This window comes from Rattus norvegicus, chromosome X (genome assembly GCF_021556685.1).
Source record: "Rattus norvegicus strain SHRSP/BbbUtx chromosome X, alternate assembly SHRSP_T2T, whole genome shotgun sequence".
NCBI lineage: Eukaryota > Metazoa > Chordata > Mammalia > Rodentia > Muridae > Rattus > Rattus norvegicus.
The window spans coordinates 8,216,208-8,288,296 of record NC_141554.1 but is presented as its reverse complement, the minus strand read 5'-3'; the positions used below and the strand labels follow the sequence as shown (position 1 = coordinate 8,288,296).

Here is a 72,089-nt window from a genome sequence, read left to right as displayed (position 1 = left end):
GTTCCTTCAGTCTCTGTTTTAATCTTTGCCTCTCCCTTCCCTGCCAAGGGTATTCTTTTTCCTCATTTAAAGAAGGAGTGAAGCATTCACATTTTGATCATCCGTCTTGAGTTTCGTTTGTTCTAGGGATCTAGGGTAATTCAAGCATTTGGGCTAATAGCCACTTATCAATGAGTGCATACCATGTATGTCTTTCTGTGATTGGGTTAGCTCACTCAGGATGATATTTTCCAGTTCCAACCATTTGCCTACGAATTTCATAAACTCGTTGTTTTTGATAGCTGAGTAATATTCCATTGTGTAGATGTACCACATTTTCTGTATCCATTCCTCTGTTGAAGGGCATCTGGGTTCTTTCCAGCTTCTGGCTATTATAAATAAGGCTGCGATGAACATAGTGGAGCACGTGTCTCTTTTATATGTTGAGGCATCTTTTGGGTATATGCCCAAGAGAGGTATAGCTGGATCATCAGGCAGTTCAATGTCCAATTTTCTGAGGAACCTCCAGACTGATTTCCAGAATGGTTTTACCAGTCTGCAATCCCACCAACAATGGAGGAGTGTTCCTCTTTCTCCACATCCTCGCCAGCATCTGCTGTCACCTGAGTTTTTGATCTTAGCCAATCGCACTGGTGTGAGGTGAAATCTCAGGGTTGTTTTGATTTGCATTTCCCTTATGACTAAAGATGTTGAACATTTCTTTAGGTGTTTCTCAGCTATTCGGCATTCCTCAGCTGTGAATTCTTTGTTTAGCTCTGAACCCCATTTTTTAATAGGGTTATTTGTTTCCCTGCGGTCTAACTTCTTGAGTTCTTTGTATATTTTGGAAATAAGGCCTCTATCTGTTGTAGGATTGGTAAAGATCTTTTCCCAATCTGTTGGTTGCCGTTTTGTCCTAACCACAGTGTCCTTTGCCTTACAGAAGCTTTGCAGTTTTATGAGATCCCATTTGTCGATTCTTGATCTTAGAGCATAAGCCATTGGTGTTTTGTTCAGGAAATTTTTTCCAGTGCCCATGTGTTCCAGATGCTTCCCTAGTTTTTCTTCTATTAGTTTGAGTGTGTCTGGTTTGATGTGGAGGTCCTTGATCCACTTGGACTTAAGCTTTGTACAGGGTGATAAGGATGGATCGATCTGCATTCTTCTACATGTTGCCCTCCAGTTGAACCAGCACCATTTGCTGAAAATACTATCTTTTTTCCATTGGATGGTTTTGGCTCCTTTGTCAAAAATCAAGTGACCATAGGTGTGTGGGTTCATTTCTGGGTCTTCGATTCTATTCCATTGGTCTATCTGTCTGTCTCTGTACCAATACCATGCAGTTTTTATCACTATTGCTCTGTAATACTGCTTGAGTTCAGGGATAGTGATTCCCCCTGAAGTCCTTTTATTATTGAGGATAGCTTTAGCTATCCTGGGTTTTTTGTTATTCCAGATGAATTTGCAAATTGTTCTGTCTAACTCTTTGAAGAATTGGATTGGTATTTTGATGGGGATTGCATTGAATCTGTAGATTGCTTTTGGTAAAATGGCCATTTTTACCATATTAATCCTGCCAATCCATGAGCATGGGAGATCTTTCCATCTTCTGAGGTCTTCTTCAATTTCTTTCCTCAGTGTCTTGAAGTTCTTATTGTACAGATCTTTTACTTGCTTGGTTAAAGTCACACCGAGGTACTTTATATTATTTGGGTCTATTATGAAGGGTGTCGTTTCCCTAATTTCTTTCTCGGCTTGTTTCTCTTTTGTATAGAGGAAGGCAACTGATTTATTTGAGTTAATTTTATACCCAGCCACTTTGCTGAAGTTGTTTATCAGCTTTAGTAGTTCTCTGGTGGAACTTTTGGGATCACTTAAATATACTATCATGTCATCTGCAAATAGTGATATTTTGACCTCTTCTTTTCCGATCTGTATCCCTTTGATCTCCTTTTGTTGCCTGATTGCTCTGGCTAGAACTTCAAGAACTATATTGAATAAGTAGGGAGAGAGTGGGCAGCCTTGTCTAGTCCCTGATTTTAGTGGGATTGCTTCAAGTTTCTCTCCATTTAGTTTAATGTTAGCAACTGGTTTGCTGTATATGGCTTTTACTATGTTTAGTTATGGGCCTTGAATTCCTATTCTTTCCAGGACTTTTATCATGAAGGGGTGTTGAATTTTGTCAAATGCTTTCTCAGCATCTAATGAAATGATCATGTGGTTCTGTTCTTTCAGTTTGTTTATATAATGGATCACGTTGATGGTTTTCCGTATATTAAACCATCCCTGCATGCCTGGGATGAAGCCTACTTGATCATGGTGGATGATTGTTTTGATGTGCTCTTGAATTCGGTTTGCCAGAATTTTATTGAGTATTTTTGCGTCGATATTCATAAGGGAAATTGGTCTGAAGTTCTCTTTCTTTGTTGTGTCTTTGTGTGGTTTAGGTATAAGAGTAATTGTGGCTTCATAGAAGGAATTCGGTAGTGATCCATCTGTTTCAATTTTGTGGAATAGTTTGGATAATATTGGTATGAGGTCTTGTATGAAGGTTTGATAGAATTCTGCACTAAACCCGTCTGGACCTGGGCTCTTTTTGGTTGGGAGACCTTTAATGACTGCTTATATTTCCTTAGGAGTTATGGGGTTGTTTAACTGGTTTATCTGTTCCTGATTTAACTTCGATACCTGGTATCTGTCTAGGAAATTGTCCATTTCCTGAAGATTTTCAAATTTTGTTGAATATAGGTTTTTATAGTAAGATCTGATGATTTTTTGAATTTCCTCCGAATCTGTAGTTATGTCTCCCTTTTCATTTCTGATTTTGTTAATTTGGAGACACTCTCTGTGTCCTCTCGTTAGTCTGGCTAAGGGTTTATCTATCTTGTTGATTTTCTCAAAGAACCAACTTTTGGTTCTGTTGATTCTTTCTATGGTCCTTTTTGTTTCTACTTGGTTGATTTCAGCTCTGAGTTTGATTATTTCCTGCCTTCTACTCCTCCTGGGTGTATTTGCTTCTTTTTGTTCTAGAGCTTTTAGGTGTGCTGTCAAGCTGCTGACATATGCTCTTTCCTGTTTCTTTCTGCAGGCACTCAGCGCTATGAGTTTTCCTCTTAGCACAGCTTTCATTGTGTCCCATAAGTTTGAGTATGTTGTATCTTCATTTTCATTAAATTCTAAAAAGTTTTTAATTTCTTTCTTTATTTCTTCCTTGACCAGGTTATCATTGAGTAGAGCATTGTTCAATTTCCACGTATATGTGGGCATTCTTCCCTTATTGTTATTGAAGACCAGTTTTAGGCCGTGGTGGTCCGATAGCACGCATGGGATTATTTCTATCTTTCTGTACCTGTTGAGGCCCGTTTTTTGACCAATTATATGGTCAATTTTGGAGAAAGTACCATGAGGAGCTGAGAAGAAGGTATATCCTTTTGCTTTAGGATAGAATGTTCTATAAATATCCGTTAAGTCCATTTGGCTCATGACTTCTCTTAGTCTGTCTACATCACTGTTTAATTTCTGTTTCCATGATCTGTCCATTGATGAGAGTGGGGTGTTGAAATCTCCCACTATTATTGTGTGAGGTGCAATGTGTGTTTTGAGCTTTAGTAAGGTTTCTTTTACATATGTAGGTGCCCTTGTATTTGGGGAATAGATATTTAGGATTGAGAGTTCATCTTGGTTGATTTTTCCTTTGATGAATATGAAGTGTCCTTCCTTATCTTTTTTGATGACTTTTAGTTGGAAATTGATTTTATTTGATATTAGAATGGCTACTCCAGCTTGCTTCTTCTGACCATTTGCTTGGAAAGTTGTTTTCCAGCCTTTCACTCTGAGGTAGTGTCTGTCTTTGTCTCTGAGGTGAGTTTCCTGTAGGCAGCAGAATGCAGGGTCCTCATTGCGTATCCAGTTTGTTAATCTATGTCTTTTTATTGGGGAGTTGAGGCCATTGATATTGAGAGATATTAAGGAATAGTGATTATTGCTTCCCGTTATATTCATATTTGATGTGAGGTTATGTTTGTGTGCTTTCATTCTCTTTGTTTTGTTGCCAAGACGATTAGTTTCTTGCTTCTTCTAGGGTATAGCTTGCCTCCTTATGTTGGGCTTTACCATTTATTATCCTTTGTAGTGCTGGATTTGTAGAAAGATATTGTGTAAATTTGGTTTTGTCATGGAATATCTTGGTTTCTCCATCAATGTTAATTGAGACTTTTGCTGGATACAGTAATCTGGGCTGGCATTTGTGTTCTCTTAGGGTCTGTATAACATCAGTCCAGGATCTTCTGGCCTTCATAGTTTCTGGCGAGAAGTCTGGTGTGATTCTGATAGGTCTCCCTTTATATGTTACTTGACCTTTTTCCCTTACTGCTTTTAATATTCTTTCTTTATTTTGTGCGTTTGGTGTTTTGACAATTATGTGACGGGAGGTGTTTCTTTTCTGGTCCAATCTATTTGGAGTTCTGTAGGCTTCCTGTATGTCTATGGGTATCTCTTTTTTTAGGTTAGGGAAGTTTTCTTCTATGATTTTGTTGAAGATATTTACTGGTCCTTTGAGCTGGGAGTCTTCACTCTCTTCTATACCTATTATCCTTAGGTTTGATCTTCTCATTGAGTCCTGGATTTCCTGTATGTTTTGGACCAGTAGCTTTTTCCGCTTTACATTATCTTTGACAGTTGAGTCAATGATTTCTATGGAATCTTCTGCTCCTGAGATTCTCTCTTCCATCTCTTGTATTCTGTTGGTGAAGCTTGTATCTACAGCTCCTTGTCTCTTCTTTTGGTTTTCTATATCCAGGGTTGTTTCCATGTGTTCTTTCTTGATTGCTTCTATTTCCATTTTTCATTCCTTCAACTGTTTGATTGTGTTTTCCTGGAATTCTTTCAGGGATTTTTGCGATTCCTCTCTGTAGGCTTTTACTTGTTTATTAATGTTTTCCTGTGCTTCCCTAAGTGTGTTCAGGTCTTTCCTGAAGTCCTCCAGCATCATGATCAAATATGATTTTGAAACTAGATCTTGCTTTTCTGGTGTGTTTGGATATTCCATGTTTGTTTTGGTGGGAGAATTGGGCTCCGATGATGGCATGTAGTCTTGGTTTCTGTTGCTTGGGTTCCTGCGCTTGCCTCTCGCCATCAGATTATCTCTAGTGTTACTTTGTTCTGCTATTTCTGACAGTGGCTAGACTGTCCTATAAGCCTGTGTGTCAGGAGTGCTGTAGACCTGTTTTCCTCTCTTTCAGTCAGTTATGGGGACAGAGTGTTCTGCTTTCGGGCGTGTAGTTTTTCCTCTCTACAGGTCTTCAGCTGTTCCTGTGGGCCTGTGTCTTGAGTTCACCAGGCAGCTTTCTTGCAGCAGAAAATTTGGTCTTACCTGTGGTCCCGAGGCTCAGGTTTGCTCGTGGGGTGCTGTCCAGGGGCTCTCTGCAGCGGCAGCAACCAGGAAGACCTGTGCCGCCCCTTCCGAGAGCTTCAGTGCACCAGGGTTCCAGATGGTCTTTGGCTTTTTCCTCTGGCGTCCGAGATGTGTGTGCAGGGAGCAGTCTCTTCTGGTTTCCCAGGCCTGTCTGCCTCTCTGAAGGTTTAGCTCTCCCTCCCACGGGATTTGGGTGCAGAGAACTGTTTATCCGGTCTGTTTCCTTCAGGGTCCGGCGGTGTCTCCGGCAGGGGTCCTGCCGCTCCTGGGCCCTCCCCCACGGGAGCCCAGAGGCCTTATACAGTTTCCTCTTGGGCCAGGGATGTGGGCAGGGGTGAGCAGTGTTGGTGGTCTCTTCTGCTCTGCAGCCTCAGGAGTGCCCACCTGACCAGGCGGTTGGGTCTCTCTCTCACCGGGTCTGGGAGCAGAGAGCTGCTGCGGGCCGGGATCGGCGGGTGTGGGACTTCTGGTAAACACAGAACGTGCCCGGTTCTAGAGAAATTCTGCTTCCGTGTGTCCCAAGCTCACCAGGCAGCTTTCTTGCAGCAGAAAATTTGGTCTTACCTGTGGTCCCGAGGCTCAAGTTCGCTCGTGGGGTGCTGCCCAGGGGCTCTCTGCAGCGGCAGCAACCAGGAAGACCTGTGCCGCCCCTTCCGGGAGCTTCAGTGCACCAGGGTTCCAGATGGTCTTTGGCTTTTTCCTCTGGCGTCCGAGATGTGTGTGCAGGGAGCAGTCTCTTCTGGTTTCCCAGGCCTGTCTGCCTCTCTGAAGGTTTAGCTCTCCCTCCCACGGGATTTGGGTGCAGAGAACTGTTTATCTGGTCTGTTTCCTTCAGGGTCCGGCGGTGTCTGTGGCAGGGGTCCTGCCGCTCCTCCGTAGTGCTTTTCTTAAAAGAATGGCACATGTAGATTTTCACATGCCACATGAAACACTTTTTAGGTATGGATACAGTAAAATGAGATTTTAAAGTTGAAGTACAGTACTTATTTACACACGTTTTGTTCAATTTTGTTTCTTCAGAGCTGTAAGCTTGTGTGCAAATATTGCTTCTCCTCTGGGAAACTCTCCAAGCCCAAAAGCCCATTCTAAAAAGTCTCACAGCTCCCCTGACAAATGTGTAAAATCATTTGCACAGGAATATTTTACATTCTGACCACAAGCCTGACCAAAATCAAATCCCCATTACATATGAGTGAAAAGAAACCCCCACATACATCTGTGAGTGGTTTATATTGCCCTAACAAAGAGACACAGAGAGGGAGGGGCTTAGTCAACAGAAACAGTCTTACAGAGCTGGAAGTACAAATTCAACATATTGGCAGGGTTAGTTCTTCCTAAGGCCATGAAGGCAAAATTTGGTGGAGGTCTCTCTCCTTAGCTTTTGAGCAGCTTATTTAAGTATCATCATATCATCTTTCCATTTGCATACCTGTGTTCAAACGTCCCCTTTTTATAAGGACATTAATTCTATTGGATTAATACTAATTGTCTCACTTTGTCTTAGTTACCCCTGTAAAGACTACTTCTAAATAATCTTACATTCTTAGGTACAGAGGGCTAGAATTTCAGCATACACATTCTGGGGAAACTGGACTTACATTACTTTATGCCCTAGCATGTTCTCACCTGTTCTGTCACTCAGAGCCATTGCTTGGTTGTTAGACTTGATATGTTCAGTATAGACTAGGAGGTTAGAATGCATCACAAGAAATGCATTTTCTGTGACTCTGAAAACCAAAGGAGAGAGTCAACTTGGCCTTAAACTTTAGATTCTTGACTGAAGAGGGAGCTCAGTGGGCTCCATTAACAAAAGACCCTGGGATCCATCTCTAGCATAGAAGACAAAACCAAAGCCAAACAAGACCCTTCAGGCTCTTGAGGGACATCCTAACAGCAAACCTCAAATACTGTGATTCAGCTCTTGATCACTGACAATGGCATAAATCACATTATTCTGAAATATGCTAATGATTCAGGGCTAGAGAGATAGCTCAGCTATTGGACTTATTCACTGCTCTTGCAGAGGACCAGAGTTTGGTTCCCGGCTCCCATGTCAGGTGGCTCACACCACCTGTAACTCCAACACCAGAGGCTCAGATTTGAGACTGGGTTTATTTCTGCTAACAAGAAAACAAATATGATAAGAATTCAGACAATCTTAGAGCCCTTTGCTTGAATGAATCTTGCATATATTCTAAGAAAGGCCCTGGCTATTTTGTGTTAAGCATTTTATGCTATATCTCTTTAAAATATGTGATATATATTATAGAAACTTCAGAATCTATAAATCTTGAGTTTCTTCCAGTCTTTGAGTGAGTTGTTGCTGATTAGATGCCATTCTCTGTACACAAGAATCAAGGAATGCTGGACAGAAGTGATTGAGACACTTCCCTCCCTGACACTCAAGTGCACCCTTGTCTAAGAATGTGCTGTGTAGCTGGGTGTTGTGGTGGGGAGGAGGGGAAGTGAAAATTGCGCCAAACCCAGCAAAAAAACTCTGGAGGAAGATTTGTGTCTAGGCTAAGCACTGTTGTTTATTTGCTTTGCTAGAAACTAGAGGAGAGGGAAGGAGAGTAAACAAATTCTACTTTATAAGCACCAGGTGTCTGGGTCGCTTAGGTATTGACCAGCTACACAATGCTAATATCTTTCTTTGGTAAGTTTTTGGAATTATTATTACAGATAACTTTTTTAGAGAGTCTGAACTTTTTGTGTAGTTGAGGCTGAACTACACCTTGTGATTCTCCTGCCTCAGTCTTCTGAGTGTTAAGATTATGGATATGTGCCACATCTGACTATTATTTATATATATATATATATACACATATATATACATATATATATATATATATATATATATATATATATCCTTAACTAAACTTTTGTATTTCGGCATAAGTTATTTTGACCAATCATTCTCCCCAACACACACTATTTTATAATTGTTTTCAAATAACATGAATGTTGATGGGTGGCAATCATGTGAATTGGAATCTTCTATCAGACGAGAACTTATTTTAGTATACATGGGAAGAGGAAACTAGCTTCTCTTAAAGTAAAATCCTAAGGATATTTTTTGAGCTCAGGAGGACACCTCCCACCTCAACCACAGGCCACATCTGCCAGAAGATCAGGTAGCATGCAGATCTCTTATCTGTTCCCCAAGCAGACCCCCAATCCCTCACGCACTGCAAACAGAACACCAGCTGCACTCCCACTACCATCTGCTCTACTCCCTCCCACCTCTCCAGGCTTCTGTCCTAATCTCCCTCCCAGCCCCTAACACCAGCAGGCATTCCCTTTGAATATACCAGCCCAACAGGGCAGTAGTATAGGCAACACACAGCTATCACACTCTGAAAATCGAGAGAGGGAACAAAAACCAAGGAACAAAACAGCCATCCAATGAAAACAAACCCAGGAATCAGCACCTAGAACTACAATCACCTCAAACCCAGAAGCCTAGACACCAGTGTAAGAGCACAGTCAACAACAGCCAGGGCAGTATGTCTACACTGGAGTCAGATATCTTAGCACAGCAGGCCCTGAATATTCCAACATAGCTGAAGCACAAGGAATAAACTTTAAAACTAACTGTATGACAATGCTAGAGGTTCTTAAAGAGGAAATGAATAAATACCATAAAGAGAACCAAGGAAATACAAACAGTTAAAGGAAATGAATAAAACTGTTCAAGGCTTGAAATATAAGTAGAAACAATAAAACACAAACTGAGGGGAAATTCTGGGAAGGAAAAATCTAGGAATTCAAGCACTCAGGCAACAGAATACAATAATTCGGGCAACAATTCACCAACAGAATAAAAGAGATGAAATATAAAATCTAAGACTTTAAAGATATGATAGAAGAAACATACATTCATCAAAGAAACTATTAAATCTAAAAAACTTCTGATGCAATTTCCTGACATCCAGGATATCTGGGACACTATGAAAAAGACCAAACCTAAGATGGACAAGAATAGAAAAAGAGTTCCAGCACAAAGGCCCAGAAAATACTTTCAACAAAAGCATAGAAGAAAAATATCCTTCTTTAGAAGAAGATGCCTATGAAGATACAAGAAGCATACAGAAAATCAAATAGATTGGACCAGAAAAGGAAGTCCCTTCTTGGGGCTGGAGAGATGGCTCAGTGGTTAAGAGCATTGACTGCTCTTCCAAGGTCCTGAATTCAAATCCCAACAACCACTTAGTGGCTCACAACCATTTGTAATGACATTTGATGCCCTCTTCTGGTGTGTACTTATAAATAAATAAATAAATCTTTAAAAAAAAAAAAGAAAGTCCCTTCTCCACATGTCTTAGTCAGAGTATCTATTCCTGTACAAATCATCATGATCAAGAAGTAAGTTGGGGGGCTAACATTTCCACATTCCTGTTCATCACCAAAGGAAGTCAGGACTGGAACTCAAGCAGGTCAGGAAGCAGGAGCTGCTGTTACTTTCTGGCTTGTTTCCCCTGCCTTGCTCAGCTTGCTTTCTTGTAGAACCCAGGACCATCAGCCCAGGGATGGCTTCACACACAATGGGCTGGGCCCTCCACCCTTAATCACTAGCTGAGAAAATGCCTTACAGCTGGATCTCATGGAGGCATTTCCTCCTTTCTCTGTGATAATTCCAGCCCTGTCAAGTTGACACACAAAACCAGCCAGCACATCACATAATAATTAAAACACTAAACATACAGGCAAAGAAAGAATATTAAAGTTTCAAGGAATAAGACCAAGTAGCAATGAAAGCAGACATATTAGAATTACACTTGAATTCTCAGTGGAGACTATAAAATCCAGAAGGACCTGGACATTCCAGATGCTAAGAGACCACAAATGTCCTATACCCTGTAAAACTTTCAATTATCATGGATGGAGAAAATAAGATATTCCATAATAAAGTCAAATTTAAACAATTTTTAACTATACATCCAATCTTAGAAAGAAGACTTCAATCTAAGAAGATTAACTATACTCATAAAAACAGAGGAAATAAATAATCTCACACCAGCACAGCCAGGAGAAGAGAAATGCTTTTGAAAGTAAATGGAAGTAGAAGATCAAAAAGAACTGTTTGAGAGTTAAAGTATGAAAAGAAATGTTGGCTCCAAAAATCTCCTGCATGTGCAAGTTTTGTTCTGAAATGTTCTAATCTACTTCTTTAATACTTAGTATAAACAGGGCAGACTCTCACTGCAGTAGCCAGCTTCTCAGGTGACACCTAAAAGATTTATACTTTACAGTACTTGCTTCTCTTGTTTAGTCTGTGAGTCACAGTAGCCTAGGTGGCCAATAGAATGCAGTGGAAGTGACCTGTGGCTTCTGAGGTGATATCATTCATGGCATTATGACATTTGTTTTGGTCTCTTGAAAACTCACTGTTAGAGCCCAAGCACCACAAATGGAGTCCAACTATGCTGAAGACACGGTGAAGAGAATCCATGAGATTCATATAGATGAATTCCTGGCCAGCCTTTTGACTATTAGAGCTAGCCAAGCTTAGGCTATAGATGTACTGTGTATCAAAGTTGAGTTGCTGCTGTCAATTCCTGCCTAAATGCACATTCATGAGCAAAGTTAGCATTTTAAGCCATTATGTTTTAGATGGTTCACTGTGTGTCAATAGATAACTGAAATGCTGCAATTCCTCTTTGCTCTTTCACTTGATATGAAGTGAGTACAGAGTGAAAAAGGGCTTGTCTGGTAGACATGGGGAATTTTCTAGCTAACATTGTTAGTGTTATTGATTTATTTATGGTGTAAAAAAACAGATGGATCACTACCAAATACCTTCTACGAAGCCACAATTACTCTTATACCTAAACCACACAAAGACACAACAAAGAAAGAGAACTTCAGACCAATTTCCCTTATGAATATCGACGCAAAAATACTCAACAAAATTCTGGCAAACCGAATCCAAGAGCACATCAAAACAATCATCCACCATGACCAAGTAGGCTTCATCCCAGGCATGCAGGGATGGTTTAATATACGGAAAACCATCAACGTGATCCATTATATAAACAAACTGAAAGAACAAAACCACATGATCATTTCATTAGACGCTGAGAAAGCATTTGACAAAATTCAACACCCCTTCATGATAAAAGTCCTGGAAAGAATAGGAATTCAAGGCCCATACCTAAACATAGTAAAAGCCATATACAGCAAACCAGTTGCTAACATTAAACTAAATGGAGAAAAACTTGAAGCAATCCCACTAAAATCAGGGACTAGACAAGGCTGCCCACTCTCTCCCTACTTATTCAATATAGTTCTTGAAGTTCTAGCCAGAGCAATTAGACAACAAAAGGAGGTCAAGGGGATACAGATCGGAAAAGAGGAAGTCAAAATATCACTATTTGCAGATGATATGATAGTATATTTAAGTGATACCAAAAGTTCCACCAGAGAACTACTAAAGCTGATAAACAACTTCAGCAAAGTGGCTGGGTAGAAAATTAACTCAAATAAATCAGTTGCCTTCCTCTATACAAAAGAGAAACAAGCCAAGATAGAAATTAGGGAAACGACACCCTTCATAATAGACCCAAATAATATAAAGTACCTCGGTGTGACTTTAACAAAGCAAGTAAAAGATCTGTACAATAAGAACTTCAAGACACTGAAGAAGGAAATTGAAGAAGAATTCAGAAGATGGAAAGATCTCCCATGCTCATGGATTGGCAGGATTAATATAGTAAAAATGGCCATTTTACCAAAAGCGATCTACAGATTCAATGCAATCCCCATCAAAATACCAATCCAATTCTTCAAAGAGTTAGACAGAACAATTTGCAAATTCATCTGGAATAACAAAAAACCCAGGATAGCTAAAGCTATCCTCAACAATAAAAGGACTTCAGGGGGAATCACTATCCCTGAACTCAAGCAGTATTACAGAGCAATAGTGATAAAAACTGCATGGTATTGGTACAGAGACAGACAGATAGACCAATAGAATAGAATTGAAGACCCAGAAATGAACCCACACACCTATGGTCACTTGATTTTTGACAAAGGAGCCAAAACCATCCAATGGAAAAAAGATAGCATTTTCAGCAAACGGTGCTGGTTCAACTGGAGGTCAACATGTAGAAGAATGCAGATCGATCCATGCTTATCACCCTGTACAAAGCTTAAGTCCAAGTGGATCAAGGACCTCCACATCAAACCAGACACACTCAAACTAATAGAAGAAAAACTAGGGAAGCATCTAGAACACATGGGCACTGGAAAAAATTTCCTAAACAAAACACCAATGGCTTCCGCTCTAAGATCAAGAATCGACAAATGGGATCTCATAAAACTGCAAAGCTTCTGTAAGGCAAAGGACACTGTGGTTAGGACAAAACGGCAACCAACAGATTGGGAAAAGATCTTTACCAATCCTACAACAGATAGAGGCCTTATATCCAAAATATACAATGAACTCAAGAAGTTAGACCGCAGGGAAACAAATAACCCTATTAAAAAATGGGGTTCAGAGCTAAACAAAGAATTCACAGCTGAGGAATGCCGAATGGCTGAGAAACACCCAAAAAATGTTCAACATCTTTAGTCATAAGGGAAATGCAAATCAAAACAACCCTGAGATTTCACCTCACACCAGTGAGAATGGCTAAGATCAAAAACTCAGGGGACAACAGATGCTGGTGAGGATGTGGAGAAAGAGGAACACTCCTCCATTATTGGTGGAATTGCATACTGGTACAACCATTCTGGAAATCAGTCTGGAGAATCCTCAGAAAATTGGACATTGAACTGCCTGAGGATCCAGCTATACCTCTCTTGGGCATATACCCAAAAGATGCCTCAACATATAAAAAAGACACGTGCTCCACTATGTTCATTGCAGCCTTATTTATAATAGCCAGAAGCTGGAAAGAACCCAGATGCCCTTCAACAGAGGAATGGATACAGAAAATGTGGTACATCTACACAATGGAATATTACTCAGCTATCAAAAACAACGACTTTATGAAATTCGTAGGCAAATGGTTGGAACTGGAAAATATCATCCTGAGTGACCTAACCCAATCACAGAAAGACATACATGGTATGCACTCATTGATAAGTGGCTATTAGCCCAAATGCTTGAGTTACCCTAGATGCCTAGAACAAACGAAACTCAAGACGGATGATCAAAATGTGAATGCTTCACTCCTTCTCTAAAAGGGGAACAAGAATACCCTTGGCAGGGAAGAGAGAGGCAAAGATTAAAACAGACACAGAAGGAACACCCATTCAGAGTCTGCCCCACATGTGGCCCATACATATACAGCCACCCAATTAGACAAGATGGATGAAGCAAAGAAGTGCAGACCGACAGGAGCCGGATGTAGATCGCTCCTGAGAGACACAGCCAGAATACAGCAAATACAGAGGCGAATGCCAGCAGCAAACCACTGAACTGAGAATAGGACCCCCGTTGAAGGAATCAGAGAAAGAACTGGAAGAGCTTGAAGGGGCTCGAGACCCCTTATGAACAACAATGCCAAGCAACCAGAGCTTCCAGGGACTAAGCCACTACCTAAAGACTATACATGGACTGACCCTGGACTCTGACCTCATAGGTAGCAATGAATATCCTAGTAAGAGCACCAGTGGAAGGGGAAGCCCTGTGTCCTGCTAAGACTGAACCCCCAGTGAACTAGACTGGTGGGGGAAGGGCGGCAAAGGGGGGAGGGTTGGGAGGGGAACACCCATAAGGAAGGGGAGGGGGGAGGGGGATGTTTGCCCGGATACCGAGAAAGGGAATAACACTCGAAATGTATATAAGAAATACTCAAGTTAATAAAAAAAAATAAAAAAAAATATATGCCTTCGAAGCTGTCTTCTGAGAAGTAACTATGTCACATCTATGGTCAAGACATAGGAGAACCAGAACTATCTCAAACTTGTGGTCAGGCATAAAGCCACAGCTCAACATTGTAATACAGATGAATATGTGTATAAAACTAAACACAAAGGAAAGTTCTCCACAGAAACAAATAACAGGAGTGTGAATGGTGGTGTGATGGTTTGTATATGCTTGGCCCAGAGAGTGTCACTATTAGGAGCTGTGGCCCTGTTGGAATAGGTGTGTCACTGTGGGCATGGGCATCATAGCTACCTGGAAGGCAGTATTCTGCTAGCAGCCTTCAGATGAAGATATAGAACTCTCAGCTCCTGCACCATGCCTGACTGGACACTGCGAGGCTCCCACTTTGATGATAATAGACTGAACCTCTGAACCTGTAAGCCAGCCCCCAACTAAATGTTGTCCTTAAAAGAGTTGCCCTGGTCATGGTGTCTGTTCACAGCTATGAAACCCAAACTAAGAAGTTGGTACCAGGTATTGGGATATTGCTGTGATAGGCCTAACCATGCTTTTGTTTGGAAGAATGTAGATTTTGGGACTTTGGATTTGAAAAAGCAGTGGAATGCTTTAAATGGGGCTTAATGAACTATCCTAGTAGGAATATGGAAGACTTTGTTACTGAGAGTGATTTGAATTGTGCAAGCCTGGCCCAACGGGTTTCAAAGGATAATAATTTCAGTATGTGCTGTGAAGACTGCTTTTGTGGTATTTTGGTGAAGAATGTAGCTGCTTTTTGCCCTTGTCTGAAGAGTCTGCCTGAGACTGAGATGAAAAGACTCAAATTAATTGCACTGACAAAGGACAGCTCAGAAACGCCCATCATAGACTTTGTTCTCTGGTTAAATCTCATGAAGAACATTCTAAACAAGCATAGCAAGCTTAGAAAGGAAAAATATAAAATATATGATATTAAAAGGGGCACCAGGAGCTGAATCCTGTGTTCAAGGATATTAAATTGAATTAAGGGAGTAGTGACCTTTGGGCAAAATCCTACCCAGCTAAAAGTTTAGGTTCAGGTATAGTAATACAAGCGTTTAATCCCAGGACGCAAAGACAAGCAGATATCCGAGCTAAAGGCAAGCCTAGAGCATATGCTAGGTGAAGAAAAAAGAGCATATGCTAGGTGAAGAAAAACTTAAAGTCAGGTTTGGTGGACCATACCATTAATCCCAGTGCTTAGGAGACAGGCAGGCAGATCTCTGAGTGTACAGAACAAGTTCTAGGACGGCCAAGCTTAGGCAGTGAAGGAATTGGAAAACAGAAAGCTGGTGATAGTGTAATAGAACAAGAGGGCCATGTTCCAGCCTCAGCAAGCAGCATAACCCAGCAGCTTTAGCCACATGGCTCTGGCTTTAGACTCCAGAATAGAAGGTACTACTGGTACAATTGGTGCTAGTTAGCTGGGGCTAAGAAATTAGTGGTGATTAAGAAGAGACCAGCATCATTGAGATGAAATCTTCTGGGAAGTGTTTTCTGAGAGTACAAAGAAGCTGCATTCCAGAGATAGCCAAGGTTGTACCTCCTGCAGCAGCTGTCCTTGGTAAAGAGTAAGAATCACCCAGGTGGTACTGGTTTTGAAGGCATGAAGGGGGCATGAAGAACAGCTGAGACTTGGCACTGTGAGAGGCCATGGAAGGCCATTGATGAAGGTGCAGCCTCAGTTGTAGTTGATGGCCTAGGATTGAAGGGATCATGCAAAGAAGTTGAGGCTTGGCACCATGAAGAGAACCTATTAGAGGCTATTGGTGAAGCCTAGTTGCAAAGGAAGACCCCAGTGTATTGTAGATGCCGGTACCATGGGATGATCACCCAAGAACAGCAGTGTCAGTGGAGTAGATCAACCTGAGCTTAGAGTCCTACAGAGGGCAGAGTTGGAAAAGGGGTACCAGCCCTTTGGTGGAGCCCAGACATTGTGTGTGTCATGTGTGGATCCCAGACATTGAAACAAGATGCTATAACATTGAAGTTGCCTTGGAGACCCCAAGATGTTTGAAATGTCAGAGCTGTGGGCTATCTGCTGAGGAAAACTTCTAATGAGGATTGGAACCAGCTCAGGAGAAAGAAGTTTGTTGCAGTCAACAACGATGAAAATCGAGTTGGAGATCTGAAGACCACTTTGATGTCAGACATGGAGATGCAGAGTTTAGGTTTACCCAGCAGGTTTCCTGTCTTGCTTTGGGAATTAGTTAAGTGATTGGATGAATCTCAGAAGAGACTTTGAACTTTGGACTTTTAACATTGTTGAAACTGCTATAGACTATGGGAACTTTGGAAATTGGACTAAATATATTTTGCATTATGCTGTGTTTAGGTATGCCCCCATAGACTCATATGTTTGAATAAACCTATGGGGGCCAGGGAGTGGAATGTGATGGTTTGTATATGCTTGGCCCAAGGAGTGGAACTATTAGGAGGTGTGGTCCTGTTGAAGTAAGTGTGTCACTGTGGGTGTGGGCTTTAAGACCATCATCCTAGTTGCCTGGAAGTCAGTATTCTGCTAGCTTCCTTCAGATGAAGATGTAGAACTCTCACCTCTGCCTGGACCATGCCTGCCTGGATGCTGCTATGTTCCTGCCATGATGATAATGGACTAAACCTCTGAACCTGTAAGCCAGCCCCAACTAACTGTTTTCTTTATAAGAGTTGCCCTGGTCATGGTGTCTATTCACAATAGTAAAACCCTAAATAAGCTAGGTGGGAAGTGTCTGTCTAGGCAAGATAAGTAATTGAACTTATGCCCATGGCTAGCACATACTTTTGTAGGATTTGCTCAACACCTACTTTTATAATGTGGAACTCATTCCTGCCATTGCACAAATTAGAACATGTGTGCATGTCTGTCTATAGACAATTAATTGGCAAAAAATGTGATTATCTCCCTCCAGAGTCTGAGTTAATATATAAGGAGCTCATTTCACATTCTGCCCACTGGGACAGAAGAGCCAGGACTCAAGGTAGAATGGCAGTTGGCAATAATATATATGCTGATTAGTCATTAGTACAGAGCTGGGTTGCAAAAACGTCATGGAAATTCATGGTGGGAATAACTAAAGAGAGATATGGAGAAGACAGAGAGAGACAGAGATAGAGATAGACACAGAGATGCAGAGACAAAGAGGCATGGGCCTGGTGACAAAGGTCTGTAATCCTAGCTACTTGGGATGCAGAGGCAGGTGACTCAGTTTAATGCCTGCCTGGGTTAATAGACAACTTAGCCAAACCCTGTCTCAAATTTTAAAGTATTTTCTAAAGGCACAGGGAGGTGTTGGAGATTTATGTTGGTGATAGAGCACTTGTCTAGCATGTATAACATGTGCAAGGCTTTAGTTTAAACTCTAGCACCTCTGAAGAAGAAAAAAGAGCAAGAGAGCAAAACAGATCACTAATTTTACCTTTGTTTATTAGCTTTCTAATCCTGGGTATTCTTGTGTGGGTGAGAGCTATATGAAAAGGAAGAGACAGTGTCTTGAGTAAACCAGGCTAGCAAAACTCCCTCCTGCTTCTAACTTTCAAATGCTGAGAATATACTATAACACCCAGCTACATTTGTATGATTTCAATTTAATTTTAGTTTAATTTGATTTGGGATTAGACTGACAGTGAGATGAGAGTTAACCAAGAGCCTTCAGTTTTATTTGAGGATCTCTAAAACATAATTACAGGTTGATCTAGGATTTGTTTCAGGCTTGAGTTTCTTAAGAGGACATGTTTCAAAGCAATGAGTTTAAGAAATTCTTTCTCTAAAATTAGTATTATTGAGTTGTGTCTTCATGAAGAACATGATCCATGAAGAACAGAGTCCTGTAGGCATCAGAAAGCCAAGGCAGATGCATCTCTACTTCTTTATCGATGACAAATTAGAGAGGCACAAGATCAATATAGGAAAAAGCCTGAGACACCTCAGGATCTGAATTTTTTTAGTTCCTGCTCAGTTCCTCTCGTTGTGGCCACAGATTCATCCCTAGATCTCGGCTTCTTACTCTGCACTCTGCAGTGATCAAAGTTTTACTATTCTATGAATATGAACTACCCTCACATAGAACTTGGATCTGACTGAAGAAAGGGGGTGTAATGCCCAGTTTTTATTGTGTAAGACCTGGAACTTAACTTTCCAGTCGTTTATAATTCTTAAGCACTGTACCTTTCTTCCTGGTTGTGCAAAAAGAACAGGAAGTGAAAGGAGGAACAATCTTAATGCCCAAATTAAGTCAGAGGCTCTTTTAGAGTCCACATTAAATGCAATAGGTATGGTCAAGTGAAAATTTGAAATTGATGGTCTGCATTTGATGTCTTATGATGTTTCAATACTGTATCTCACAGAAACCAACCTATCTATTATGAAAGCATTACATGGACATTGTACTCAAAGTCCGCCCAAATACAGCAAATGTTAATAATTGTGTATATTTTTATATATTCATGCAAAGTTTGTACCATTTGCTTTGAACAGATCTGGTTTATATGGCAGGGTTTATATCCTCTATTAGACTTTGCACTGCTTGAGTTCCTAAAGTTCCTTTTCCACATGCCTCCCTTACCTCTGCAGTTATATTACTGTCTTTTGGAAGAGAATGGAGAAAGGATGTATGTGCTTCTGTCATTAGATGCATAGGCTGAGAGATTCAAAGGTGCATGCCTTTTTATGATATCCTTTTGCTCTCAGATGCACTGTTCTAGTAAGGAGACAACACTCAGTTATTATCCCAGATACTTGTCCAATTTTGGAGCAGTAAGTGGAAGCTTTTAGAAATCCCTCAAAGAATTGGAGAGATGGCTCAGTGTTAAAGATCACTTGCTCCTCTTGCAGACGATCTGGGTTCGGTCCCTAGCACCTGCTTGGTGGCTTACAACTATCAGTAACCAGGAGATTTGAGCCCTCTCCTGATCTCTACAGACACCAGACAAGGACAATTTGGCCAGAAGTTTGTGGGTTCCCTAGAAGGGTACTACTGAAAGGGAGGAGTGAAGGATAAAATTTTGTTTTACAAAATCAGCAAGAATTAATTTTCACTTGCAGTTTATGTCATAAAACAAGTTTACTATTCTGCATGGCATTCCCTCCAGAGCTTAAAAATTGGAAACTTTAGAAATTTGAGCACCAGGTGGGGAAAGGGTACTCAGCTCAATCAAACAGCAGCCAGCGGCTAGCTCGCCCGAGGGGGGGAGCCCACTGCGAGAGCACCTGAGTTGGCCAGCCCCGCCGCTGACGTAGGATTGGTGAATGAGTACTTTGGCCTGAGCTCATAGGAGCAGAACAGCTTGCGGGGCTTTGATTGGCTCAGTGGCTGCTGCCCGCTTATTGGTTGCCATAGGTCGTCACGGCGACAGGGGGAGGGGGGGGTGAAGGGTGTTGGGCCTGGCGGGAGTGCTGAGGGTTGCAGGCGGCTGGGTTGCTCTCCTGGGCGGTGTCCGGGGAGCTGTTGGCCAACTCACCCTGGGTTCCCACCACCCTCCGAGAGGTGTCTGAGCGAGTGGGGTCCACTAGCAAGACCCTTAAGCCGGCACCATGGGCTGCTGCTTCTCTAAGAGGCGGAAGAGTGGAAAGGAGTCGCGGACTGAGGGAGAGGAGGAGCAGCCCAAGCTGTACAGCTGGGACCAACGGGAGAAGGTGATGTTTTGGGGATCCCCTGCTTTGTGTCCTCCTTGGCTGCCCTTTGCAGCCGAGGAGAGCGGGGCAGCTTGGCGGGTGGCTCACAACTGGCTTTCAACTGGCGCGCACAGGCAGCTGAAGTTCCATGACTTTGGGGCGGGATATGAAGGGCCCAAAGGAGGCATAGAATTGGTGGTCACCCTAACTAGATTCCCCAGGGCCTCTCTGTAGGCTTTTGCACCCTGACTCTGGATCCCAGAAAGGACTCCAGGGAGAGAAAGAGCCGGGAGGGGTGATGAATCTCCAATCAGCTCATTTCACCAGCAATGGCCAAAGGGGTTTAGTTCAATGGTCGAATTACACACACAAGACTGATTCTCATCTTCTCTGTGGCTTGTATTCCCAAGCTGTTACTCTTTTGTCTGCCCTCCTCGGCAAATCGCTCTTAGTGCCTCTTGGTGTTACTCAGTTATTAAATGGACTGTTTTATGTCTACCTTTATTCTCTTCTTCCATTTAAGAGAAAAGAATAATGAAAATTAAGGCAGTCTTGGAATGTATTGTGTAAGGTGAAAGTACCAGCACAAACCAGGAAGTAATTTATCATTGCTGCTTTATATGAATAAAAACGCCCTTATTTTTTATCACACACATATATATATTGGGATACACACACACACACACACACACACACACACACAAAGTCTTCCAATCTTGCACAAAATGTACTTACTTAGGCATACATTTCACAATGGTTCCTCTTTCTACATAGTTCTTCATTTCTGCTTAGCATAATTGCTTAGTAAAACACTTAATAGACATCAATTATTTTGGCTTCTCAAACAAAATAAGAGAGCTTGTTTTTGAAATAGTTGTCATAAACAGTTAACTATTTCTTAATGCAATACCTTTGACCAGAAATACTTTATAGTAAGTCTTGTATTAATGTTTTGGTATAACAAGTCATCCTGCATCATTTCAAATCCCCAGCCAGAATTAGGCATTCATATAAACAACATTCTCAAAATGTTGGCTTTTAACAAATGGAAGATGCTGATGGAATTCTCAGGCTCAGCTTTTTGCCTTTGACTCTGAAACCCTTCTTGGGCCATGTGGCCTTTTGTTCCTCTTATTTTATAGCAGTATTTTGTGATGTAGGAAAGTGGTGTATTTTCTGTTTTATAAGAAGATTGTACCATCAAATTTATTTGGTGGGCAGATTTTGAAATATTCATTTCGACAGCCTTAGGATTTCTAATAGTTCTGTTTAAATTTTTTCTCCCCAGTGCTGGGAATTGAACCATGCTAGGCAAGCATTCTACCACTGAGTGGCATCCGTAGCTAAACAATGCTCTTTAAATTTGAACTTACTGCTGCAGAGAGTGTTTTTGTTTGTTTTGTTTTAAAGTCTCAGGCTGAAAGTAAAAGTGTGCTTTTTTTCAGTAGTCTTGGTTGGCTGTGCTTCACTGTTTTATAGGGGTTTTTTTTTTCTTTTTTTCTTCGGAGCTGGGGACCGAACCCAGGGCCTTGAGCTTGCTAGGCAAGCGCTCTACCCACTGAGCTAAATCCCCAACCCCCACTGTTTTATAATAATTGTTTTTCTGCTAACTTCTACTTACAAAGTTCTGGTTAATTTGGATCTTCTGGTCTTGTTATTATGTTATTTTTGCAATAGGATCTTTTTTGTTATGTTTTGAGACAAGGTTCTCGTGTAACTCTGCCCCGTCCTGAATATATGGCTGATCTCCCTACACCCATCTCCTGATTGCTGGAATAGTAAGCATACATCACCAACTTATGTTAGAGATAATGTTTTGATATGTACTTCTGGCTAGCCTGTTACACATTGTGGATTTCTGGCAATCCACCTGCCTGAGCCTACTACGTACAGAGATTATGGGCTTGTGCTACCACACCCTGATAGTTGGGAATCTTTCATATGAATACATTCTGTGATTTCTTTTTCTTATGCTCTTTACCTAAGTAAAAGTACTGAAAAATAGCGTAGTGAATACTAACATCTAAGTGTCCCCCACCATGTGAGCTGCATTAAACTTTCTAGTGTAAACAGGAACTTTAAATTTTTTTCATATTTTATATTTTTTTACATATTTCTATCCAATAAAGAGGTCAGCCCTGAAACCATATACATACAAACAGCAAAAACAGACAACAGACTTAGTAGGTTATATTTTTATATTTATGCATACTTACACATACATAGACATATATATGTAATAATAATAAAGGAACCCTTTTTGAGAGCATTACTAGGTACTATAGTTGTAGAGATGTAAGAGCTGTGATTGAAAATGTAAAATAAACTCATATTTCTATATATATTATATAAATAACTAGATATATAATTCTATATAATACATAGTATGCATAATATACCATAATATATTATTATATATTACACACACATATATATAATTATATATATTAATAAATTTAATAAAAGTTAAAACCTCTGTTGTAGTGCTGGGAATAGAGCACAGAATGCTACCCACTCTACCACTGATCTATATTCCTAGCCCTCCAGTGGTACTTTTACTGAGTCTGGTCTTGTTGTCTATTGAAACTGTTAGTTTCTCACTATAAGCAATTGAATGTAAATACACAGCCTACAGAAATAAGTGAGATACATTATATCTGTAGCAATAGAAATGGTTTGTCTCAGGTTTTCTTAATATCATGGAGTCTAAGTCTGTGTGGTTTAAAGTTAGAACAATTAGTCAACCTATAAGAGTTTTTTAAAAAGGAGGCCTGTAATTTCCTTACCATTGGAAAAGTGGTGTTTCAAGTTTCCTTAGGTTGTATAATCAGAGTTGACGGGTACCCCATGGGTTTTGAGTTTTGTGTTGGGTAATTGGGTCAGCCTTAAGGGACTGAAGCAAGGAGAAATTTTCTCAATTAGAAAGAATGTTTGAGAACTAAGTAGTGTCATGGCAACTTACATACTACAGTCAACAGTGGAAGGAATTCATTTTCCTTTGCTGCTGACTTTGAAAAAGAAAAAAAACTTACTACACTGACACGAGAAATATTTTTGATTCCATGGTTTCTGTTTAAATTATTTGGAAAGAAATGCCTTTTCTTATTATTTGTATGCTGTATTTTATAGTTAAGCAAATTATTCAATATATATTCAAATACCAAGGAAAAGCCAAAATTACTATTCTTGCCCTCCAAGACCTTGTTTGCTCTTTGGAGTGAAAACTGGAAATACTGAGGCAAAATGAGGTGAAGATGAGTGGCACAGAAAGGGAGTTTTCAATTCTCACTTAATCATGCTGTACTCTTCAATAATAGAAAGAAGAATAGTTCTTATGGCTGGGCAAGGTGGTACATGCTGATAATGCTAGCAACTTGGAAGGATTGCTGCTTCTGAGCTCAGGGCCAGCCTCCTGGGTTTCAGGCTGCCCTGTGTGAGTATGGCCATTGTGAGATTGAGATCTTAACTCCTTAAAAAGAAAAATAAGAGTTAGTTTTCTAAATTATGGCCTAAGTATGAAAATTGTGATTTGAGTATGAAGAACAGACTTGTATCTGCTACATTTTTCTCATGATTATTCAAAATAGTACTTATTTGAAGCCAGAGCTTCAGACCAGAAATTCAACTGACTGTTGTTCAACTTTGGGTAAACCAGCCAATTTGTGCATTTCAAGCTCCTTAGCTATAAAGTTGGCTAGTCTTAAAGAGTTCTGCACAATTTAGCAAGGCAAGGACCTTTCCTAAAGAAGAGACATTAGATAGTAATTGTCATGTGCAGAGAGACACTTTGAGCACAATTTACAGGAGGATATAATTCCAAGAATTGTTCATCAATAGAAGGGATGACTTTGTGGGGAACCAATGTTTATGTAGACCCTTCAGAAGTTGGATGGGTAACCTGCTAGAAAGACGCATCGGCCGTGGATAGAAAGCTAGATGCTATTTTCATCATCTTCTAAGTGTGTGAGGTAATTTAGTTGTGGATTAACATGAACTTAACCATCCCAGAACTTAATATCTTAAAACCCTGGCAAATATTGTTTTTGTTTAGGACTCTGCCCTTTGTGTACAGTTAAGCAAGGTTGTCTCTATGTGGAATCAACTGTGGCCACTTTAGTAGGGGTTCCAGGATCTTTTTCAGGATGGCTTAACACCAAAGGTGACTATCATGTTGATACAGGCATTCAGTTGGGAGCTCAACTGGGGCTGAAGGCCAAGAACTCTCCATGTGTATTCTGGGCTTCAAGGTCCAAGGGCCACTGACTTGATCAAGTCTAACTGATGTTACATCCTTTCCCCCAAATAACTATTTCTAATTTCAATATTTTATTACAAATATATTTAAGTTTTTTATTTTACAATTATGTATATATGTGAATATCTGAGTATGGGTTTGTACACATCAGAGCAATGCCTAAAGAGGGCAGAAATAGGCTTAAATCCTCTAGAACTGGAGTTTCATGCAGTTAGGAGCCATGTGACATGAGTGCTGAGAATTCAGGTCCTCTGCAAGAACAGTATGTGCTCTGACTGGCTGCACCCTCTCTCTAACCCTTTAGTAGATGCATTTTATTAGATATATTTTAAGAGAAAACCTTTAATGTATACCTTAAAGCTTAAAAATCATATCTGATACAAGCTGCTTTTTAAAAATACTTTCTTTTACAAACTGGATTTCCATTAAAGTGAACAGATTCCATTAGTATATCTCAGGATATCATTACTGAAGTTAACTATAGAAATTAAATTTAAAAAAATTTTGCTTGCTGCCTAGTAAAGTATTAAGATGCTCATTGTTGTTTCCTGTTAGGGAAATAATACTTAAATAGTACTGTTGGATACTAATATCACATTAACTCCTACTCCTGCTAATGTAGCAAGTTTGAGGCCAGCATGGGCCTCGATGCATATAAACTATGCACATTTCATCAAGGTTAAAGTACTTTAGACTACAACCGATCTATGCTTGTGGTTTTAGACATTTTAAGAACTAGTAACTTTTACAGAATAATTCTATACTTGAAATTAGTTATTAAATTTTTGCTTTGAAAAACTTTTAGGGATTTCCAGGAAAACATAGTAAAGTATCCTATGCTTCTCCTTTGAACAGTGAATGACAATCCAAATAATTTTAGTGTAAAGTAAGCTATAGAATCTTTAGCTACAGGATTAAAGGATTACTTTATCCTTGAAAGCCCATAAAAATGGAATGTCTAGGGAAAAAGTAAGAATAGTAGATTATGTTGAATTCCTCAGTATTGGAATGGGTATTAGTCAAAAATTGTTGAAGGCCTAAGACCCCATGGTTATATTTAGAGTTAGGGCTACTAAAGAAAGAAATAAGATTACATAAGGTTCATGAGTGTAGAGTTCTAATCCTGCAGGATTGGTGGCTTCATAAGATCTCATCAGAAAGTAAAAACGGTCATGTCCCTCAACCCCTCATAGAAGAAAGTGCTGGTGAAGATAGAAATGAAGGGCTTTTTCAATTAGAGCCAGCTAGGCCATGCTGCCATAACAAAATGCTACATTTTGGATGGCTTAAAGTTTATTTCTCAGAGTTCTAGAGTGCAAGACTCAAAAGATCAAGATTCTAGCACATTCATTTAGTGGGGCCTGTCTTCTTGGCTTTGGATAGTTGAATTTTTGCTGTCCCTTTAGGACTTTTCCTCTATGTGTTCTCCAGCTCCAGCATTGCCCCCCCCCATATTACAAGGTTAGTAACCCCATTATAAAGGCTTCTATTTCTCAAAGGCTCCATCTCCAAATATCTAGATATTGAAGGCTATAACTTCAAATGAGAAATTTGGGGAGACCAGCTGGAGATAAAGCTCAGATGTAGAGCACTTGCCTAGCATACTTGAGGCCCAGGGTTTCCCCAGTAGCATTAAAAATGGGGAGACATGAATAGTAAGTCCACAGCTCACTCAAGCCTATTAAAAGAGCAGCTCAGTGACTTAGCAACTGATTTTATGTCTGTATTTGCAACAAGAAACCTTAACTCCTAGTAGTGATTGTGTGTGTGTGTGTGTGTGTGTGTGTGTGTGTGTGTGTGTGTGTGTGTGATCTGAGTGTGGGCCCACACTTCTCTTGCCTATTCAGCTTTATAGAAATCAGCCAACTCCTGGTGGTCTTTTCCCTTCACCTATTCACCTTTGCTCTAACTACCTCCACTGTGATTAATGTGTCAGTGCCAAGGAAATAGGCAAAACATGATCAGAGAATACTTTTTCTCCCTAAAATTTAATGTAGAATGGACTTAAGCCACCCTTTCATGTTTTTTTCTCACTTTAAGGCCTGGAACTAGACAGGCTCCCATTAGCCTGCACCATAACTATATTCCCATGTCCTGGTACTGGCTTTTTGCAGAGGAGAGCAGCCTCAGCCTCCCTTTACTTGGAGTATTAGAGAGAAGAGACTACATAAAGGAAAGAAAGACCTACAGCAGTTATTAGGAGTGCCTCTGCCTGCTGTAGTTCTTTTATTTTCCTAACCAGAAGTTGGCCAACTTGAAGAGTGGCCTAACTGAATGTCCCTGAGTGCTATTTTGTTCCCATTTTTTCAGTGTTGGGAATTGCACTCTGGCCTTTCATACACTAGACAAGTGCTCTTACTGGACTAGATCCTAAGCTCTACTCTTTTGTTCTTGATCAGCATCAGAATTCATTAGTGATGGAGTAGAGAATGAGATGTGGAGAAGCTTCAAGTTCTCTTTAAGATATTGTGTGATTGGGTTGGAGAGATAGTTGCATATTATTATATATATATATATATTACTGGGTGTTTTTTCAAGGACCTGAGTTTGATTTCCAGTATCTACATGGTGACTCACAATCATCCATATCTCTAGTTCCAAGGAGATCTGATACACTCCTCTAGCCTCCATGGCACATATATACAGGCAAAACACCCATATACATAACAAAAAAAGGTATTTGATTATCAGATTTAGTTACTATTCATTACCTGTATAACCCACATTGTCTGGGTGATATTCTGGGGTAACCAAGACTCATTGATTAAAATGGCTATAGAGTTGTTTATATTGTTTTTTAATGGTCTATTGATTTTGTAAATTTTATGTGCATGCATGTGCACAATATGCACACAAGTACCCACAAAAGAAGACATCAGAAGCCCTGGAGCTAGAGTTACAGGCATTTGGGAGGTAGGTGTCTGATGTGGGTGCTGGGAACTAAACCCAGGTTGTTCGCAAGAGCAGTAAGTGCTCCTGACTACTAATCCATCTCTCAGCACCTGATACTCTTGCTTTAAACCTGTTTATAATCATTTCCGTGTTTTCATTCATTATTATTGTATTGTCTTGTTTCTTAATCATTCTTGACAAAATTTGTCTATTAAAACTTGTTTTGACCTTGATATTCTTTATTATATTTAATGTTTAAGTTATTAATTTCTTCTGTGATTTTAACTTTTCTTAGGGATTGTTTTAGCATTTAATTGAAATATAGTTAACATCCCATGGCACTTCCAGATCATGTTTGTAAATTATCTACTATTTTAAAATTTCTGAGCCTTTTTTTTTTCAGGGTAGTCTCAAAACTTGAGATCATTCTTCATCAGCCTTCTAAGTGCTAAGATTATAGGTGTGTGCCACTGCCACTAGCTTCCATTTTAAAGAAAAAATTTAGATATGTTTATTTTATGCATACATGTGTTTTGCTTGCATATATGTCTGTATGCCACATGCATTCCTGGTACTGAAGGAGGGTGATGAATCCCCTGGCACTGGAGTTATAGACAGCAGTGAGTCGACATGTGGATGCTAGGAATCAAACCTGGGTCCCTGGCAAACAAGTGTCCTGGGATTCTCCACATACACTAGGCAGTGGGCCAGTGAGCTACAAGGCTCTGCCTGTCACTGACTCTGCAGTGCTGTTGTAATGATAAACATATTCCACCATAGCCAACTTTTTATATAACCGGTGGAGAGTGAACTCAGGCCCCTATGTTAGAGTTATCTTTTATAAAATTTTGTTCTGAGGCTCTTTTGTTTTGGTTTCGCTTGTTTGATGTAGGGTCTTGCTATTTAACGAAGGCTGGCCTGAGCTGGAGATTTTCCTGCAACAGCCTATTTGATGTGCGAGTGCTTTGCCAACGATGCCATCTCCCCAATCCTGTATTTTTAGATTTGAATTTGGGTTTTTGTTCGTTTGTTTTTAACCTATAGGTAATTGAGAGAAGTAGTGTTAGAAAATATTCCTTAGATTTTATATAATAGTTTACTTTATTTGGAAGTGCTAGGAATATAACCACAGGCCTTGTGGATGTTAGGCAAGTGCTATACAATTGAGCAATACCTCAGCCCCTTAGATGTGTCTGCCTTTTGTTTGTTTGGTTGTTGGTTTTGATAGGGTATCATTGTATAGCCTAAGCTGGCCTCAAATTGACAATCTTCTGGCTTTATTTAGCACATATGTTGGTTCCATTTCCTCAACATTTCTCAAATTTATCCTATCCTTCTTATCCCTTTTAACTACTTCAGCCCACTCTGGCTAAGCCTCTCAGATTCGCACTCCGTATTTCCATATTCCTTTTAAACTATTTTATTTTTATTTTTGTGTATATCTGTTTTGTGAGTGCAGGTGACTGCAGGAGAGACCATGGAGATGCAGATGGTTGGTTGTGAGCCATCTAATATGGTTGCTGGAATGAAACTCAAATCTGGAAGAACAGCAAGTGTTCTTAACCAACGAGCCATCTCTCCAACCCCCCATATTTTTATTAATCTTTCTGAAATGTAAATTTAGCATATTTAAATTGTTCTGTGGCTTCTGTTGTTCTTACATGGCTTCCAAACTTTATACCAGGACCCCTGCCTAATTATCTAGTTTTACTCCAGTGTTTCTGTAAACACCAGGCCCCTTTCATTTTCTTCCTGATGACTGAAATAAATTTACCTTGTTCAATATGTTACCTTTGTTTGGTACTGTCTTTCTTTCTCAATCTTTCCAGTAAAACTCTAACTTTTTCATTCTCACTTTGTACAGTAATTCTTCGGTTGTCCTCTATGTTTCCCTTTTCTGGATTTCTAAAGTATTCTCAGCACCTCTTACCACAGTCATGTTGTTTAAATGGTTTATTTAGGTATATGTTACTTCTCTTTTAGTGCCTAAAATAGTGTCTGGTTCATTTTGGGTGTTCAAGTGTTCGTAGACTGACTAAAGAACCAGAAAGGTGGAGTGACTTTTTCAAGATCATGTTGCTTATAAGTGACAAAAATGAGGCTAGAAAAAAAGACTCTCATTGCCTTATGCTATAGACCAGTACTGATCCTAGGATATTTTGTAAAACAAGATACATATAATATTGTGTATGATGGAAGTCACTTTAAGCTCGTTTATCAATGATTAATATGCTTATACGTTACTTTGTAAATAGACAAAGTACTGTATCCGTAGAAACCTGTTTCTAGTATGTAGTTTTGCATGTAAATATTTACAACATAAGCAGTTAAGATAGTTTCAATATATTTATAATATATTTCCAGCTGTTTTTAAACTGCCAGACTTGCCTTTTTAATATCTCTCCCCCCACCTCTCCCTCTCCCCACCTCTCTCTCCCTCCCTTCCTCCCTCTCCCTCCCTCCCCCACTCTGTGTGTATGTCTGTGTGTGTGTATGTATGTTGGAGATATATGCTGATGATACTCAGAGCCTCAGGCATGCTAAACACACTCTATCACTCAGTTTTCTGACTATATTTTGATAGTGCAGTTAAAAATTTACAAGAGTGACATATTCTAGATATTATTATTTAAAAGATTATATGAGGCAAAGTTTATAATACCTAACAGGATGGCTAAATTTGATACACTGGATGAATAGCTCAGGCAATGTCTGATTAAAATTTGTAGATGTAAGTACCAACATGTCAAGGCTTTTGTGTCTTTAGATTCTGCCATTGTCTGTGGTGTATGAGAATCTCAGGATTTAGAAACTTAGACCCAAATATCATTTTGTAATAGGGTAAAGAAATATATCCAATTTAAGTTTTTTTAAGAAATATGTTTTAAAATTGAAGTACAAGGAAATCATCAGAAAGCTGAAATAGTATGCATCTATACTTTTATTGTTTAATTTTCAGTTAAAGGGATGTATCCAAGGCCATGTACATTCTAAACCTACATTGTAATACTGAACTATATCCTAGTCTGAATTAGTATGTCCTGATTAGGATCAATGCAGAGGATAAGCTTTGATTTCCTAGTAGAGTTTTTTGCAGTTGTATTTGAAATAGACTTTTGTTCTGTAGCCCTGGCTGGACTTGAATGCCTGTCTTGTAATCTTCCTGCCTCAGCTTCCCAATTGCAGGGATTGGAGGTGCATACCTCATGCCCAACTTACATATCTACTTCCATTGAAATATTTGTTTTGAAGAAATATATTCTTGACCTTGCCCAAATATGCCAAAATACTGTTGATAGTAGCAGTGATCTTATGTCACCTGGATTAACTCACAGGAAGACCCAAATTATAGTGTCACATGGGCTTTCCTTTAGGTTCGTGTGCCCAAGAATGAAATTTGATAGCAGAAAGAGTGGATGCATTTCCTAGGGGGTAGTTATATATTAACCAAGGTTAGAAACTTTAGATTATTTAAAATTGGTAAGTCGACCCCTCAGTTCCATTATCACACTTAGAAAATGGAAAAATAAAAGCTCTTTATGTTATCTAACAGGCTTTGTGTATATGTGTGACTATTCTCAGTTGCCTCAAAAAAGGATGCTTACGGTTGAAATGATTGAAGCAGGATCCAGGCAGTACACATAGCACTTGGTGAATGTGTCCTTGAACTTTGGTTTCTTTCCCGCTTCCCTCACTCATTGTTCTCATTTACTGAAAACAAACAAATGTTTTCTATTAAATGAGACTGAGGAACTTAAGTTTTAGCATTCACAACTAACTGTCCCTGGCATCCCATAGGCACTTACTTAGTTTTGGTGAATAACGTTAACAATACTCAAGGTAATGTGTCTTGTTTCTGCAGGTTGATCCAAAAGATTACACGTTTAGTGGACTAAAGGACGAAACAGTAGGTCGCTTACCTGGAAAAGTGGCAGGACAACAGTTTGTCATTCAAGACTGTGAGAACTGTAACATCTATATTTTTGACCACTCAGCTACTATTACTATTGATGACTGTACTAACTGTGTAATTTTTTTGGGACCAGTGAAAGGCAGTGTGTTTTTCCGAAATTGTAGAGATTGCAAGTGCACATTGGCTTGCCAACAATTTCGTGTAAGGGACTGTAGAAAGTTGGAAGTCTTTTTGTGCTGTGCCACTCAACCCATTATTGAATCTTCTACAAACATCAAGTTTGGCTGTTTTCAATGGTACTACCCTGAATTGGCAGCCCAATTCAAAGATGCAGGCCTCAGTATCTTCAATAACATATGGAGTCATGTTCATGATTTTACACCTGTGTCCGGAGAGCTCAACTGGAGCCTTCTGCCAGAAAATGCTGTGGTTCAAGACTATGTTCCTCTTCCAACGACTGAAGAGTTCAAAGCTGTGCGAATTTCCACAGATCCCAATAGAAGCATTGTTCCTGTATCCCGGGGTCAGAGACAGAAGTACAGTGATGAATCATGTCTCGTGGTGTTATTTGCCGATGATTATACAACAGCAAATGCCAGGAAACTAATTGATGAGGTAAGGAGAAAGAGAAGAGAAATAGTCATACATAGGAGGGCCATGCTACATTGGAGACTTTCGAGGTTTTCTTGTTTTCAAATTTATTATTAAAAATACTGGCAGCCCTTAAGTTAGTCCCCCCAACTCCTTGCCTCCACAAGGCTTGCCTTAGAAGCAGATCACTCGGTCTTCAAAATCCTTCTCCAGAAAACTTTTCATCCTAGTTCAAATCAGTAAGCATTCTTTAGCACCAATTATATGTGGGTCATGTTGTTACCATATTTCATTCATTATATGATGCATGTTTGTTTTCCACATCTTTGCTTACATACTTTGTAATTAGTTGCAACTTAGAAATAATTGAACATAGTTGATGCTGGAAATGAAGGCATATAGATACAATTCTCTGCCTCAAGAACTGTCATTCTTCATCATAAACAATTTCTATGCATACTCACAACAGTACTGCATATGGAATCATGGCCTTTCCTAATGAGGAAACTTCTTTGGAGTTTTAATTGGTTGTAAATGACACTTGAGAATATGTTTAGACCCTGCTGTGACAGTGCACATCACAGCCCCATTCACACTGGGCTCCTTATTAGCTCATGCCCCATTGCCATTGATAGGACACTGGGATAGACTCTAATATAGACTCAATAATATGAAGAAGATGAGGATTGGAATGTCAAAAGCTCTAGCACTTATGAGGAGAGGCTTTCTGTGAGGTCATTAAGTAGAGAAGAGTTATTGCACAGCAGCTTCCCCTTGAAAAAGCATTTGAGGGGAGAGCAGTAGTTCCTTAGTTGGTAGGTGTGCCAGTAAGAAGATGCATTGATCAGGATTTATCCAATAGAATCAGTTTAAACTTAAAAATCAAGTTTTCAGAAGTGGATAAGTAAGTTTCTTTCTGAAGGGATTGTTGTAAATTTGAAGTACACCAAAAGGAATGATTTTTCTAGACAAAATGTAAAAATGAGTATCTCTATAATTACATATCTGTAATGCAGAGAATCCATGTCTGAACTCTACAAAGTATATTGGAGGCACAGGTTTTAAAACTATAGAACCTAAAGTATAATTTTAAAACTTTGATACATTACTCATTATTGATTTTTTTTATTCAGAATCTCTCTCTGTGTAGCCATACCTAGCCTGAAACTTATTTATGTACAGCAGGCTGTATCTTGAACTTCCCACAATCTTTCTGCCTCTGTGTTCCAATGGCTTAAGCCATTATATCTGGCTTCAGATGTTGTTTTCTTTTGTTATGCCAGTATGGTAAAAGCATGCTGTAAGTTTTGTAAAATGTAGAAAATATGCCTATAGCCTTTGCCACTATCTAGTCACAACGTTAATTCAATATCTGAGAAATAAATATCTTCACTGTGTTGTAGGGCAAATTTCTTTTATATGGTGAATTTTTACTACATATAATTTTCAAAAGATTAATCATGAAGTTAAACTCCTTTGGTAGATAACCAGGAGTAGATATATAGATGTTAATATGTTAACATGTTTTAAAAAATGCCATCAACTCAGTCTTTATTTATGAGTCATGAATGTTCTGAATCTTTTAACCTTTGGTATCTAATGTAGAAAAAAAAGGTGGCCTTTGCAAGAATATGACTTAGAAGAGTGATATTCTTTAAATATCCTTCTGGAATGCAAAATAAAAATCATACACTAATAATAATAGTAGCTTACTCTTAACATAGTATTAGATATGTAATTTTACTGTGGCAGGCACTGTTAAAAATGACTTATATGAATTAACACACTTTAAAACAACCCTATGAACCATAGACAGGGTAAGTAACTTGGCAAAGGTCACTCGGGTACCTGGTAAACAGTGGAGCTGTGATTCATCCATGCAGGCTGATAGTTACTGTGCCTGTGTATTAACCCGAAAACATAAAGCTTTTGTGCTTCCCTATGCTGAAAGAAAGCCCATGGATGGGAGGTGTAGGAATGTGACCCCACATACTGAGACTCAGGAGGCTTCTAAACTAGAGGTGCTTTGGTTAGAACTGTCTAGTTCAGAAAGCACAATTTAATGAATAAATGATTAAAACATGTAGTAGTTTAGAAGTAACCAGTGTTCCTGTAAGTAATACCTCAACTACATTCGGTAAGTAAGCCCTATGAACTAATTGGTTCACACAGGGATGAAAAAGGAAGAGGGTGCAAGAGAGAGAAAATGAAAATGAAACTTACACATGGAGAGTATCAAAGCATTTAAAGTGTGGGAAGGTTCCTTCCACCTACCCACCTAAAAAGTGTGTAGTGTAGGCTCTCAAGCATCTTCTTCATTTAAAATGGTAATTAATTTTGGAATAGGTTAAAGATGACTCCTACAGGCAGTGTACTTGGCATTTCCATGGTTGGTTAACTTCCCTGTTCACAGATTCATAGATTAACGCCTGTGTTTAATTAGGAAGAATAAAATGCACACGGGCCCCACAGTTTTCCATTTGATGTTAACTTTTTTGGTTCCATGGCTGTTGTTTTCCCCACAAGCGAATATAAACTTCCTTTGTATATAGCACAGTACTGGCAAGTGAGCAATAAGACTTGAATATGTCGGCTCATACATGATTGAATTTCAGTGAGTGAACTCTATGCATCCTCAAAACCATTCAGGAGTACACAAGGCATGAGGATCCCAACTAACACAACTCAGTCCATGATGCTAGGAAAGGAAAGACCTAAGTATTTTTTTTTTATTAACTTGAGTATTTCTTTTTTTTTTTTAACTTGAGTATTTCTTATATACATTTCGAGTGTTATTCCCTTTCCCGGTATCCGGGCAAACATCCCCCTCCCCCATCCCCTTCCTTATGGGTGTTCCCCTCCTAAACCTCCCCCCATTGCCGCCCTCCCCCCACCAGTCTAGTTCACTGGGGGTTCAGTCTTAGCAGGACCCAGGGCTTCCCCTTCCACTGGTGCTCTTACTAGGATATTCATTGCTACCTATGAGGTCAGAGTCCAGGGTCAGTCCATGTATAGTCTTTAGGTAGTGGCTTAGTCCCTGGAAGCTCTGGTTGCTTGGCATTGTTGTTCATAAGGGGTCTCGAGCCCCTTCAAGCTCTTCCAGTTCTTTCTCTGATTCCTTCAACGGGGGTCCTATTCTCAGTTCAGTGGTTTGCTGCTGGCATTCGCCTCTGTATTTGCTGTATTCTGGCTGTGTCTCTCAGGAGCGATCTACATCCGGCTCCTGTCGGTCTGCACTTCTTTGCTTCATCCATCTTGTCTAATTGGGTGGCTATATATGTATGGATCACATGTGGGGCAGACTCTGAATGGGTGTTCCTTCAGTATCTGTTTTAATCTTTGCCTCTCTCTTCCCTGCCAAGGGTATTCTTGTTCCCCTTTTAAAGAAGGAGTGAAGCATTCACATTTTGATCATCCGTCTTGAGTTTCCTTTGTTCTAGGCATCTAGGGAAATTCAAGCATTTGGGCTAATAGCCACTTATCAATGAGTGCATACCATGTATGTCTTTCTGTGATTGGGTTAGCTCACTCAGGATGATGTTTTCCAGTTCCAACCATTTGCCTACGAATTTCATAAAGTCGTTGTTTTTGATAGCTGAGTAATATTCCATTGTGTAGATGTACCACATTTTCTGTATCCATTCCTCTGTTGAAGGGCATCTGGGTTCTTTCCAGCTTCTGGCTATTATAAATAAGGCTGCAATGAACATAGAGGAGCACGTGTCTTTTTTATATGTTGGGGCATCTTTTGGGTATATGCCCAAGAGAGGTATAGCTGGATCCTCAGGCAGTTCAATGTCCAATTTTCTGAGGATTCTCCAGACTGATTTCCAGAATGGTTGTACCAGTTTGCAATTCCACCAGCAATGGAGGAGTGTTACTCTTCCTCCACATCCTCGCCAGCATCTGTTGTCCCCTGAGTTTTTGATCTTAGCCATTCTCACTGGTGTGAGGTGAAATCTCAGGGTTGTTTTGATTTGCATTTCCCTTATGACTAAAGATGTTGAACATTTCTTTAGGTGTTTCTCAGCCATTCGGCATTCCTCAGCTGTGAATTCTTTGTTTAGCTCTGAACCCCATTTTTTAATACGGTTATTTGTTTCCCTGCGGTCTAACTTCTTGAGTTCTTTGTATATTTTGGATATAAGGCCTCTATCTGTTGTAGGATTGGTAAAGATCTTTTCCCAATCGGTTGGTTGCCGTTTTGTCCTAACCACCGTGTCCTTTGCCTTACAGAAGCTTTGTAGTTTTATGAGATCCCATTTGTCGATTCTTGATCTTAGAGCGTAAGCCATTGGTGTTTTGTTTAGGAAATTTTTTCCAGTGCCCATGTGTTCCAGATGCTTCCCTAGTTTTTCTTCTATTAGTTTGAGTGTGTCTGGTTTGATGTGGAGGTCCTTGATCCACTTGGACTTAAGCTTTGTACAGGGTGATAAGCATGGATCGATCTGCATTCTTCTACATGTTGACCTCCAGTTGAACCAGCACCATTTGCTGAAAATGCTATCCTTTTTCCATTTGATGGTTTTGGCTCCTTTGTCAAAAATCAAGTGACCATAGGTGTGTGGGTTCATTTCTGGGTCTTCAATTCTATTCCATTGGTCTATCTGTCTGTCTCTGTACCAATACCATGCAGTTTTTATCACTATTGCTCTGTAATACTGCTTGAGTTCAGGGATAGTGATTCCCCCTGAAGTCCTTTTATTGTTGAGGATAGCTTTAGCTATCCTGGTTTTTTTGTTATTCCAGATGAATTTGCAAATTTTTCTGTCTAACTCTTTGAAGAATTGGATTGGTATTTTGATGGGGATTGCATTGAATCTGTAGATTGCTTTTGGTAAAATGGCCATTTTTACTATATTAATCCTGCCAATCCATGAGCATGGGAGATCTTTCCATCTTCTGAGGTCTTCTTCAATTTCCTTCTTCAGTGTCTTGTAGTTCTTATTCTACAGATCTTTTACTTGCTTGGTTAAAGTCACACCGAGGTACTTTATATTATTTGGGTCTATTATGAAGGGTGTCATTTCCCTAATTTCTTTCTCGGCTTGTTTCTCTTTTGTGTAGAGGAAGGCTACTGATTTATTTGAGTTAAATTTATACCCAGCCACTTTGCTGAAGTTGTTTATCAGCTTTAGTAGTTCTCTGGTGGAACTTTTGGGATCACTTAAATACACTATCATATCATCTGCAAACAGTGATATTTTGACTTCTTCTTTTCCGATCTGTATCCCCTTGACCTCCTTTTGTTGTCTGATTGCTCTGGCTAGAACTTCAAGAACTATATTGAATAAGTAGGGAGATAGTGGGCAGCCTTGTCTAGTCCCTGATTTTAGTGGGATTGCTTCGAGTTTCTCTCCATTTAGTTTAATGTTAGCAACTGGTTTGCAGTATATGGCTTTTACTATGTTCAGGTATGGGCCTTGAATTCCTATTCTCTCCAGGACTTTTATCATGAAGGGGTGTTGAATTTTGTCAAATGCTTTCTCAGCGTCTAATGAAATGATCATGTGGTTTTGTTCTTTCAGTTTGTTTATATAATGGATCACGTTGATGGTTTTCCGTATATTAAACCATCCCTGCATGCCTGGGATGAAGCCTACTTGGTCATGGTGGATGATTGTTTTCATGTGCTCTTGGATTCGGTTTGCCAGAATTTTGTTGAGTATTTTTGCATCGATATTCATAAGGGAAATTGGTCTGAAGTTCTCTTTCTTTGTTGTGTCTTTGTGTGGTTTAGGTATAAGAGTAATTGTGGCTTCGTAGAAGGTATTCTGTAGTGATCCATCTGAACCCCATTTTTGAATAGGGTTATTTGTTTCCCTGCGGTCTAACTTCTTGAGTTCTTTGTATATTTTGGATATAAGGCCTCTATCTGTTGTAGGATTGGTAAAGATCTTTTCCCAATCTGTTGGTTGCCGTTTTGTCCTAACCACAGTGTCCTTTGCCTTACAGAAGCTTTGCAGTTTTATGAGATCCCATTTGTCGATTCTTGATCTTAGAGCGGAAGCCATTGGTGTTTTGTTTAGGAAATTTTTTCCAGTGCCCATGTTTTAAGATGCTTCCCTAGTTTTTCTTCTATTAGTTTGAGTGTGTCTGGTTTGATGTGGAGGTCCTTGATCCACTTGGACTTAAGCTTTGTACAGGGTGATAAGCATGGATCGATCTGCATTCTTCTACATGTTGACCTCCAGTTGAACCAGCACCATTTGCTGAAAATGCTATCTTTTTTCCATTGGATGGTTTTGGCTCCTTTGTCAAAAATCAAGTGACCATAGGTGTGTGGGTTCATTTCTGGGTCTTCAATTCTATTCCATTGGTCTATCTGTCTGTCTCTGTACCAATACCATGCACTTTTTATCACTATTGCTCTGTAACACTGCTTGAGTTCAGGGATAGTGATTCCCCCTGAAGTCCTTTTATTGTTGAGGATAGCTTTAGCTATCCTGGTTTTTTTGTTATTCCAGATGAATTTGCATATTGTTCTGTCTAACTCTTTGAAGAATTGGATTGGTATGTTGATGGGGATTGCATTGAATCTGTAGATTGCTTTTGGTAAAATGGCCATTTTTACTATATTAATCCTGCCAATCCATGAGCATGGGAGATCTTTCCATCTTCTGAGGTCTTCTTTAATTTCCTTCTTCAGTGTCTTGAAGTTCTTATTGTACAAATCTTTTACTTGCTTGGTTAAAGTCACACCGAGGTACTTTAAATTATTTGGGTCTATTATGAAGGGTGGCATTTCCCTAATTTCTTTCTCGGCTTGTTTCTCTTTTGTGTAGAGGAAGGCTACTGATTTATTTGGGTTAATTTTATACCCAGCCACTTTGCTGAAGTTGTTTATCAGCTTTAGTAGTTCTCTGGTGGAACTTTTGGGATCACTTAAATATACTATCATATCATCTGCAAACAGTGATATTTTGACTTCTTCTTTTCCGATCTGTATCCCCTTGACCTCCTTTTGTTGTCTGATTGCTCCGGCTAGAACTTCAAGAACTATATTGAATAAGTAGGGAGATAGTGGGCAGCCTTGTCTAGTCCCTGATTTTAGTGGGATTGCTTCGAGTTTCTCTCCATTTAGTTTAATGTTAGCAACTGGTTTGCAGTATATGGCTTTTACTATGTTCAGGTATGGGCCTTGAATTCCTATTCTCTCCAGGACTTTTATCATGAAGGGGTGTTGAATTTTGTCAAATGCTTTCTCAGCGTCTATTGAAATGATCATGTGGTTTTGTTCTTTCAGTTTGTTTATATAATGGATCACGTTGATGGTTTTCCGTATATTAAACCATCCCTGCATGCCTGGGATGAAGCCTACTTGGTCATGGTGGATGATTGTTTTGATGTGCTCTTGGATTCGGTTTGCCAGAATTTTGTTGGGTATTTTTGCCTCGATATTCATAAGGGAAATTAGTCTGAAGTTCTCTTTCTTTGTTGTGTCTTTGTGTGGTTTAGGTATAAGAGTAATTGTGGCTTCGTAGAAGGTATTCGGTAGTGATCCATCTGTTTCAATTTTGTGGAATAGTTTGGATAATATTGGTATGAGGTCTTCTCTGAAGGTTTGGTAGAATTCTGCACTAAACCCGTCTGGACCTGGGCTCTTTTTGGTTGGGAGACCTTTAATGATTGCTTCTATTTCCTTAGGAGTTATGGGGTTGTTTAACTGGTTTATCTGTTCCTGATTTAACTTCGATACCTGGTATCTGTCTAGGAAATTGTCCATTTCCTGAAGATTTTCAAGTTTTGTTGAATATAGGTTTTTATAGTAAGATCTGATGATTTTTTGAATTTCCTCTGAATCTGTTGTTATGTCTCCCTTTTCATTTCTGATTTTGTTAATTTGGACGCACTCTCTGTGTCCTCTCGTTAGTCTGGCTAAGGGTTTATCTATCTTGTTGATTTTCTCAAAGAACCAACTTTTGGTTCTGTTGATTCTTTCTATGGTCCTTTTTGTTTCTACTTGGTTGATTTCAGCTCTGAGTTTGATTATTTCCTGCCTTCTACTCCTCCTTGGTGTATGTGCTTCTTTTTTTCTAGAGCTTTTAGGTGTGCTGTCAAGCTGCTGACATATGCTCTTTCCTGTTTCTTTCTGCAGGCACTCAGCGCTATGAGTTTTCCTCTTAGCACAGCTTTCATTGTGTCCCATAAGTTTGGGTATGTTGTACCTTTATTTTCATTAAATTCTAAAAAGTTTTTAATTTCTTTCTTTATTTCTTCCTTGACCAGGTTATCATTGAGTAGAGCATTGTTCAATTTCCAAGTATATGTGGGCATTCTTCCTTGATTGTTATTGAAGACCAGTTTTAGGCCGTGGTGGTCCGATAGCACGCATGGGATTATTTCTAATTTTCTGTACCTGTTGAGGCCCGTTTTTTGACCAATTATATGGTCAATTTTGGAGAAAGTACCATGAGGAGCTGAGAAGAAGGTATATCCTTTTGCTTTAGGATAGAATGTTCTATAAATATCCGTTAAGTCCATTTGGCTCATGACTTCTCTTAGTCTGTCTACATCTCTGTTTAATTTCTGTTTCCATGATCTGTCCATTGATGAGAGTGGTGTGTTGAAATCTCCCACTATTATTGTGTGAGGTGCAATGTGTGTTTTGAGCTTTAGTAAGGTTTCTTTTACATATGTAGGTGCCCTTGTATTTGGGGCATAGATATTTAGGATTGAGAGTTCATCTTGGTGGATTTTTCCTTTGATGAATATGAAGTGTCCTTCCTTATCTTTTTTGATGACTTTTAGTTGAAAATTGATTTTATTTGATATTAGAATGGCTACTCCAGCTTGCTTCTTCTGACCATTTGCTTGGAAAATTGTTTTCCATCCTTTCACTCTGAGGTAATGTCTGTCTTTGTCTCTGAGGTGTGTTTCCTGTAGGCAGCAGAATGCAGGGTCCTCATTGCGTATCCAGTTTGTTAATCTATGTCTTTTTATTGGGGAGTTGAGGCCATTGATGTTGAGAGATATTAAGGAATAATGATTATTGCTTCCCGTTATATTCATATTTGGATGTGAGGTTATGTTTGTGTGCTTTCATTCTCTTTGTTTTGTTACCAAGATGATTAGTTTCTTGCTTCTTCTAGGTTATAGCTTGCCTCCTTATGTTGGGCTTTACCATTTATTATCCTTTGTAGTGCTGGATTTGTAGAAAGATATTGTGTAAATTTGGTTTTGTCATGGAATATCTTGGTTTCTCCATCTATGTTAATTGAGAGTTTTGCAGGATACAGTAACCTGGGCTGGCATTCGTGTTCTCTTAGGGTCTGTATGACATCAGTCCAGGATCTTCTGCCCTTCATAGTTTCTGGCGAGAATTCTGGTGCGATTCTGATAGGTCTGCCTTTATATGTTACTTGACCTTTTTCCCTTACTGCTTTTAATATTCTTTCTTTATTTTGCGCGTTTGGTGTTTTGACTATTATGTGACGGTAGGTGTTTCTTTTCTGGTCCAATCTATTTGGAGTTCTGTAGGCTTCTTGTATGTCTATGGGTATCTCTTTTTTTAGGTTAGGGAAGTTTTCTTCTATGATTTTGTTGAAGATATTTACTGGTCCTTTGAGCTGGGAGTCTTCACTCTCTTCTATACCTATTATCCTTAGGTTTGATCTTCTCATTGAGTCCTGGATTTCCTGTATGTTTTGGACCAGTAGCTTTTTCCGCTTTACATTATCTTTGACAGTTGAGTCAATGATTTCTATGGAATCTTCTGTTCCTGATATTCTCTCTTCCATCTCTTGTATTCTGTTGGTGAAGCTTGTATCTACAGCTCCTTGTCTCTTCTTTTGGTTTTCTATATCCAGGGTTGTTTCCATGTGTTCTTTCTTGATTGCTTCTATTTCCATTTTTAATTCCTTCAACTGTTTGATTGTGTTTTCCTGGAATTCTTTCAGGGATTTTTGCGATTCCTCTCTGTAGGCTTCTACTTGTTTATTAATGTTTTCCTGTGTTTCCCTAAGGGAGTTCTTCCCGTCTTTCTTGAAGTCCTCCAGCATCATGATCAAATATGATTTTGAAACTAGATCTTGCTTTTCTGGTGTGTTTGGATATTCCATGTTCGTTTTGGTGGGAGAATTGGGCTCCGATGATGCCAAGTAGTCTTGGTTTCTGTTGCTTGGGTTCCTGCGCTTGCCTCTCGCCATCAGATTATCTCTAGTGTTACTTTGTTCTGCTATTTCTGACAGTGGCTAGACTGTCCTATAAGCCTGTGTGTCAGGAGTGCTGTAGACCTGTTTTCCTCTCTTTCAGTCAGTTATGGGGACAGAGTGTTCTGCTTTCGGGCGTGTAGTTTTTCCTCTCTACAGGTATTCAGCTGTTCCTGTGGGCCTGTGTCTTGAGTTCACCAGGCAGCTTTCTTGCAGCAGAAAAGTTGGTCTTACCTGTGGTCCCGAGGCTCAAGTTTGCTCGTGGGGTGCTGCCCACGGGCTCTGTGCGACGGCAGCAACCAGGAATACCTGTGCCGCCCCTTCCGGGAGCTTTAGTGCACCAGGGTTCCAGATGGCCTTTGGTGTTTTCCTCTGGCGTCTGAGATGTATGTACAGAGAGCAGTCTCTTCTGGTTTCCCAGGCTTGTCTGCCTCTCTGAAGGTTTAGCTCTCCCTCCCATGGAATTTGGGTGCAGAGAACTGTTTATCCGGTCTGTTTCCTTCAGGTTCAGGCGGTGTCTCAGGCAGGGGTCCTGCCGCTCCTGGGCCCTCCCCCACGGGAGCCCAGAGGCCTTATACAGTTTCCTCTTGGGCCAGGGATGTGGGCAGGGGTGAGCAGTGTTGGTGGTCTCTTCCGCTCTGCAGCCTCAGGAGTGCCCACCTGACCAGGCGATTGGGTCTCTCTCTCACAGGGTCTGGGAGCAGAGAGCTGCTGCGGGCCGGGATCCTTGAGTATTTCTTATATACATTTCAAGTGTTATTCCCTTTCCTGGTTTCCGGGCAAACATCCCCCTCCCCCCTCCCCTTCCTTATGGGTGTTCCCCTCCCAACCCTCCCCCCATTGCCGCCCTCCCCCCATAGTCTAGTTCACTGGGGGTTCAGTCTTAGCAGGACCCAGGGCTTCCCCTTCCTCTGGTGCTCTTACTAGGATATTCATTGCTACCTATGAGGTCAGAGTCCAGGGTCAGTCCATGTATAGTCTTTAGGTAGTGGCTTAGTCCCTGGAAGCTCTGGTTGCTTGACATTGTTGTACTTTTGGGGTCTCGAGCCCCTTCAAGCTCTTCCAGTTCTTTCTCTGATTCCTTCAACGGGGCACCTATTCTCAGTTCAGTGGTTTGCTGCTGGCATTCACCTCTATATTTGCTGTATTCTGGCTGTGGAAAGACCTAAGTATCATGATGAGAGATTATATATTAGTTTAAATAATATTTGAGTTTGCAAAGAAACTAGTTAGTTCTGAGATGAAAAAAATTGTCTCACAACACAGCTCTGTTAGGATAACTTAGACTTGAAGATGCAATTACCAACTCTGGTTTGCTGAGGAATATCATAAAAGTACATTTTGTATTGTTTTACAAACTCAATACATGGTTTTTCTAAGCTAGGGAGTATGAAACGTGAAAAGGCAGGACATTCTCTAAAGGTTGGTTAAAGCAGAAAGCCCACTGTGTACAGAGTTAAGGAAGTTACCAAGACTTGGTTTTCTTACCACCAAAATCACTTGATTGCTTTTATATGAATCACATTTATGTACAGGATAAATTAGGTAAACAAGGTTTGAATTATTTAAGTATATTTTATAATAGAATTTGGTTAGTTACCATGATTGTTTTTGTTTAAAAATTTTATGAGATTTTGATACATGATTTTTAAGTCTTCAGAAATAGGACTTTTATATAAAGGAGTCTCTAAATTTCTTCAGTGAAAATATTAAAATATATACAGCTTCATAGTTCATGTTTTATTTTAGATAATGGTATTTTAATTAATCATATTTTTCAAGAAAATGTCTTATATAGGCTATGTTGCCCTTAAGCAGGGTATGTAGCCAAAAATGGCCTTGAATTATTGATTCTCCCACCTTTGTCTACTGGGTGCTAGGGTTATTATAAGTGAGAACATCCCTAGCCATTTAAGGATCATTTTTTTTTCAGTTTATATATCTGACTGTAAAATGTCTTCAACATTAGAAGTGGTCATAAAATTGATTCTGATATTTTAAGTAACTTTACAGTTACCATCTAGCAACAATGTCTATATAGATTCTTGTAATTTTTAATGTATCTTTTTGTCTGAGGCAGCATTGAATGAAATAGGACTTGAGTTTGATTCAATTTGATAGTATGACATTCAGTTATAAACCATAGCATGTAATATTATGAGCTGTTACCACTGACTTTATAGAATAGGTTGGAAAATACTCACAATCAAGTACATACAAATCTGAAAAATATATCGCTAGCTGTTTTTTTTTTCTTTTTTTCAGAGCTGGGGACCGAACCCAGGGTCTTGCGCTTGCTAGGCAAGCGCTCTACCACTGAGTTAAATCCCCAACCCCTCTAACTGGTTTTTTAAAAAGAATTCTTTTGGATTTTTTGAGACAGGGTTTCTGGAACTCACTTCTATAGACCAGCCTGGCCTTGGACTTAGAGATCTGCCTGCCTCTACCTCCTGAGTGCTGGGATTAAAGGCGTGTTCCACCATTCTTTAATCCACCATCAGATTAACTTGAATTAAAATAGCTATAATGACCTTGAATAGGCTTCTTAACCATGTCATTTCTTAGTTATCTCATTTCTACAAGGAAGATGGTGGTAGTACCCATCTCATGAGAGGTTAAATATATTATAAATAAGTATATAGATGCATAAAGTTCAGAAAACTTCATGTACAGAGTAAATGCCTCCAGTAAGTGTAGTCTAGCATTCTTGTACTATTGCTATACAAATTGATATGATGCCTTTTAAGCTTAACATTAGGTAATTTTTCCACTTTATTATAACATCTTTATTATATTAAACAAATTGTGTTAATTGTAATGAATGTATTTTCATTGAATATTTGCTGTATACCAGAGTCTGAATTAGTCAGAACCAAAGCAAAAATCAGAATGCTGTGTTGTATTATATACAGAAAAATGCTGAAATAACAAAACCTAGTTTTCATACTTGAAGTTCATTTTAAAATCTAAATGAAATATTATTCTCCACAGATGGTTGGCAAAGGCTTTTCCCTAGTGCAGACAAAGGAAATGTCAATGAAAACTGAAGATGCTCAGAGGGTTTTCCGGGAAAAGGCATCAGACTTTTTACTTCTTCTAAACAAAGGTATTTTCTGAATGACCAGGGTTCTTTTGTGGTTATATTCCTGACATACCATCTTAACCTTTTTCTCTTCCTTCCATGTTACCTTCTCTTCTTCTTTTGTTTTTTCTCAATTTTTCTCTTCCTGTTCTGTGTTTAGTACTTAAACCAGTCACATTTCTATATTATTTTAGTTTTATTTTATTATTCTTGTACCTTTGTATTGTTGCAAAGCACTTGGTAAAGATGCACTTTGGCCATACTGAAAAAGAAGTAAGAAATACAAGGTCAGTATTTTCTGTTTTTGTATAATTAACTTCTCGTGAAAAAGGAGAATGTTTTAGTAAGTGAATGTTCCCCGTAAATTTCAGCTATAGAAGAAATGCACACAAGAGAGGAGCTGGAGTGCATACCTTGCCAAAGGGCTGCTGTTTGCCTCTATTTTCTTAACAGTGTACTGACACTGGAGACCAAAGTATTATCTGTCTCTTGGGTGTAGGGACATTGTTTGCTTGCTCAAGGCTCCAAGCTGATATGAATACAATATGCAATGCTAATTAGGTATACCCTACAGAAAGGGCACATCTGCATGTGGGTTTCTTTATGTATAAATAAATTAAAATGAATTCTAAAATTGTATATGAAAAAAGCATTGGATGAGTGTTAGGATAATTTTAATCAGTAATGCTGTGTGTAATTGGGCTATTAAGCGTTAGCACAATATTTCATATCCTTTTACAGTATTATAATAGTGGAAGGACTTACTCCAATCCAGTGCTTGAGTCTACCTCAGAATATCTTTTGACATAGGACATTCAAATGAAATCTTGAAAATGAATTTGGAAAATCTTATCAACTTTCAGAAATGGAATTGAGTGATAAGTCTAACAGTGTGAGGATTAATGTTGAAGTCAGTAATCTGAATCAAGGGCCTTCTTTTAAGGTGACCAGTAATCATTCTCAGGCAGGATTTCTCGATGTCGGCACTGTAGACATCTTGTGCAATAACTTTGTAAAAAAGCATTGTAGAATTACTTCAACCTAAATAGTGTCCGCCTTTAAATAATATGATGTTTCATATGGGTATAGTAAAATGCTACCACCTGTAAAACAAAAATCAGTCAGCAGATATTTTAGGAATTTGGGAAATAAACGTCATACAAACAAGACTGTAAAAGGAAATACAAGCCTACAGGAAGTACTCAAAAGACTGATATAGTCATATCAAATCAAAAGAGCCAACTTAAAGAATTTACACTGGCAAAATTTGGGGACAGTTTGACCATGGAAAAGAATAATGGGGGTTGGGAGTATATTCTGTGGAAGACTGCTTGCCTAGTGTATTTGAAGACTTGGATTCAATTTCTAATAAAAATAAATAAATTCCACAAAAGCGTAATGAAAGTAAGGTAACAACAGAAATGCACCCGTGGAAAAGGTGAGGGCTGAGTGAAGTGGTGCCCACCTGTGCTCCCTGTGCTTGGGAGGGAGAGGCAAGAGGTATTCGGAAGTTCAAGGCTGTCCTCAGCCATGGTTCAGGACCCTGTTTGACTGCTTGAGACTTTTCCAGAAAAGGGGAAGGGAGCATTAGGCTTACATTGGTCTCTTGACTCTTTTGTCTTTGCTTTGTTCTTTTCTTTTTCGAATCTGGAGATGGGGATTTTTTTTGCATTGTTGTGATGAATGAATCAAAATAGGAAAGAAGTTAAATGACACCTTAAGGAAACAATGAACCAAGTCCAAAATCCAAGGCATCCTATAAGATAACAAGCTATGTGTCTTCAGATGAGGAAACAAAAAGATGAGGGAATTCTTTTAGATTAAAATAATCCAAAGAAATATAACAGTGACTGCAATGAGAGAGCCCTGATTGGCTATGGGAATGATGTGGAGTATGGAGTAGACTATATAGGTAGATTTTAAACAAGGAGTTTGAAGATGTTAGAAGTTGTTTGATTTCCTTAGGTATGTAAATCATATTGTGATTAGGTAAGCTATGCATGCTGAGTATCATTGTGTCAGCAAAACAAAAACAAAGCATACATGTAGGGGCCAGCAAAATGACTCAGTGAGTAAAAGCACTTGCCACCAAGTTTGATGACTTGAGTTCAGCTCCTGAGTCGTACATGGAAGGAGTGAAGTGACTTCCACAAGTTGTCCTTTGACTTTCGTAAACATGCCTTGTCATGAGTGCCCCACACACCCACAGCTACAAAAATAAGTAAGTAAACAAATAAATATAAAATAAATAAAACCTCTGTGGCCAAAATTTGACTCTGGGTAACTATAGTTAAAGTTAAGATGGATTTTTTTTTCTTTTTCAGTTTGTCAAGACAGGGTTTCTCTGTGTAGCCCTGGCTGCACTGGAACTCACTCTGAAGATTAGGCTGGCCTCAAACAATAAGATGAATGTGTATGCTGTTCTTTCAGTATTTTTATAATGTGTGATTTTTTTTCCCAAATTAGGAATTAGAAGGGTTGGACTAATGCCTCGGTGGTTAAGAGCCAGAGGACCGAGGTTCATGTGGTGTTTGACAATTGGCTCTAATTTCAGTGCCCACCATTCTGATGCCTTCTTCTGGGGTCCTCAGACACCTCATGGTCCACAGACATATATGTAGGCAAAACACCGATACATACAAATAATAAATAAAATAAAACCTTTTTAAAAATTATTCATTTATTCTCAAAACCTCCAAGATTTTTGAGAAAATTTGAAGCTGCCCAGTAGTGAGTTCCTATGGAATAGCAAACAGACCCAGTGCTAATGTTCCTAAAGGTAGACCAGGCCATCTTTTAAGGTGACCAGTAATCATTCTCAGGCAGGATTTCTCAACGTGGGCACTGTTGACATCCTGTGCAATAACTTCTGTCCTGGGTAGGGCCGGCCTGTGTGTGACAATGCTGCACAGCACTCTGGCTCTGTCCACTCAATACTAATTTCTTCAGTCATAGCAACAACAAAATGCTTTTAGACATTGCCTGATGTCCTTTAAGGAGCATAAGTGTTGTCAGTTGAAATTTTACTTTTATTATAATTCATGGCTGAATCTAAACTAGTCTTTAATTATGATTATCTAGTTCTAGTTAATAAATGTTACTATTTGACTATTAATAAGAGAATCTGTTGTCCATTCTGAGTCTTCCAAACCTGACTAATCCTCAAAACTCTATAGGATGGTGTTTTTTGATGTTTTTAAAAATATAAATTTCCAATACCTCGGTGTGACTTTAACCAAGCAAGTAAAAGATCTGTACAATAAGAACTTGAAGCCTCTGAAGAAAGAAATTGAAGAAGACCACAAAAGATGGAAAGATCTCCCATGCTCTTGGATTGGCAGGATTAATATAATAAAAATGGCCATTATACCAAAAGCGATCTACAGATTCAATGCAATCCCCATCAAAATACCAATCCAATTCTTCAAAGAGTTAGACAGAACAATTTGCAAGTTCATCTGTAATAACAAAAAACCCAGGATAGCTAAAGCTATCCTCAACAATAAAAGGACTTCAGGGGGAATCACTATCCCTGAACTCAAGCAGTGTTACAGAGCAATAGTGATAAAAACTGCATGGTATTGGTACAGAGACAGACAGACCAATGGAATAGAATTGAAGACCCAGAAATGAACCCACACACCTATGGGCACTTGATTTTTGACAAAGGAGCCAAAACCATCCAATGGAAAAAAGATGGCATTTTCAGCAAATGGTGCTGGTTCAACTGGAGATCAACACGTAGAAGAATGCAGATTGATCCATGCTTATCACCCTGTACAAAGCTTAAGTCCAAGTGGATCAAGGACCTCCACATCAAACCAGACACACTCAAACTAATAGAAGAAAAACTAGGGAAGCATCTGGAACACATGGGTACTGGAGAAAATTTCCTGAACAAAAAAACACCAATGGCTTATGCTCTAAGATCAAAAATAGACAAATGGAATCTCATAAAACTGCAAAGCTTCTGTAAGGCAAAGGACACTGTGGTTAGGACAAAATGGCAACCAACAGATTGGGAAAAGATCTTTACCAATCCTACAACTGATAGAGGATTTATATCCAAAATATACAAAGGATTCATGAAGTTAGACTATAGGGAGACAAGTAACCCTATTAAAAAATGTGGTTCAGAGTTAAACAAAGAATTCACAGCTGAGGAATGCCGAATGGCTGAGAAACACCTAAAGAAATGTTCAACATCTTTAGTCATAAGGGAAATGCAAATCAAAACAACCCTGAGATTTCACCTCACACCAGTGAGAATGGCTAAGATCAAAAACTCAGGTGGCAGCAGATACTGGCGAGGATGTGGAGAAAGAGGAACACTCCTCCATTGTTGGTGGGATTGCAGACTGGTACAACCATTCTGGAAATCAGTCTGGAAGTTCCTCAGAAAGTTGAACATTGAACTACCTGAAGACCCAGCTATACCTCTCTTGGGCATATACTCAAAAGATGGCCCAACATATAACAAAGACACGTGCTCCACTATGTTCACAGCAGCCTTATTTATAATATCCAGAAGCTGGAAAGAACCCAGATGCCCTTCAACAGAGGAATGGATACAGAAAATGTGGTACATCTACACAATGGAATATTACTCAGCTATCAAAAACAATGACTTTATGAAATTCATAGGCAAATGGATGGAACTGGAAAATATCATCCTGAGTGCGGTAACCCAATCACAGAAAGACATACATGGTATGCACTCATTGATAAGTGGCTATTAACCCAAATGCTTGAATTGCCCTAGATGCATGGAACAAAGGAAACTCAAGACGGATGATCAAAATGTGAATGCTTCACTCCTTCTTTAAAAGGGGAACAAGAATACCCTTGGCAGGAAATAAGGAGGCAAAGTTTAAAACAGAGGCAGAAGGAACACCCATTCAGAGCCTGCCCCACATGTGGCCCACACATATACAGCCACCCAATTAGACAAGATGGATGAAGCAAAGAAGTGCAGACCAACAGGAGCCGGATGTAGATCGCTCCTGAGAGAGACAGCCAGAATACAGCAAATACAGAGGCGAATGCCAGCAGCAAACCCCTGAACTGAGAATGGGACCCCCGTTGAAGGAATCAGAGAAAGGACTGGAAGAGCTTGAAGGGGCTCGAGACCCCATATGAACAACAATGCCAACCAACCAGAGCTTCCAGGGACTAAGCCACTACCTAAAGACTATACATGGACTGACCCTGGACTCTGACCTCATAGGTAGCAATGAATATCCTAGTAAGAGCACCAGTGGAAGGGGAAGCCCTTGGTCCTGACAAGACTGAACCCCCAGTGAACGTGATTGTTGGGGGAGGGCAGTAATGCGGGGAGGATGGGGAGAGGAACACCCATATAGAAGGGGAGGAGAGGGCTTAGGGGGATGTTGGCCTGGAAACCGGGAAAGGGAATATCAATCGAAATGTAAATAAATATTCAAGTTAATAAAGATAAAAAAAGGGTGGGGGACAAGAATACCCTTGGGAGGGAATAGGGAGGCAACGTTTAGAACAGAGGCTGAAGGAACGCCCATTCAGAGCCTGCCCCACATGTGGCCCATACATATACAGCCATCCAGTTAGACAAGATGGATGAAGCAAAGAAGTGCAGGCCGACAGGAACCAGATGTAGATCTCTCCTGAGAGACACAGCCAGAATACAGCAAATACAGAGGCGAATGCCACCAGCAAACCACTAAACTGAGAATGGGATCCCCATTGAAGGATTCAGAGAAAGGACTGAAAGAGCTTGAAGGGGCCTTCAAGGGGCTCGAGACCCCATATGAACAACAATGCCAACCAACCAGAGCTTCCAAGTACTAATCCACTACCTAAAGACTATATACATGGACTGACCCTGGGCTCCAACCTCATAGGTAGCAATGAATAGCCTAATAAGAGCACCAGTGGAAGGGGAAGCCCTTGGTCCTGCCAAGACTGAAGCCCCAGTGAACGTGATTGTTGGAGAAGGGCGGTAATATGGGGAGGATGGGGAGGGGAACACTCATATAGAAGGGGAGGGGAAGGGGTTAGGGGGATGTTGGCCTGGAAACCGGGAAAGGGAATAACAATCGAAATGTAAATAAGAAATACTCAAGTTAATAAGGAAAAAAAGTCAAGGTGTTACATTGATTATGCAAGTAAAATGTGCCAAGAAACAGTTATTAAGTTGAATTATTTATAAGCTGACTATCCTCTGTGATTTATATCCATCAATAAAAGTCTATTTTTAATCTTTTATTACAGAGAAAAAAAAGAAATGCCCAATTTAATAAAGATGGAGGAAAAAATATAAATTTCCAACTACTGTCTCAAAAGGAGTGATTCATCAGTTTTTTTAGTGTGTCCTTGGAATCACCATTTTTGGTAGTTTCTCAGACTGTTCTGAGCATCCTGTTTACCTTGTTTTAGATGTTTCTTTTATTGAGCACACACAGTAGATGAGCATTAGTCAGACAGCATGGTGCTTTCTAGGCTACTATGGGTTTTCTGGTTCAGTCTAAATGAGGTAAGCTAGTAGACATTTGTATGCTTTTTATTTTTAATAAGTTTAAATTGACAGAAAATTTGCAATGACAGTACCAAGAATTTCTGTATACCCTTCACCTGAGTTTCCAAATGTTAATTAACATAGCCAATGCAAATTTTTCAAAACTAAGAAATTCACCTTGGTAAAATGTTAACTCATATGGTCTGTTTTCACTTCACCAGATTTTTTTTTTTATCATGCAAGCTTCAGTTCCAGAATTCAACTCCAGATCTCACATTGGCTTTAGTTACTATGTTTCCTTCATCTCCCCAACTCTGTCACAGTTGTGAACCTTCTCTTGTGTTTCATAATCCAAACCTGAAATACTTCCAGTTAGTTTGAAGAATATCACTCTGTTAGGGATTGCCGGCTGTTTTCTCAGGTTAGACAGGACTGTAGGTCTGCTGTAGTATCTGCTGTGGTTATCTATCTTTCGTGAGGGAGGGCAGGGTACATTTGTGCTACACAATGAATATAGAAGACAGAGGATAACTCATGGGAGTTGAATATCTTCTGCTATGTGTGTTCCAGGGATCAAACTCAGGTTGCTGAGAGGCTTTTACTCATGTTCCCATCAGTCTAGAGATTTATATTTTGTTTGATAACTTAACATTTTTTCAGCTGTATCAATGTATAATTACCAGAGATTACATTTTAACGTATATAATATAGTGATCTGGTATATATGTATATATGCCATGTATTATAAATGATTACCACAATCTGTTAAGTTATATAATTTCCTTCAAATTTTTGTTTAAAACCTCTTATTGTATGTATGCATATAAGTTCGTATGTATGTATATGGATGGGGACATTGCCATAGCACAACTATGGAGGTCAGGGGCAACTCCGTGAAGTCAGTTTTCCATTTCTACCTTTACTGGTTTCTGGATAGTGAACTCAGGTTTCCAGGCTTGTGCAGGAAACTTTACCCAGTGAGCCACTGTGATGGCCTTTTTGTGGGAAGAACCTTTAAAGTGTCATTATAGCAATTTTCCAGTATACAATATGGTATTACTATCTATAGTGAGCACTGCTATACATTAATTTTAAGAACTTATCTTCATGATGTGTTGGGGAGTGGTTATACTGGGGACTGCACACCATGCATTCTAGGCAGGAGATAGCTCAAACTATACACGCAGCCCCAACTTCCTAATCATATAAATTTACATGGTGTAACCAGCATCTTGCAGTTTCTCTTGCTTCTAGGCCCTAGGATTCCACCATGTTATCTTTTATGGGTTCAAATTTTCAAGACTTCACATATAACTGAAATTAATCAGTATTTTTTAATCTATTTTACTTATACTGCCCTGTGTCTCACCCATGTCATTCCAGAAGGCAAGATTTTTTTAATAGCAAAGTAGATGTGAGTGTGCATGCGTGGTGTGTGTGTGTGTGTGTGTGTGTGTGTGTGTGTGTATGTCTTTTTTGAGACAAGGTCTTAATGTATAACCTCAGATGACCTGAAACTCACAGATAATCTGCCTGCCTCTCTTCTCCAAGTGCTAGGATTAAAGGCCACCAAGAGTGAGCCATACTGTCCTTTTTTATCCACTCAAATACCTAGAGGTCGGATTTTCAAATTTTTGAAGTATTTTCATAATGACTATAACAACTTACATCCCTACTAGCAGTACACAAGGGTTCTCCTCGCTCCACATCCTTAGCAAGGTATTTCTCTTTGTGATAATAGCCCACCTAACATGTATGAGAAGTTGATATCTCTTGTAGTTGTGATTTGCATTTTCTTTTCTTTTTTTCAGAGCTGGGGACCGAACCCAGGGCCTTGTGCTTGCTAGGCAAGTGCTCTACCACTGAGCTAAATCCCCAACCGTGATTTGCATTTTCTTGATGAAGGCAACATTTGGTACTTTTTCATGTGTTGCTTCTCAATATTAGTTAATAAGAAGTACTTTGCATTTCAATTCTATTAGATTTCTGTTCTCATATTTATTCTTTCCTTACTTTGACTAACATTAGGTAAGATTTATTCTGTCTCTAGTTTCTTAAAGTTGGAGTATAAGTTACAGATAGTAGTATTTTTTGACATTGAAAACTTAACAGCTCACAGCATGCCTGAGTGAAGTGTATATGCATACATGTTCTCATGAAACATGGAAAAGCCTCCCTCAATTAGGTACAATGCACACAACGTTTGGGGGCCGCGTCAACACCAAAATCCATAAGAATCTCAGAAATGTGAAAAATAAGGCACAATTGAGACAGCAGAAAGGATGCCTGCTTATATATAAGGAATAAAACAAGAAGGTTGAGTGAGCCTCTCGGCTGGGAACATGCACAGCATGTGGATCTGAGAACAGCTACAAAAGCAGAGCAGATAGTGATGGGTAGAGGAGTTGAATACACTTTAAAGGACTTGGAGGTGCTTTCAGAAGAACTTTAACAATACGCAAATGAGGAGCTACTGTGTATGTATTTAATACTGAATTTTTTCCTATAAGTATGACTTTAGCTGTATCCTGAATTTCAACACATTTTGTTTTCATATTCATTCAGTTCATGATTTGGCAAAATGCAGTCCATAGCCTGCTTTAGAAAATGGAGTTTTATGGGAATATAGCCACATGCATTCTTTTCTCCATTCTGCTGCTTTTGTGCTACAACCAAAGAATTGTTTAGTGGCAGGCAATGTATAGTCCACATGGCCTAAAATATTTTTATCTGATTCTTTATAGAGAAAATAACGACATTTAATTTAGTGGAAAGTAATTTTGAAGCCAGTATAGTGGCACATGTTTGAGACAAGAGGATCATGAGTTTCAGACCAGTGTGGGTTATATGTGAGTTCAAGATCAGATTGGATTACTTATTTGAATGATGTCTCAAAAAAAGAAGAAGGAGGATGGGGAGGGAGGAGGGAGAGGAGGAGGAAGAAGAAGAGGAAGAAGAAAAGGAGGAGAAGAAAAGAGGAAGAGGAGGAGGGAAAGGAAGGAGAAGAAGAAAAGAAGAAAGAAAAAGGGAAGAGGAGGGAGGGGATGGGGAGGAGGAGGAGGAAGAGGAGGAGGAGGAGGAAAAACAACAATTGCAGGCTAAAGACATGACTCGGTCATTAGGATCACTTGCTACTCTTCCAGAGAATGCAAGTATAATTTCCAGTACCTATGTTGGGTGACTCAGAAGTGCCTACAAGGCAAGCTCCAGAGTACCCTCTGCTGATCTCCATAGGCACTTGCACTCAAGTACATATACCCCAACAAAGATAAACATACTGTTTCCTACAGTAAGTTAAATCTGCTTTTATGACACAGGTTACGGTCTATTTTGTTTAGATTCTATGCTCATTTGATAATAATGTAAATCATGTTTGCTTGCTAGGATGTTATAGAAATAACTACTACGTCAACCTAGTTGGTAATAACATACAAATAAGTCATCTCTCTCCTTTCTGCCTACTTATTTCTTACATTAATGAGAGAAATGTTGAAGTCTACATGTGTTGTGACGATTTGTGACATTTCTCTGTTCTAATCTTTGAGGCTTAACTGTATATTTTGAAAGTCTGTTACTTGCATACACATTTAGGATTGTTACATCTTCATGGAGACTATTATATAATAGTACCCTTATCTGTGATTATCTTCTTTGCTCTAGAATCTATTTTATCTGAAATTAATAAGGTTACTTATTTATTATATAATATATATTATATTATTATATAATGATATTTCTTATCAAACATATATAATTAAGATAAAGTTTTAGAGCATATAGTAGTTTTCTGCTTTTCAGTCCAGTCTGATAGTCTTTAACTGTTGTCTTTAGAACATTCATATCAAAGTAGATTATTGATAAAGTTGGATTATGGATAAAGTCTTTCATCTTGCTAGCTTTTTCTGTTACATTTTTGTTACCTCTGTAAATGTAATGGAACATTTTTATGATTCTACTTGATCTTGTATTGACTTGTTGATTGTACATGTTTTTCTAAAACTTTGTTTCACAGAAGTAAATTACAATTTAAATAATTTGCATCCAGCTTCACTTATAGTTTAAGAACCTGAGAGCATATTTTTAGATCTCCGTATCTTGTGTCCTTTATCAATTCTTTTATGTTTATTATGATGTGTTGTAATAACAATTGTTAGTGTTATTGCTTTGAATTGACATGCATTTTTAGAGCAATATAAAATAGGAAAAATGGAGATCATATTTGACTGGAGGTTTTATAACAGGAATGGCATGGTTCTTTTAAAATGCAATTATTATTCCATTGATTGTCATAGTGGGCAAGCAGAGAGACCATGTAGGCTGCTGCTCTGATCTAATTAATGCAAGATAGTGGTTTGTTCATGACAGCCAAAAAGCCTAGATTTAAAGGTATTGCAGCTATTGAATATGAAGTTTACATTGAAACATTAAAACATGACCAGTATCCTTATTGACCTCATACTTTACCCAGGACTCTGGGTTCAATCTCCAACACCAAAAAGGGAAGGAAGGAAGAAAAAGAAAAGAAAAATAGGAAAAATATTATCTTCTGTAAATTTTCAAACATACTAATTTTACTCAAAATAGAATTTGGGTTTGGACAGATGTCTCAGAGGTTAAGAGCACTCATTGTACTTTCAAAGGACTGGAGTTTGGGTCCTAGCACCCACAATGGTTCACAATTATCCATAACTCCAGTTTCAGAGGATCAGGCTCCCGCACCTCAGTTACGTACACACACAGGCAAAATGCTCATTAAAATAAATCTTTAAAAAATAAAATTTAATGAGCCCATGTGTTTCACTCCCCAGTTTCATCAACATTTTGTCAGTTTTAAAGCATCTTAGCAGGTATGGTGACTCGTGCTTATAATCCCAGCACTCGAAAGATGAGACAGGAATACTGACACAAAGTTCAAGGCAGCCTGGGTTCCATAGTAAGTTCCAGTCTAGCCTGGGTTATAGACTTAACACTGTTCCCAAAACAACAACAAATTTATAACCTTCCATTTCACTAAAATGTTCTAATGCAGTGTTATTTTGTCTTGACTTTTCATTCCCAATCATTTATGTATCTCAAGTAAAACAATTTAAATTGTGCTTTTTTTTTTTTTTTTTTTTTTTTTTTTTTTTTTTTAATTTTATTAACTTGAGTATTTCTTATATACATTTCGAGTGTTATTCCCTTTCCCGGTTTCCGGGCAAACATCCCCCTCCCCCCTCCCCTTCCTTATGGGTGTTCCCCTCCCAACCCTCCCCCCATTGCCGCCCTCCCCCCATAGACTAGTTCACTGGGGGTTCAGTCTTAGCAGGACCCAGGGCTTCCCCTTCCACTGGTGCTCTTACTAGGATATTCATTGCTACCTATGGGGTCAGAGTCCAGGGTCAGTCCATGTATAGTCTTTAGGTAGTGGCTTAGTCCCTGGAAGCTCTGGTTGCTTGGCATTGTTGTACTTTTGGGGTCTCGAGCCCCTTCAAGCTCTTCCAGTTCTTTCTCTGATTCCTTCAATAGGGGACCTATTCTCAGTTCAGTGGTTTGCTGCTGGCATTCGCCTCTGTATTTGCTGTATTCTGGCTGTGTCTCTCAGGAGCGATCTACATCCGGCTCCTGTCGGTCTGCACTTCTTTGCTTCATCCATCTAGTCCAATTGGGTGGCTGTATATGTATGGGCCAAATGTGGGACAGGCTCTGAATGGGTGTTCCTTCAGTCTCTGTTTTAATCTTTGCCTCTCCCTTCCCTGCCAAGGGTATTCTTTTTCCTCATTTAAAGAAGGAGTGAAGCATTCACATTTTGATCATCCGTCTTGAGTTTCGTTTGTTCTAGGGATCTAGGGTAATTCAAGCATTTGGGCTAATAGCCACTTATCAATGAGTGCATACCATGTATGTCTTGCTGTGATTGGGTTAGTTCACTCAGGATGATATTTTCCAGTTCCAACCATTTGCCTACGAATTTCATAAACTCGTTGTTTTTGATAGCTGAGTAGTATTCCATTGTGTAGATGTACCACATTTTCTGTATCCATTCCTCTGTTGAAGGGCATCTGGGTTCTTTCCATTTTCTGGCTATTATAAATAAGGCTGCGATGAACATAGTGGAGCACGTGTCTCTTTTATATGTTGAGGCATCTTTTGGGTATATGCCCAAGAGAGGTATAGCTGGATCCTCAGGCAGTTCAATGTCCAATTTTCTGAGGAACCTCCAGACTGATTTCCAGAATGGTTTTACCAGTCTGCAATCCCACCAACAATGGAGGAGTGTTCCTCTTTCTCCACAACCTCGCCAGCATCTGCTGTCACCTGAGTTTTTGATCTTAGCCAATCGCACTGGTGTGAGGTGAAATCTCAGGGTTGTTTTGATTTGCATTTCCCTTATGACTAAAGATGTTGAACATTTCTTTAGGTGTTTCTCAGCCATTCGGCATTCCTCAGCTGTGAATTCTTTGTTTAGCTCTGAACACCATTTTTTAATAGGGTTATTTGTTTCCCTGCGGTCTAACTTCTTGAGTTCTTTGTATATTTTGGATATAAGGCCTCTATCTGTTGTAGGGTTGGTAAAGATCTTTTCCCAATCTGTTGGTTGCCGTTTTGTCCTAACCACAGTGTCCTTTGCCTTACAGAAGCTTTGCAGTTTTATGAGATCCCATTTGTCAATTCTTGATCTTAGAGCATAAGCCATTGGTGTTTTGTTCAAGAAGTTTTTTCCAGTGCCCATGTGTTCCAGATGCTTCCCTAGTTTTTCTTCTATTAGTTTGAGTGTGTCTGGTTTGATGTGGAGGTCCTTGATCCACTTCGACTTAAGCTTTGTACAGGGTGATAAGCATGGATCGATCTGCATTCTTCTACATGTTGCCCTCCAGTTGAACCAGCACCATTTGCTGAAAATGCTATCTTTTTTCCATTGGATGGTTTTGGCTCCTTTGTCAAAAATCAAGTGACCATAGGTGTGTGGGTTCATTTCTGGGTCTTCAATTCTATTCCATTGGTCTATCTGTCTGTCTCTGTACCAATACCATGCAGTTTTTATCACTATTGCTCTGTAATACTGCTTGAGTTCAGGGATAGTGATTCCCCCTGAAGTCCTTTTATTGTTGAGGATAGCTTTAGCTATCCTGGGTTTTTTGTTATTCCAGATGAATTTGCAAATTGTTCTGTCTAACTCTTTGAAGAATTGGATTGGTATTTTGATGGGGATTGCATTGAATCTGTAGATTGCTTTTGGTAAAATGGCCATTTTTACTATATTAATCCTGCCAATCCATGAGCATGGGAGATCTTTCCATCTTCTGAGGTCTTCTTCAATTTCTTTCTTCAGTGTCTTGAAGTTCTTATTGTACAGATCTTTTACTTGCTTGGTTAAAGTCACACCGAGGTACTTTATATTATTTGGGTCTATTATGAAGGGTGTCGTTTCCCTAATTTCTTTCTCGGCTTGTTTCTCTTTTGTATAGAGGAAGGCAACTGATTTATTTGAGTTAATTTTATACCCAGCCACTTTGCTGAAGTTGTTTATCAGCTTTAGTAGTTCTCTGGTGGAACTTTTGGGATCACTTAAATATACTATCATATCATCTGCAAATAGTGATATTTTGACCTCTTCTTTTCCGATCTGTATCCCTTTGATCTCCTTTTGTTGTCTGATTGCTCTGGCTAGAACTTCAAGAACTATATTGAATAAGTAGGGAGAGAGTGGGCAGCCTTGTCTAGTCCCTGATTTTAGTGGGATTGCTTCAAGTTTCTCTCCATTTAGTTTAATGTTAGCAACTGGTTTGCTGTATATGGCTTTTACTATGTTTAGGTATGGGCCTTGAATTCCTATTCTTTCCAGGACTTTTATCATGAAGGGGTGTTGAATTTTGTCAAATGCTTTCTCAGCATCTAATGAAATGATCATGTGGTTCTGTTCTTTCAGTTTGTTTATATAATGGATCACGTTGATGGTTTTCCGTATATTAAACCATCCCTGCATGCCTGGGATGAAGCCTACTTGATCATGGTGGATGATTGTTTTGATGTGCTCTTGAATTCGGTTTGCCAGAATTTTATTGAGTATTTTTGCGTCGATATTCATAAGGGAAATTGGTCTGAAGTTCTCTTTCTTTGTTGTGTCTTTGTGTGGTTTAGGTATAAGAGTAATTGTAGATTCGTAGAAGGAATTCGGTAGGGCTCCATCTGTTTCAATTTTGTGGAATAGTTTGGATAATATTGGTATGAGGTCTTCTATGAAGGTTTGATAGAATTCTGCACTAAACCCATCTGGACCTGGGCTCTTTTTGGTTGGGAGACCTTTAATGACTGCTTCTATTTCCTTAGGAGTTATGGGGTTGTTTAACTGGTTTATCTGTTCCTGATTTAACTTTGATACCTGGTATCTGTCTAGGAAATTGTCCATTTCCTGAAGATTTTCAAATTTTGTTGAATATAGGTTTTTATAGTAAGATCTGATGATTTTTTGAATTTCCTCTGAATCTGTAGTTATGTCTCCCTTTTCATTTCTGATTTTGTTAATTTGGACGCACTCTCTGTGTCCTCTCGTTAGTCTGGCTAAGGGTTTATCTATCTTGTTGATTTTCTCAAAGAACCAACTTTTGGTCCTGTTGATTCTTTCTATGGTCCTTTTTGTTTCTACTTGGTTGATTTCAGCTCTGAGTTTGATTATTTCCTGCCTTCTACTCCTCCTGGGTGTATTTGCTTCTTTTTGTTCTAGAGCTTTTAGGTGTGCTGTCAAGCTGCTGACATATGCTCTTTCCTGTTTCTTTCTGCAGGCACTCAGTGCTATGAGTTTTCCTCTTAGCACAGCTTTCATTGTGTCCCATAAGTTTGAGTATGTTGTATCTTCATTTTCATTAAATTCTAAAAAGTTTTTAATTTCTTTCTTTATTTCTTCCTTGACCAGGTTATCATTGAGTAGAGCATTGTTCAATTTCCACGTATATGTGGGCATTCTTCCCTTATTGTTATTGAAGACCAGTTTTAGGCCGTGGTGGTCCGATAGCACGCATGGGATTATTTCTATCTTTCTGTACCTGTTGAGGCCCGTTTTTTGACCAATTATATGGTCAATTTTGGAGAAAGTACCATGAGGAGCTGAGAAGAAGGTATATCCTTTTGCTTTAGGATAGAATGTTCTATAAATATCCGTTAAGTCCATTTGGCTCATGACTTCTCTTAGTCTGTCGACATCACTGTTTAATTTCTGTTTCCATGATCTGTCCATTGACGAGAGTGGGGTGTTGAAATCTCCCACTATTATTGTGTGAGGTGCAATGTGTGTTTTGAGCTTTAGTAAGGTTTCTTTTACGTATGTAGGTGCCCTTGTATTTGGGGCATAGATATTTAGGATTGAGAGTTCATCTTGGTGGATTTTTCCTTTGATGAATATGAAGTGTCCTTCCTTATCTTTTTTGATGACTTTTAGTTGGAAATTGATTTTATTTGATATTAGAATGGCTACTCCAGCTTGCTTCTTCTGACCATTTGCTTGGAAAGTTGTTTTCCAGCCTTTCACTCTGAGGTAGTGTCTGTCTTTGTCTGTGAGGTGTGTTTCCTGTAGGCAGCAGAATGCAGGGTCCTCGTTGCGTATCCAGTTTGTTAATCTATGTCTTTTTATTGGGGAGTTGAGGCCATTGATGTTGAGAGATATTAAGGAATAGTGATTATTGTTTCCCTTTATATTCATATTTGGATGTGAGGTTATGTTTGTGTGCTTTCATTCTCTTTGTTTTGTTGCCAAGACGATTAGTTTCTTGCTTCTTCTAGGGTATAGCTTGCCTCCTTATGTTGGGCTTTACCATTTATTATCCTTTGTAGTGCTGGATTTGTAGAAAGATATTGTGTAAATTTGGTTTTGTCATGGAATATCTTGGTTTCTCCATCAATGTTAATTGAGAGTTTTGCTGGATACAGTAACCTGGGCTGGCATTTGTGTTCTCTTAGGGTCTGTATGACATCAGTCCAGGATCTTCTGGCCTTCATAGTTTCTGTCGAGAAGTCTGGTGTGATTCTGATAGGTCTCCCTTTATATGTTACTTGACCTTTTTCCCTTACTGCTTTTAATATTCTTTCTTTATTTTGTGCGTTTGGTGTTTTGACAATTATGTGACGGGAGGTGTTTCTTTTCTGGTCCAATCTATTTGGAGTTCTGTAGGCTTCTTGTATGCCTATGGGTATCTCTTTTTTTAGGTTAGGGAAGTTTTCTTCTATGATTTTGTTGAAGATATTTACTGGTCCTTTGAGCTGGGAGTCTTCACTCTCTTCTATACCTATTATCCTTAGGTTTGATCTTCTCATTGAGTCCTGGATTTCCTGTATGTTTTGGACCAGTAGCTTTTTCCGCTTTACATTATCTTTGACAGTTGAGTCAATGATTTCTATGGAATCTTCTGCTCCTGAGATTCTCTCTTCCATCTCTTGTATTCTGTTGGTGAAGCTTGTATCTACAGCTCCTTGTCTCTTCTTTTGGTTTTCTATATCCAGGGTTGTTTCCATGTGTTCTTTCTTGATTGCTTCTATTTCCATTTTTAATTCCTTCATCTGTTTGATTGTGTTTTCCTGGAATTCTTTCAGGGATTTTTGCCATTCCTCTCTGTAGGCCTCTACTTGTTTATTAATGATTTCCTGTGTTTCCCTAAGTGTGTTCATGTCTTTCTTGAAGTCCTCCAGCATCATGATCAAATATGATTTTGAAACTAGATCTTGCTTTTCTGGTGTGTTTGGATATTCCATGTTTGTTTTGGCGGGAGAATTGGGCTCCGATGATGGCATGCAGTCTTGGTTTCTGTTGCTTGGGTTCCTGCGCTTGCCTCTCGCCATCAGATTATCTCTAGTGTTACTTTGTTCTGCTATTTCTGACAGTGGCTAGACTGACCTATAAGCCTGTGTGTCAGGAGTGCTGTAGACCTGTTTTCCTCTCTTTCAGTCAGTTATGGGGACAGTGTGTTCTGCTTTCCGGCGTGTAGTTTTTCCTCTCTACAGGTCTTCAGCTGTTCTTGTGGGCCTGTGTCTTGAGTTCACCAGGCAGCTTTCTTGCAGCAGAAAATTTGGTCTTACCTGTGGTCCCGAGGCTCAGGTTCGCTCGTGGGGTGCTGCCCAGGGGCTCTCTGCAGCGGCAGCAACCAGGAAGACCTGTGCCGCCCCTTCCGGGAGCTTCAGTGCACCAGGGTTCCAGATGGTCTTTGGCTTTTTCCTCTGGCGTCCGAGATGTGTGTGCAGGGAGCAGTCTCTTCTGGTTTCCCAGGCTTGTCTGCCTCTCTGAAGGTTTAGCTCTCCCTCCCAGGGGATTTGGGTGCAGAGAACTGTTTATCTGGTCTGTTTCTTTCAGGTTCCGGCGGTGTCTCAGGCGCAGAAGTCCTGCCGCTCCTGGGCCCTCCCCCACGGGAGCCCAGAGGCCTTATACAGTTTCCTCTTGGGCCAGGGATGTGGGCAGGGGTGAGCAGTGTTGGTGGTCTCTTCCGCTCTGCAGCCTCAGGAGTGCCCACCTGACCAGGCGGTTGGGTCTCTCTCTCACCGGGTCTGGGAGCAGAGAGCTGCTGCGGGCCGGGATCCGCGGGTGTGGGACTTCCCTAAATTGTGCTTTCTTGAGTAACCATTTTAACATCTAACAAACAGTTAATGGCAGTTTCTTAAAGATCCTTTCATACTCATATGCAAATTATCTTCATTGTCAAATTCCCTATGTCCTTTTACAGCTAATTTCATCCAGGTCTAAAAATAGACCCACTTGTTGTAATTTATTGTTTCATATCTTATATGTCTAATTTTAAAAACCAAGCATTTTCCCCTCTTTTTGTCACATTCCTCTGAATGAAGTTTGGTCAGTTGTCCTATAATGTTTATGGGATTAAATTATTCTACTATGTTTCTTGTAGAAGTTAAATCTAAACCTTGTTTACACTTAGGTTTATTTTTTTGATAAGAATACTTCATAGGTGTCAGTACCTCTTATCACTTTAAATGTAAATGCCCACAGTGTTTGATTAGGAATTTTTTTAATTTTTTTTCTTTTTCTTTTTTTCGGAGCTGGGGACCGAACCCAGGGCCTTGTGCTCGCTAGGCAAGCGCTCTACCACTGAGCCAAATCCCCAACCCTAGGGAATTTTTTTTAGCATGCTAAGAGTCATCAGCAGATTCAGGTGGCAATGACCTTTTCAAAGTGAATGAGATGAATAGGATATCAAGACCATAGGAGTTTTGCCTGAACTCATTATTTTAATAGGAGTTGCAAAATGATCACTTTCTGGTTATATCACCACCTCTATATTTATTAGCAGATGTTAAAAGTACACCTTGTACACCAGCACTGTTTGGTTGACTTGAAATATGCTCATACCAGAAAAAAGGAGGAAAAGTAAGCATCAATTTTCAGAGTACTGAATTGGTACCCTAGCAACCCTCAGTAATGACCAGTGAGTTTTATTCCTTTTTTGTCTAAACACCATTACGAACTCAAGGACTTTTATATAGTCAGTGTGTTTTAATAAGCTGTAATTATTCCTTCTGATTTCACCATGTCTCATATCGTTTTAATAGACTCTATTGCACTTGGATTTCAGTGATTTCAACTCAATAAGATATTTCAGCTAGGTCTGATGGTAGAGACAGAGGTGGATGATCTCTGTTAGTTCAATGCCAGCCTTGTCTACCAAGTTCAGATCACCCAGTGCTAAATAAGAAAAAAAAACAACAAAAAGGTAGACAATAATGTAACAAAGTACTGTATCTACCACTGTGGTTTTATAGTTTCCAAATGTGTTCACATGTTTTCCATTGCTATAAAAAAATAACTGAAACAATCAACTTAATAAAAAGGAAAGGTTTTGGGTTGGGGATTTAGCTCAGTGGTAGAGCGCTTGCCTAGGAAGCACAAGGCCCTGGGTTCGGTCCCCAGCTCCGGAAAAAAAAAAAAAAGGAAAGGTTTTATTTTGACTTGCAATTTTTGGAGCTTTCAGTCTATGACTGGCCTTGTTCTTTGGGCTTTCCATATAGTACAGTACACCATGATGGGAACACATCAGGAAAAAGGCCATTTACCCTGTGGCTGAAAGAAAAGGAAGAAAAAATGAGGCCCTAGGATGCCCTTTGTGAATAGCCCCCAAAGATGTAAACTTTCCCACTCTGCACCTTCTCTTAAACGCTTCTACTTTCCAACACTAGCTTCCAGTACTTTGGGCTGAGTACTACGCTTTTAGAACATGGACTAAAAACCAAACTATCACACCAGCTCATAGCCAATATATGACTTGGCAATTTTTTTTCTTTTTTAATACTTCTGAAAGTTTTGTTTGTTTACCATATTGTTTTAACACAGTGGTTTTATAAATAACAGCAACATTTGCTACCAGAGTAAGATTAGTGAAACTTTAAAATTCCCTTCTATCTTTTTGTACTTAGGCCATATTCCACTGAGGGTATACAGACAAAACCTTGCCTTCTAAGCTTGCTTAGACTAGGTCTCTGTATGATCATATCACTAACTTAATAGATTCGTGTATTTTAGTTTGCTTTTATGTTTTAGAACTGCTTTTTTCCACATTTACTTTTGCTTTGAGATGCTAACATGCTTTCCAATGTAAAGTTATATAAAATGGTACATTGAGAGAATTTTCACCTGCATTCTTTGACCCACTCTTTCTTTCAATAGGCAAACATTTGGGGGCAGGGTTTTTGATATTTACCTTTTTACATTTTTTTCTGAATAGCCTGTGACTTAGAATAGGTCCTTTAGCATAAGAACTTTTTCCTAAAAAGCTACCTAAAGGTAGCCCCTTGCAAGGTTTCATTTGATAACCTCATCTTATCACTCACATTTTTCACAGAGACTTTTTGCCAAGAATGAGAAAATGTTAGCAGTTACCTTTTCTTTTACTCAGTACCTATCATAATCTACAGATACTGTGGTGCTGGGAGCTCATAGTTTAGCTTGTTCTCTGGCTCTGAAGGTACAGTTGACTGCTATATTGCTTGCCTTTCCTGTATGTTTAATGGATCAAATTACAACCCTCTAGTTATTTTAGTGCCATATTTAATAGCTTTCTCATTATTGTGCTTTGTTCAGGACACACAACTACCTTAAAGTCAGCATTTCATATTTGTTCACTTTAGTATTTCATACTTAGTACTCTGTTACTCTATTTCATTTTATGTTTGTTTAGTCAGTTTATATCTGTTTTCAAGACATTTGTAAACACTTGGAGGTCAGAATTTCTCCATCATCATGGGAGATAAAAGTCTGATCTGTTAGGAATATGGTGATACCTGAATAAACATTAATTGAATTTAAGTGCACATTTTCTTGCTCTAATTGGCTTGGCCATGCTTGCCAAAAAAAATCTAAGTTACAACCCAGGTCTACCAAAGGTTTAATCATGACTCTACCCCAAAATATAAGTCATAGTGGTTTTAAAAGTATTCAAATTAATGGATGGGAAAGGAGAGACACGTCTTTCTAGTCAGTGGATTAAAAATAAAGCTCAATCTTTGCTTAAGATGCACTTGGGAAATTTTTTTTTCAAGGAGACACTTCTTTAGTGCCTGGTCTCAATTCTCCTTTGGTTTAGTTCCATAGTTGGTGGCCTAGAGCATGGCTGGTAAGTAGGGGAACTGGAAGGAAGGCCAGCTGCTTGGTAAGACTTGTTTATGTTGACTTGGATTTTTTTTTATCTTATTTGGTATTTTGCCCACTTGTACTTTAAATTGCTAAATGAGTAGAGATTTTTTGGTATTGTTTGTTTGTTATGTTTTTAAAAAGAAGAATAAAGCCAGAGAAACCAGACCATTTCCAACAGCTAAAAATGTGACACTAAGTGGGTTAGAGAGGTGGCTCAGTGGTTAAGAGTGCTTATTCTTCATGCAAAGGACTAGAATTTGGGTACCAGTACCCAAATCTGGCAGTTCAGAACCAACTGTGTATAACTCCAGCTGCAGGGAATCCAATGACCTCTTCTGACCTCTACAAGTCACCTGCCCTCTACATGTTCATAGCCCCCCACACACATTCTTTTAAAAATGTGACACTAGTCCTACTAATAATACTGGAGCTGCTCATCATAGGATGAGATTCAGTGTTTGATGGTAGAGATAGGGACAAAAAGCTGAAGTCATGTGCCCTTCTAATTACCTCTTTTTTCCTACCCGATAAAGATGCTGGACATTTCTTAGGAGGAATCCACAAATAAATGCTGGGTGTAGTGCATACCTGTAGTTCCAGTACTCAGGAGGCAGAGGCAGGAGAATGAGGAAAAGTTCAAGGGCAGTGTGGTCTACACAGTGCATTCCAGGCTACCCAGAGCTACATTGTGAGACTGTTAAAAATCTAAAAAAAATACAAGGATTGCTTTTACAATATATTTGTAATTGTGCTATGAAAACACATCTTGGGGTTCCTTTCAGGTCCTGTGATTGCCCTGGAATTTAATGGAGATGATGCTGTACAAGAATGTCACCTTATTGTAAATGGGCTATTCAACGGGACAAAGGTAGATGATCTTACTGACTATATCTCAATCCAGCTTTCCATTTTATCTCCTTTCCCTTATAATCAAATAGTACTTGTATTTATGGTATATATCCCTTAACACATAGGCTCACAAGTATCTGTAGCTCCAGAAGATCCAACACTGTCTTTTGACCTCTGAGGAAACCAGACACATATGTGGTATACATACTACATACATGCAGGCAAAACATTCATACACATACAAAATAACTCTTAAAAACTTAAAAAGAAAACACAAGCCTGTGACTTTGTTCTGTGAAGAGGTGACCTTTGACATTTAAGGGCTACAGAACTAACTTTTTGTTCATTTTGTATTTTGAATAGATGTTTGTATCAGAAAAAAAGGAGACCGCATCTGGAGATGTTGACAGCTTCTATAACTTTGCTGAGATCCAGATGGGGATATGAAGCGGATTGTGGTATTAGCCTCTTCCAACCTTTATATAGACAGTTTGATAATATACTTATGTATGTTAGTCATTTAGCAATTAGTATTTTTTTTTCTTTTTCTGTTTTTCGGAGCTGGGGACCGAACCCAGGGCCTTGCGCTTTCTAGGCAAGCGCTCTACCACTGAGCTAAATCCCCAACCCCAGCAATTAGTAATTTTTACTAATGCTAAAGTTGTTAAGGCTCTTTTAAATAACTCTTTGAATACCATATCATTTATTTGAGGATCTAAAACAGTTCATTTAAATTGAGTAGTTTTAATCACCTTATAAACTAACCTGCTTCAATAAGCTTGAAGTTTTATTTCTTTTTATACAATAGTCTTATTAGGAAATATTCAAGATTTTACTCCTAATTAAAAGTTCTTTCATATCTCTGGTAATTTAAACTTTCCAACTTTCCTTAGTGTTCTATGGTACTTCATTTAATATATATTTTGTTTCTTATTTTCTCTTTTAATTTAGAGAAATTTGTTACTAGGTGAAATTAAATAAACCTATGCACTTTTTTTTAAAAAAACACATACCCAGTTAAATAATCATGTCCTTCTTGCATTATATAACTAATGAGATTAGTTGGCATACTATTTTATAAATTTGGAAGTTTTTTTTTTTAAATATGGGTATTTGAAAGCTGACTATAGTCATGGCATCTGTAGTTCCAGACTACTTGGGATGCTGAAGTGGAAGAATCACTTCAGCTCAAGAGTTCAAGACCAGCCCTGGCAAGTAAGATGCTATTTTAGCAGAAAGAAAAACCTAGGATAATCAGCTTTGCTAAACTTCTAACTGATCCTGGCATTGCTGTTTTAAGGACTACTTCTAAAATAGTATGGCTGCCAGATGATTCTTCTGTTTTCTAATAAGAAAAAGTATACACAACATAAAACTATAGAACACCAATCACCAGCGGATTTGACAGAGGATCACTGTCTGATAGCTGTTGTGACTAGCAAGAAACCTAGAGCAAAACTTAGGACTTTTAAGTAAGGGACACTTAGGTATGATGATAATCTAGACAGGTTATTAACAATCTCCATTTTTTACTCTAGTCAACTAATATTAAAATATGATAAAGTTTGGGTTACTTGAAATCATTATTTCTCAAATGCATCTGATAATAGTAATTTCCCAGGAGGAGGCATGGGAATTGTTCAGAAACACATATTGATGGATCCAGTCTACAGGCGCACAGATTTGGTTCTCAAGGGAAACCGAATGAGGGTGTGTTATCATCTAAACTAATCAATTCTGAAGATGTTGGTTCATCGATTTTATCACATTTGTCAGGGAACAGCAATAGCTTTCATAGGCTCATTTAAAGGAATCTGAGTGAAGCTCTATTTTTATAAAACTGAGATTGAGTATGGCCACTTGTAAAATTCCTTTCATGGTTGTTATTAAAAGTGTATTTTCATGTTTAAAGTGGTTTTGGATACTTTCAGGCCAGCTTATAACTACCATGTTAAATTGTGAATGTGTAGAAGTAATGCTTTTTTATTTTGAATTAATAATATTGAGTACCTACACTGTGCCTAGCCTTGTGCTGACCATCAACATTTCAACATTTCTTTTGTTATAAGAGCATCATGTTATACAAAGTCAATATAATCTCATAAGGTGCAAATAAAAACTGCTGGCAGGTATAACAATTTCTATCATAATTTACAAATGGTCTTTGCAAATAATGGTCAGAGCCATTAATGTTTCCCTTAGCTAAGCTAACTTAAATGCATTCTTTTCTGCCTTGATTATATCACTAATTGTCTTTATCCACATTTGAAATAATCTCAGTACGTGTTTTTTCAGAACTAAAATGCAATGTCACACAAAATGTCACACATTGAGTTTTTATCATATCAGTAACGGTCTACAAATACTCAGGAATATTATGTAAAGGAGACATTAATTTAAGATTTTCCCACCAAATTTAGTATGTTAACCAAAGCCTGAAACTTTATATCCATTTAGGTAAGAACTTTTTACAAGTACTTCATGTTGTTTCTGCAAGTGTAACTTTGATAGTAATCATGATATATTAACTACATTTGGTTTCTGAATAACTTTAAACTCATGAAAAATTAATAGCCATGAAAAGTGATTTTTATTGTCATATTTGTTTAAACATCTTATCAGTTTACTTCTCTTGCATTAGTAGTACTGCTATATTTTGGGTCTGTATGTTTATGTGTAGCTTTTATATGTAAATTTATCTAGTATTTATAAAATGTGCTTTGAAATAAATGTTAAAATGGTTTAATGCTAATTTTTTGAAGAGTACTCTATATTTACTCATACATGTACCAAAATTTGATAAAATTTTTATTTTATTTTGGGTGTTTTGTTATACAATTTTTAATTTTAAAACAAAATAAATGTCTAATCTCTGTCTCATACTAATGAGAAATGAACTGTACACTGAGTGTGTATTTGATGTAATACGTGCATATGTGTATACATGTGTATATATACAAGGTACTCAAAAGAAATGAAAAGGAAGAAACATATTTTGATATAAGGAATTTCTATCATGTTTTCTTTTTTTAAATAAGTCACATTTTGTTATGACTGAATATTTGCTAAGATTAGGCATCTTTCCTTCCATATTTTAAAAATGCTGGGTGTAGCATATACCATTGTAATTCCAGTACTCAGGAATTCAAGGCCAGCCTAGGTTATATATTGAATTCCAGGCCAGTCTGGGCTATATAGCAAGAGCCTGTCTCAAAAAATAAAGAAGTATGATAAATTTTCATTCAAGTTTATAAGAGTAGATGGTATTTTTATTGTCAAATTTACTAGTCTTTGTCTTCCTTTCCTAGCTCATAAAACAAATACTAAAAGTCCAAATTGGTTAGTTTGTAAAAATATAACATTGTGTTTATTTCTACTTATAAAGGTTCAACAAGCACATTAAGATCACTTGGAGCATTGAGAACAAGCAGAAATGATAACACAATAATAAAATTACTTCCTGTTGGATAATTCTTGATGTCTATATTTTGTTTTTCTCATAAAAGATATATTTAAGTTTTCTATATAAATGGAAGTGATTTTGATGCACATTAAAATTTAAGATGCTCATTTTATACTGTTAGTTCTCCAAGCTCTAGAATCGTGGTGCCTTCAAACCCACTCTAGAAAACATTTTATCTTGTAAAGGCATTTCCTTACAGTAGATGTTAGTTAACATGGAGCCCCTCAGCTAGCTATGCATAATAATGGACTCTGGAGTGCTCAGCCCTAAATGGGACATCAATATCACACTCATCCCTCCCAAGCTCAGGGATCTTCTTGGAAGGGGAGGCTGGAAAGATCCAGGGGGTGTGGATAACATCAAGGGAACTATTTTCCGGATCCAAACAGGCAGTTGCACATAAGAACTTACAGTGACTATGACAGCATGCACAAGTCTTGTGCATGCTCCAGGCAGACAATCCCAGCATGGAGCAGGGAAGGTGGGCACAAAAATCCCACCACGAGCTAAGCAGCTATTGGTATTTGATAGTTTCTGGGAGAGAGAAAAATAGATTTCTTGAATGATATGACCCTGGCAGGTTGACCATAGGCAGGCCACACTCCCAAAACTAGCTAGAAAGACAAACTGAACTTGATGAAAGGGGAAAAACCTACAAAATTATATGAGAAGGAATGGGAGGATACAGAGGGTAGTTATGGGAGGAGTTGGGGAAAAGGGTAAATATGTTCAAAATATGTCACATGAAATTCCCAAACAATAGATTTATTTGCAAAATAAATGCAGGTAGTGTGATCCTTTGGGATTGGGTTTTGTGGTTTGATTTCTGCAATGTGTCATAAATACTGTACTACTTTACGGGATCCTTAAAACACACTTTAAAAAAAAAAGTTTAACACTAATAAAGCCAGCCTTCACATGACTGGTAGTCATGTAGTAGTGTAGCTTCAATCTGAAGAGTCTCTCAAAGTTCCATGTATTAGGTTTAGCAGGTAAAGGAAGTTGCTGTATAAGACTGGTAATCTGAGTTTGAACCCACATAAAGGTTAAGAGTCCATTACATAGGCTGGGGAGATGGCTCAGTGGTTACGAACACTGGCTGCGCATCCAGAGGTCCTGAGGCCAATACCTGAGGCAATCACATGGTATATAATGGGAGCCAATGCCCTCTACTGGTGTGTCTGAAGACAGGAACAGTGTACCCATACATAAAACAAATACATCTTTTTTTTAAAAGAGAATTGATTACACTTAGTTGACCTCTAACTTTGACACATGTGCCCTGTCACAATAATGAAAATTTTAGAAGGTCCATGTTTGTGACTTTATTATATTTTTCCCCCAAGGCTCAGGAAGCATTGTGAAAGAGGGGCAGAAAGATTGTAGTAAGAGCCAGGGAAGAGTGCAATGAAATCATGTCTGCTGAATATAATAGGGCCCTTGCACTCCTAAAGTCAGCAGCTATGGTTGCCTGCCTAGCATTTGGACAAGATCAAGCCAATTAACCCTCCAATACTGTGATTGCCTGATGCCTGTACAAGATCTAGCTGGTCAACATTCCAACATAGATATGGCTCTGCCCCTAGGTGTTGAAAGGGGAATGTGGTGGGATCCTGGGAAGAGTTGAGGGGTAGATATGATCTAAATATATTGTATTCATATATGAAAGTACAAAAGAATATGGTTGGGCAGTGGTGGCATGCACCCTTAATCCCAGCACTCTGGAGTCAGAAGCAGGCAGATTTCTGAGTTCAAGGCCACCCTGCTCTACAAAGCAAAGTGAACTCCAGGACAGCCAGGGCTGCTACAGAGAGAAATCCTAAAGAATATATATATATATATATATATGTTTTAAACTCCGTGTGTTAGAGGAATGGTCATCAGCCCATGGTACTGCCAGAAGATGGTAATATTAGGAAATAGAGTCTAGTGAAGGTGACTGCT

The 72,089-nt window shown here is 39.0% G+C and overlaps 1 protein-coding gene across 2 annotated transcripts; it reads left to right on the top strand.

Annotated features, from left to right (window-relative positions):
- Positions 1–19,596: 19,596 nt before the first annotated feature.
- On the top strand, positions 19,597–70,153 carry Rp2 (RP2 activator of ARL3 GTPase). Of its 2 annotated transcripts, XM_087600404.1 has the most exons (6): positions 19,613–19,875; positions 30,864–31,529; positions 44,648–44,762; positions 66,616–66,701; positions 67,046–67,140; positions 70,068–70,153. In XM_087600404.1, exons 1-5 carry the CDS (start codon positions 19,774–19,776, stop codon positions 67,127–67,129), a joined length of 1,053 nt encoding a protein of 350 aa, XP_087456530.1. In that variant the 5' UTR covers positions 19,613–19,773; the 3' UTR covers positions 67,130–67,140; positions 70,068–70,153.
- The last annotated feature ends 1,936 nt before the right edge of the window (positions 70,154–72,089 follow it).

Excerpts from the sequence above, each read along its gene's own strand:
- Rp2 (XM_087600404.1), top strand. The coding sequence starts at position 19,774 with ATGGGCTGCTGCTTCTCTAAGAGGCGGAAGAGTGGAAAGGAGTCGCGG. Across the intron at positions 44,763-66,615 it reads TTTACTTCTTCTAAACAAAG|GTCCTGTGATTGCCCTGGAA; the intron begins GTATTTTCTGAA and ends GGTTCCTTTCAG. Across the intron at positions 66,702-67,045 it reads GGCTATTCAACGGGACAAAG|ATGTTTGTATCAGAAAAAAA; the intron begins GTAGATGATCTT and ends TATTTTGAATAG.